General features: G+C 39.5%; 4 protein-coding genes across 10 annotated transcripts in view; all 4 read left to right on the top strand.

Annotated features, from left to right (window-relative positions):
• Positions 1–10,079, top strand: part of LOC135256654 (calponin-3-like) — an 18,362-nt gene extending 8,283 nt beyond the window's left edge. Inside the window, exons 2-7 of the mRNA XM_064338620.1 lie at positions 5,789–5,910; positions 6,967–7,033; positions 7,310–7,447; positions 7,643–7,759; positions 8,169–8,315; positions 8,900–10,079. Of these exons, the coding sequence (XP_064194690.1) occupies positions 5,789–5,910; positions 6,967–7,033; positions 7,310–7,447; positions 7,643–7,759; positions 8,169–8,315; positions 8,900–9,238 (930 nt within the window). The 3' untranslated portion in view covers positions 9,239–10,079. The remainder of the gene's footprint in view (positions 1–5,788; positions 5,911–6,966; positions 7,034–7,309; positions 7,448–7,642; positions 7,760–8,168; positions 8,316–8,899) is intronic.
• Positions 10,080–18,939: 8,860 nt separating this feature from the next.
• On the top strand, positions 18,940–31,527 carry LOC135256653 (TLC domain-containing protein 4-B-like). 6 transcript variants are annotated; one of them, XM_064338614.1, is made up of 9 exons: positions 18,947–19,249; positions 22,761–22,826; positions 23,172–23,275; positions 25,272–25,441; positions 25,878–25,967; positions 26,126–26,184; positions 26,695–26,789; positions 28,376–28,449; positions 28,644–31,527. In XM_064338614.1, exons 4-9 carry the CDS (start codon positions 25,287–25,289, stop codon positions 28,957–28,959), a joined length of 789 nt encoding a protein of 262 aa, XP_064194684.1. In that variant the 5' UTR covers positions 18,947–19,249; positions 22,761–22,826; positions 23,172–23,275; positions 25,272–25,286; the 3' UTR covers positions 28,960–31,527. The 6 variants fall into 6 exon arrangements, with proteins under 6 accessions (XP_064194685.1, XP_064194684.1, XP_064194683.1 ...); XM_064338616.1 differs by having other exon boundaries at positions 18,982–19,035; XM_064338615.1 differs by lacking the exon at positions 22,761–22,826 and having other exon boundaries at positions 18,940–19,035.
• A 1,687-nt stretch (positions 31,528–33,214) lies between these two features.
• On the top strand, positions 33,215–39,001 carry LOC135256650 (holocytochrome c-type synthase-like). 2 transcript variants are annotated; one of them, XM_064338611.1, is made up of 7 exons: positions 33,215–33,343; positions 34,258–34,411; positions 34,750–34,931; positions 35,421–35,569; positions 35,781–35,900; positions 36,345–36,431; positions 36,550–36,987. In XM_064338611.1, exons 2-7 carry the CDS (start codon positions 34,297–34,299, stop codon positions 36,620–36,622), a joined length of 726 nt encoding a protein of 241 aa, XP_064194681.1. In that variant the 5' UTR covers positions 33,215–33,343; positions 34,258–34,296; the 3' UTR covers positions 36,623–36,987. The 2 variants fall into 2 exon arrangements, with proteins under 2 accessions (XP_064194681.1, XP_064194680.1); XM_064338610.1 differs by lacking the exon at positions 36,550–36,987 and adding an exon at positions 37,002–39,001 and having other exon boundaries at positions 33,216–33,343.
• Positions 39,002–41,072: 2,071 nt separating this feature from the next.
• rwdd3 (RWD domain containing 3) lies at positions 41,073–68,770 on the top strand. Its single transcript, XM_064338612.1, has 6 exons — positions 41,073–41,299; positions 41,988–42,472; positions 44,657–44,772; positions 45,030–46,543; positions 47,177–47,287; positions 68,338–68,770. Exons 1-4 carry the CDS (start codon positions 41,215–41,217, stop codon positions 45,139–45,141), a joined length of 798 nt encoding a protein of 265 aa, XP_064194682.1. The 5' UTR covers positions 41,073–41,214; the 3' UTR covers positions 45,142–46,543; positions 47,177–47,287; positions 68,338–68,770.
• Positions 68,771–71,783: the final 3,013 nt, after the last annotated feature.

Genomic DNA, 71,783 nt, shown 5'->3' with positions numbered 1-71,783 from the left:
AAGGATATAAATAGACAGGACTGCCCAATTATTTTCCCTATAGCTTGACTGGGAATTCTTCCTGTATGTTGGCTTCATAATTAATTTTATCATTGTCTGATTTTAATATCTGTTAAAAGGTAGGATAGGACTTAAATATTGTTTAACACTAAATGTATTAAACTTATGTCATTTTTAGATGTTGCCATTTATAACACATTCATAATCTTGTTTGGATGCTTGTTTCTTCTTGCTGGAATATCCTTTCTGTGAGTTTCCAAAATAAACTGAGCTTTCAGCATTGAGACACACGTGTTTACTGTGGCTTGTGCAAACATGTCCAGCCCATAACCACATAATATAGGCAATCATCTCCCATTATGTGGTCTGTTGAACAATGCTGTGGAAGTGGTAGGTTAATTATTCATTTGTATCAGCTGGGCTGATTGTGGAATCCTTAGTCAAGATTAGAAGTCATGTTTTATTTAAACAGAAACTGTGTGTGGGGGGTTTCATTGTTTCACATTTTTTTGCGGTAGCCATCAACTGTTCCTTCAGTGATAATTAAATTGGAAGAAGCCTCCCTCAGCTCAGTGGTTTAATATTGAACACCTTTATCCAATACCCTCTGCAGGTTGCTGGGAAGTTGCCATTTAACACTAAAACAGTGGAAGTAGGTCTACATCGTAATATAATTATAGATATATAGAAGAATTAAATTGTATTTAGTATTATTTAAATATATGCTTTAAATATGACACATTCAAATTAAAATTAATTTTTAATATGTCATTTATGAAATATGAATCTAAGCAATGTAGTTTTAAATGAAAAAAGTATTTTCTTTGTCTTGCCAAGGACCAACTGCATCTCCTTTATGGATTTCCAGATTTTGCAGGAAACCAGTTTGGGAACTCTTGGTGTACAAAATGGTGGTTCTTGCTGACCTGTCTAGTTGTCCACTTTGTTCTGTGCAGTAATTGGGTATTATTTAGCATGGGTGGGGACCAAGTGCAGACTGTGGCGTCGAAGCCATGGATTCCACATTTATTTACGGGTTTGTTGACTTACTGATTTTGTTGGCTTTCTCCAGAGCTGAGCTCATTTATTCTTTCAAACAGAAGCGAGTCTCAGCTTTCTTTTGACTCGCAAATAATTTATGGGTAAAGCTGGAAGGACTGGGTTGTTCTGTCCTCGGAAGTATGCGGGCCTGATTAAGAAGGTGTTGCCTTTGCCATTCTACACCCAGCTAGTGAGCACTGGAAGCCATGTCTGTCACTGAAAAGCCATTGATTTTCTCTCAGATTCTGAAGGTTGCCATGATGGAAAGCAAAACACAGATCCCGTCATTAACCTTTTTTCATTTTGCCCTCTTGACCTTCCTGGCGCAGGCACTGAGTCCGTTCCGGGATATAGAGGCTCTTTTGCCCTTTTTAAAGATCGGAGGGGGTTATGAGAGAATAGTCCTTTCTTTCTGACCGCTCGTGTGGAGTTATAAAGAGAGGATTGTTCATTGGTTGGCAAGCTTTTTTCCACCCCTTTTCAAATTGACAGTTTTCACATTGCTGTCTGTCTAAGTGTGGGGCATGGTGAACTGGAGAAAATGATAAAAATATTACTTTTGTGTTGAAAGAGAAAGGAGTCTACGGATTTATGGTTCTTTACCCTTTTATTTGTCTTGCATGGGATATTGAAAAGCTCCCATTGGAGGTGGCCTAATCCTGGGCATTGTGCACATAAAATGAAGCCTCCTTCCTCTTGTTTGTTTACGCAGTTGCCATGTGGCATTGGTGTAAACAGCCGCACGCTGATGAGCAAGCGCAAGCCCTCTGTTGATGTGTAAAATCCCCCAAAAAGGCTAACATTGTGTGGGACTCAGAGGTTAATAAAGGCCAGATGTTTGCACTCTTCTGCAGCATCCATCCCTACAGTCTTGAAGTACAGTTTAAGTTGCCATTTTAAGTTCACTGTAAAAACACCAGGGTGCAGGAAGTATGAAACGTGTTGTTTTTTTAATGTATAGTGAGAAGACATTGCATTTCATGCTTGCTATGCCATGACATGCCCTTAAATCTTTCTGTATCTTGTGTGGTTCTGCTGAGCTTTTAAAAACCCATCTTAAACATTACCAAGGCAGTAGAGATGTATATAATGAATAATTTGGTAATTGGATGGTATTCAGATTTTTTTTGTTTGTTTGTTTGTTTGTGTAGAGGTGGCTTTTTACCAAGCAAGCAATGACAGTGGGGTAAACTTCAGAGCAATGTTAATCAAATGTTATTAAACTTGGACTGTTGCCGCAAGAAACTTCTAAATGTCTTTGGCAATCATATAGCAGAGCCTGTCTATAATTGCCTTTGAATATTGGGGGTCACATCCCCTCCTCTGTACAAACTATGTGAGACTCACACATAGAGGACCCAGATCATGCTCACAGGCCTGGGCCTGAAATTGAATGAATTACAATGGCGGTCATGCTGGGTTTGCAGCGTCTTTGACAGTATAACATACTATGTTCAGTATAACAGAACAGCTATACTTTAACATACTGGTCCCCAAACTTGGTCCCACTGTGTAGATTTTTTGTTTTTGTGTCTTGATTAGTCATGATTGTTGAAAACGTGTTTAAGTTATACTACAATTTACCTTTAATTTATTACTTAACTGAATGCAGTACTGGCTTGGTTTGTTGTCATTTGGCTTGTCTTTGAATTCATTTTTCACCAGTGGTTTAGTTTAAGTGCCCAGATGTTCATTCCTTCAGTAGTTAGGACCCAACTGATTTTGAATGCTTGTGTGTAATTACATCAATTAACATGAACAGTAACCTTATTCTACAGAAATAATGACTCATGTTGCACATTACAGTGGATGAGGGCATTGGATCTGATTAAATGTCCAAGATAAGAATAGGGAACATTTATTCTTCTTTGTTTTGTAGCAATTTATCACGTAATGTGGCTTCATGGCATTAAAAGTGCTTATTACCATCTTGTCTAAATTCCAAGGTTGCAATAATGGTTGGAATGAAAACCGTTACGCACAGTCTGTCTTCAGTGTCAAATTTGAGAACTATTGCTTTAAGCTATTTAACATCCAGGAACTGTAGAATTGTGCTTTGGTTGTCTGGACTGAGTTGAGTGGTTGTGGGTTTGAATCCCTGACATGAAGGCACTATTTTTTTCTTGTCTGTGTACTCCACAATTTTAGATTTGTAATCAATTCACATATGGTTAAAGTGCACATTCTCAGCATGTATTTACTTGTATTTTATATGTGCTTTGATTTCACCATGTAGAAATGACAGCACTTTTTATACATAGCCCCCTATTTCAGAGCACCATAATGTTTGGGACATGTCAGTGTTATGAAAATAGTCCTGTTTAGTACTTTGTCGCATAGTCTTTGCTTGATGCTTGGCCAGGCCTGTACTGCAGACTTCTTCAGCTCAGCTTCTGCATGTTTCAGGGGCTGGTTACCTTAAGTTTTCTCTTCAACACATGTTCAATTGGATTCAGATCGTATGAATAACTCGGCCAGTCAAGAATGTTCCTGTTTTTTGACTTTGAAACTTTAGCAGATAAAATGTTTGTGTACACTTCATAATTAATTCTGCTGCTGCTGTCAGCAGTTACATCATCAATGAATACAAGTGAAGACAAGTACCTGTGACAGCCGTGTATACCCAAACCATAACAACCCCCACCACCATCTTTCAACTGTAACCTGACCATCCTGTTTTTGTGCCTAACAAGTAGTTTGCATCTTGCAGTGTAGCCTCTGTAGTTCTGTTTGTAAAGTCTTCTGCAGAAAGTAGTCACTGACACATCCGTGTCTGCGTCCTGAAGAGTGTTTCTGGTCTGTCGGACTGGGGTTTTGGGGTTTTTCTTCATTATGGTGAAGCTGTAGAGGTCTTCCTTGGCCTATCGGGACCTTTGCAATTACTGAGCTCATCAGTGCTCTCTTTCTTCTTAATGATGTTCCAAACAGTAGATTTTGGTAAGCCTAAAGTTTGGCTTATGTCTCTGACTGTTTCTTTTGTATTTCTCAGCCTCACAATGGCTTCTTTGACTTTCACTGGCACAACTCTGGTCCTTATGTTGACAGTTGCCAATAACAGACTCCAAAGGCAATCAGAAGCCTAGAATAGATATTGAAAGCTGTCTTATACCTGTACTGAGGAAGCACAACTGACTAATCAGAAACACATCTGAATCCATTTGTCCCAAACATTATTGTGCCCTGAAATGTGGGGGGTGGGGGGGGGGGGGCAATTATTAGTAACCATCCTTTTTGTCAGATTGGAACTTGAAATAAATATGAAAGCACCTGGCCTATATTATAATAGACACCACAGTACATACTAATCTAAAGAACACTTAAGTTCTAGAACCTACCAAAGAACATTTATGATATTTATTTATGTTTTCTATGTCCAACTAAACACTTTCTCTTATCTAAAACTCAGTAAATGTTTGAAGGGATCTTTGAGTGCAAAACCGGAATTCCATTAAACTGCATTGCGGTTCACCCTAAACTTTGAATAATACATTTACCTTTGTGATTTTTATGTTGCCATCACAATATTATGAGTTTGGCAGTTGCTGAAAAGATTTTGTATAGTGTATGTATGGAAAAAGAACAAAAATTTGCTCTCAAATTTATAATCCAGAACAGAGGGCTAACTCATGTTTCTCCTCCAGACTGTGACAAAACAGTCAGTGTGAAAGCCAATATCATCCTCCATTTCCTGTCCTCGGGAGTGTTGATTTATCAATGATTAAATCCCCCCGTGAGTCAGCAACCTACATGTGAAGCGATGATCTGTATTCAGCGTTGTTTACTTAATGGGGCATCACTGAAACACAACCTGGGAACTAGAGAAGCTGAGCACCCTTAATTGAAGTCTGACTGTGCAGACTTTGTTCAGCACCCCTTAATTCACACCACATGAAATGGATTTGATCCCCAGCTTTACACGAGTGCCCGTGATTTCATGAGAATGGGGGAAAAGCAGCTGAATAGTCCTCCATGACAGTAACAGAATAGCGCTGCTCCATGTTTCCTGACTCATTGTATGCATTCATATCCTATGGACAACAGGTCTGTTTAACAAAATGCAATATAGTGGCTTACTTTAAAGAAACAAATAAGTAACAATACAAAGGGTTATGGGTTAACTATGGTGCATGGTTCTAGCAACCTAGTTTGTGCTCAGAATTAAATTTTGTAAATGGGGGAAATGGCCATATGAAAGGACAATGTAGCACACTGTAGTGGTAATGTTGTTACATAGCTGCTTCTTTTGCAGCCCCTGTTGAATGCCTCTGGCCATCAATACAGGACATTGCACTCTGAGGCTCACTGTGTTCCAAGACCTTGTTCGGTGCCAGATCCTGATCTTAATCAGACCCTCTAATTTCTATGTGGTGAATGCAGTAATTTTCTTACTGACTAGGTAAGAATGCAGTGACTACTTCTCAGGTGACATCTTGTGGTTGTTAGAACTGTTTTGGTTGTTGTTTGATTAAAGCATGTTGGGACACCTCGAATAGCTCTATGGAAAAAAAGAAAAATAATAGTGACAAACTTCTAATCACATGGTACTTCCAACCAGACCCTTTGCCTGAATTTAGCTTTGAAATTTTTGTGCTGCCTATACAAAGTTTTAGATGAATGTTCATAAATAAATTCAGTTATTCAATATAACTTGTATGTGAATTAGTAATAGTAGGTAGTGATAAGATTCTTCAGTGGAGGTTGCCTTATAAGGAGTTATCAGACGTGACTGTGTTTGTCCTGTCTTCAGATTGCGCAGAAATATGATGTGCAGAAGGAGGAGGAGCTACGCGTCTGGATTGAGGAAGTGACGGGCATGCCCATTGGAGAGAACTTCCAGAAGGGCCTAAAGGATGGTGTCATCCTCTGCGAGTGAGTGTGTGTGCGTCTGTGTGTGAACGCATAAGTGTCTTCCGTCCTCTTGAGTCTTTGTATGTCCTCTACAGTCAACCCCCACACAGTGTGGTACAATTTGTAGTGTGTAATTGTACACATGCATGCTTGGCACAGCAAACATCAAATGCAGATAATATGGAGGGAAATAAGTGGAGAGGCTGTTAACTTGATAGTGTTAACTTGCCTCGTATCAATACCATATTAGCCGATGCTCCTGAATACGCTAACATGTCGTGAGACCATTTTGACCTAAAACCCAAATGAATTTTAATATTAACTAGGTAAAGTAATGGCGAATCTAGCATAAAGCTAATGTTAGTTTGTATTCTAACCTTGTTGAGAGGGACAAAAAAAAAAAGACACACTTCCTGACCAAACCATTTTAAAAAGCAAAATTGAGTTATGGCAATTTTTATAAATAATGCAATGCGCTAATTGCATAATGAAAAGGAACTATTTTTTCCTTATAGAATCATTGTTTTCATGGAATCACAGAATTAACGACCAAAGGCTTTTTTTTAACAACAGTCAAAATAGAACTATCAACCAGAGTTTTGCTTGCCAATACTAAAACAATTATATAAATATTTCAATTTCAGCTGATTAAGTTGCTAAAAATCAGTAACAGTAAATGTATTTTTGGCAACTGTTGTATAAAGTAATTCGCCTTGTAATAAATGGGATAATCCGCTCCGAGCTGGTCAGCTATTGGGGAATGATGACCTTTGTGGAGGAAACTTTTAGGAATTATTCCCTGATAGCTGACCGCCTCTGAGGGGATTATCCCATACGTAATATATTGATCAACAGGCTAAATTGAACCAGCATGTATAGCCACTAGTTCTGCAACTGTAGTGAATGGCATACAACAGGAGTGCAGTGTGTGCTTGTTCATTTCTATTACCATATAACACATTGCACATTACATCTATTGCTATAAAGCATATTAATGCTTTTAATTGCATTCTTCAAGAGGTGAATTTGTAATTAATGCTGTGATACTACTAATTTTAATAAATAATTTCTTCTCAGATTGATTAATAAACTACAGCCAGGCTCCATAAAGAAGATAAACCATTCAAAGCTAAACTGGCACAAGGTAAGTTCTTCTGGATGTTCTCAATGATTGTAACCAGCAAAATATGAATGCCTTTAACAGTCGCTGCTGGCTGACCAATACAGTAGACTACAGAGAGAATGCTCCCCTCTAAAACAACAGTAGTCCTGCCACTTTGTCCAAACCTCCTATGAGTAAATGTCAATGTGTCTATTAAGGGTTGACCACTTTTTTCTAAATGGCGCATGCGTTTTTTGTCCCGCATCCTGGGAGCAACCCTTGAGCATCTTTCTTTCTCTCTCTGACCTTCTCGCTCAGTTGGAGAACCTTGGGAATTTCATCAAAGCAATTCTGGCATATGGCCTGAAGCCCAATGACATCTTTGAAGCTAACGACCTCTTTGAAAGTGGGAACTTGACTCAGGTCCAGACCACACTCCTCGCCCTGGCAAGCATGGTAGGTTCCCAGCTTCTCACTGAACGCCAGAGCTTTCGCTTCATGAGAGAATTACGTAACATGTTCCCGCCTACGTTTGATTAATGGCTTTGAAGCTGAGCATGGGTAGGGGGAGGTCAGCTGGGCCTTTGTATGTGGGAACTGCTGGAGGTTTTCGTTGCTAGGCTTTGATCATGTTGTTGTTGTGACCTTCAGGGGAAGACCAAAGGTATGGACACTAAGATCGACATTGGCGTGAAGTACGCAGACAAGCAGGCACGACATTTTAATGAAGATAAGATGAAGGCTGGCCAGTGTGTCATCGGACTACAGGTGAGAAACTGCCACGACACAGATTTTATGCAGTTATAGGTCGTGCTCTCTAATACTGATAAGTATAGAGATTGCAATATTTTTCCCTCAGAAAGATTATTTTTCTTCATTTGCATGTAACTGTAAAAGTTCTTATCGCTGCATGTTTGGCAAAAAGCCAAACGCATACAGTTTTAGGCGAGATGCTTTTCACTATTAGGATGATTAGTTGATACATTACATGATGCATTAGTTTTGCAGATAGACATTTTGCTATATAGTTGTTATAGCGAGGACTAAGCTGAAAGTAGTCTAGTTTGAGCATAATGATTTTATTAAAATGTTATCCAAGTGTTTTGGATTAACATACTGAGAAAATGCATGCTTTCTGTCATAAGACCAGAAATTTCTCTCTCCCCTTGATGAACAGATGGGGACTAACAAGTGTGCTAGCCAGGCTGGGATGACTGCTTACGGGACACGCAGACACCTTTATGACCCAAAAACACAGACTGAAAAACCCTTTGACCAGACCACCATCAGCCTGCAGATGGGGACCAATAAAGGAGCCAGCCAGGTAGACTGAATAACAGCCATATTTCACCCAGCCATCCACCAAGTTTTAATTTCAATTCACGGAGATATTAAGCTAGTAAGAGTATTAAGTTAAATGGTAACATGACAAATAATTTATTGCGCACTTCAAGACTATAATGTGTATGAATCATGGTGTTCAGAAAATATATATCTGGTGAGCCAGTGCAATTATAGAGTCAGATAACTAAAAATCACAAGGGTATATATCTTTAAATGTGTGGGGAGCTAAAACTACTGAATGCAAATTAATTTTAGAAAGTCACATGATTTCAAATACCACCCATTTAAATACATCAGCGGCCTACAGTCTTTTCCCAGAAGGGCCAGTGTGGCTGAAGACTTTTGTTCTTTGTTAATTAATCATAGCCTTAAATGATGACCATATGTTGCTTAAGTAATTTTAATGCAAGGCTAGAATAAAAGTCTGTACCCAAACCAGACCTTCTCAGATCAGGCTAACAGAATTGCCTGAGGTTATTTTTAATGGAGCGCAGTAGTGTGCGACGAGACGGCCAGTAGATGTCATGTGGGAGAATCGCTGATTGCATCCCTTTCCATCTGTAGGCTGGCATGGCAGCCCCAGGCACGCGGAGGGATATCTTTGACCAGAAGGCAGCGCTCCAGTCGGCAGACTCCTCCACCATTTCTCTCCAGATGGGCACAAACAAGGTGGCCTCCCAGAAGGGCATGAGCGTCTACGGGCTGGGCCGGCAGGTGTACGACCCCAAATACTGCGCCACAGCTGCGGACCCCGTCATCCACGCCAACGGCAGCCAGGGAACTGGCACCAACGGCTCGGAGATCAGCGACAGTGACTATCACGCCGAGTACCCTGAGGAGTACCAGGGAGACTACCATGACGAATACAGCGGCCATTACAACGACCCGGCCATCGACTATTAGGCAATACCTGCAACCACGACGTAGTCAGCAGTGTTAAACATGTATGTTCATTTTTTAATCATTTTTTAAAAATTGGTAGGGCAGAGCCTTTTGCTATTCCTCCAACCCTTCCTTTTTGTAATTGATACCTCAGAGAAAATATTTTCCGGTTTCTTTATGGGGTTTCTCTTAAACAGCAGTATTTTTTCAATCACTTGTAATATAATATGCTATTCTTAGAATCTGTGTCTTCAGTTGAAGAATGCTCCCTCTTCATCCATTCAAAACCTTTTTGCGAAGTAGAATACAGCAAAATGCTGGCTGCCCGTTTCAGAGACTGCTAAATGTTGTTCTCATACTCAATCCAAGATTTTTGCATTTTGTTCGGACTTCTCCATTGTTAAAGGAAGGGATGCTGAAGTACACTGGTCCCAGCTCACACCTGTGACTGTCTAATATTCTCTTTGTCCCACCACCTTTAACTATCTACATTTTTATTAATGGTTTAATTTTTTTAAATGATCAACCGGAACCACATTTATGGCTAAGAGAGGTAATGGGAGGGAAATCTATATTTGGCTTTCTCTTTTGTCCTTGCTTTGATTTGAAAGCACTGAAATGTTGCTGTTTTCTGAGATGTGTGTAAATGTGTTCTTTATATTCTATTTTGTTATGACCAGCCTCCTTTATTAGTTTGTTCGACTGCTTTTGTTGCATCAGTTTATTGTGCCATCACATTCCCCGTTCTCTAGTCACCCTTGTATTTTAGAATTTCCCCTCCCTTGTATTTATTTCCATGGCTCAATATACACCCCACAGTTGTATGTTTTTTTGTATAAATACATTTTATGTTGTATAAAGACCATTTCTTTGTCTCATGTTTTTCAGTTGGTAAATACAATTACATCACATTATATTTATGTTCTCAATGTTTTTTGGCCCGTTAGCTGTAAATGTCCTCCTTTCAGTGAAAATGACATGAACCAAAAGTTCATAAATAATTGTACAGAGTTGTAACAAGAAGGAACATTAAACTTTAGATCAATCAAATTAGATTAATTGTAGCATTGAACTGCTGGCTTATGAAAAGACCTGTAATAATAATAATAATAATAATAATAACAAACTGCATTTATACAGCAACATTTAGTATGTCAGTCCTCTTCACAAGGGGTTATTTCACAATCCCCACCACCAATGTGGATGTCCGTTTGGGTGATGCAATATGTGATTTTTTACCAGAAACCCACAAAACATATTGGAGGTCAGGATGGAGTGGGGGCACATATGTCATTATTTTTCACCAGAAATAAAATAAATAAACCTTTGAATGTTTGGGAGGGAATTGTATGGATTACGCACAACCCATCTCTTTCAACACGCCAAACAGAAATTGTGTAACATTAATTAAAGTCTTTGTTATAGCTTATCCATGCATCCAATCCACAAACCATGGTGTCAGGAACAATACTCCCAACGACAATGCCACTAAACTGGCTCACCTTTTGATTTATGTCAAAATGAGAATTAGAGCTAATTATATATGAGAAAATGTACTTTCTGACCAAAGCTGGCCTCTTCTTGGACACCCCTTTGAAGCAAGTTGTGCTGTCTCTGTACTGGTTTCTGGGAACATTTTGTGTGATGAATTTGAGTGGTAAAACCAGCCTGACCAATAGAATATCTAGTATTTTTCATAAGAAAGAACTTGGTTTCATGTCCTGCAGTCAGATGATATGAATATGAACCACTGAGATGGTTGGTGGATAATTATAAATTGAAATAGATGGCCTCTTTTAGAAACGCATGTTTGCTCATTGTATGTGGCCAACTGACATGTTTGCAATGATAATGGATGATAAAAGTCACGCAGTTTACGAAGGGCCAGGGCCTTGCTCTGCTGAGATGACAGCCAGGGAAGAAAAAAAAAAACTTCATCTGAATCATGACTTGAAAATCCACCACAACATTCAATCTGCTCTTTTTAACTTGGGAAGAATGCAACCAGCTGCCAACAAGCAGACAACCAGATGGGTTGTTTGGGTGGGAACAGAATTCCACTCTTGTCTTTGATGGAAACAGTTGATTGGTTGGAGGCCCTTTGCTGCAAATTCTTGTGATGCGGGATACGGAAAGAGGGTAAAAGGGTTTGCACATGTGCCAAGTCTATCTGGTAGAGCTGCAATTATTGTGACTTCAGTTCTTAGATCTCTATTACATGGCTGTCACAAAGACTGCAGCCTTTCCTTGACTGAGTTACTAATTTAATGGATACATTTTCAATCAATTTTTCTATATTTTGCTTTTCTTTCTCAACATGATGAAGCACCAAATGAAAATATAAAAGCTGAAAAGTATTTTAAGATGTCTTACTTAAACACTGGGACAAAGTAAATTACAGTTTTATTGAACAGGGGCCTAGAATCTACTGAGAGTCAATTTTCTTTGCGTTGCTCTTTGTTTCTTTGTGTTGTCTGTTGATTAGTAGCAGGCTATAGTACAGCCCTGACTGCAGCCAAAATGGTCTGCCTGAAACTGATGTGTTTTTGTGGTCTGAATACAACAGCCAGTCAGAAGGGCCATACTGACAAGATATCGGGAAGCCAAAAAAGTGTGGCCAGAATATTTTTCTATTTGGAAAATAGGAAAATGAACTATGTATCCACAAATAATGCAACTAGTTGAAACATAGCTAGGCTACCTTTCAGGACCTGTGAATGTGAAACAAACAGCCTTTGCCATTAGGGAATACGGAATGAGTCCTCGTACTAGTACAGCGACCAATTTAACGATGGAGGGTAAGGGGAGTTTGTGAGAAAAGCACCGTGGCACTCGTTCAAGATCTGCTTCTCCCCCCACAAAGTCTACTGCTGGAAATAAACACTGCTTTGTGCGGTGGTGGAATCCGGGTCGGGAACACAGGGCTCCATTAGGGAGAGAGTTCAGAGAGAGTGGGTTGCCCTGGCAACAGCTGAACCTTTGGAGGAAGCAGAAAAAAAAACTTTTATCTGACGGCCCGCACGGAGACTAGACCAGAAACCGGACACGCATGAAACGAAACGTTCTAGACTTTCTGTAAAACTTATTTTTTGCGTCCATGAATTTAAAAAAACGTGCTGTCACTAATGCACTCATCATTTAACTGAAGTGTAGGACTGCTGATGAACTGGTTGACTCAAAGATAAGCAAGTTTTGGGAATTGCTCCCTCTGGTGCTTTGTAATGGAGGTGGTTCTATGTATCTTTTTCAGATGTTCAGATCCACCTATTACGATTGAAATCTTGAGGTGAACTTCACTCTATACTCAAACTTTAAATAAATCAATATGCTGTATCAGAAAGATATGGGCTGCATAAGTGGTACAAGTGGTACATAAGCCATACAGCCAGTATTTCTTGGCCCTGTGAAAAGATCTCACATTAGGCTCTACTGCCCCAGCTCCCCCCCCCCAACCATCGTTGCATTACTATAAAGCAGTATATACAGAACAGTGTTAGACAAAATACTGTAGAGGTGGCCAGCTAGACTGGTTAGCCCCTGAATCTTCTGTATAGTTGATGCATACATGTAACACTTCCTTGTGATGAACAGCTATTCTAGGACTGGGCTTAAGGATAGCCAGTAAGAGTCTGCTATGATTTGTGTCAGTGATTTGCATAAAAGGCAAATCCCATGTTTATGCTTGAAGCTTCATTTACTTTGCATGTTAATAAATGAGCGCAATGGCTCATAGAATTGATCCACCTGGTCTGTTCTTTGTTAAAATACTATTCTGCCAGGGCAAACATTCTTATCTACTACATTCCTCCAACAAAATTCCGAGATCTGCTAAAAATCAACATGATACCGAATTGAGGTGTAAAAATGGATAAGCAAAGTTGTTTTTACAAATACACGGTTGTTGTTGCTGTCACTGCTGTGAATAACAATAACAGAGTGCTGAGGCCATGCCAGCATTTTCACTAGGTCTTTGTCCTGTGCGTGCCATTCATTTACATCCCATTTGCACTTGGAGGGGGCGAGGGTGTTCAGGGGTGGTCTGCTCCCACATGTTGCTGTGTAAAGAGCACCAAATGTTGGGCCTCCAGGGTTTGAACCCGTGATCTGAACCGGTTGCCCTGGACTGGAGGGCTTCTTACCACAGTTGTTGCGGTCATGCTTCCGAGTGAAGTAGTCAGTGTTCACCCACAAATGGCAGCAAATACAGAAAGTGACCTCACTTGAAAGCAATGAATGGACACGAACACACATGCACAAGTGTACACACACACACACACACACACACATTCTGAAGGATAGAATTTCAGTGCACAAATAGTAAAATCAGTGCAGTGTGCACATTGTGGGAGCTACAGTTGTTCACTATATATGAATTAGTATAATGTGACATGCTATATATGCTATATCCATTAAAACAAATACTGATTCTGTCATATTTTCATCCGTATACATAATTTTCCATCCACTCATTTGGAAAGAAAACACATTTAGTTTAAGGCAAGGAGCAGCAAAGAACACAGGACTGAAGAGTACAGAGAACATTGCATGATTGGATCTGTGTGGCTATATGCATTTCTGAATCAGCATTACCGTGGTGTGCTTTCATTCACCGCATCACAGCCTCCTTTGTACAGCAAGCAGGTGTAACTGGTGAACTGGAAGATTGTGATTACAAACCCAAGTGGCATCATTGTGGCTCTTTGGCACCTCCTAGTGAAAATTCAGCTATATAAAACTGTGCTTGCACAGAGTTAGTCAAAAGTTTGTGTAACCTTGGTGCAATGTTGAGAGTTGGCCATTCATTCCACCATGGTTAATTTGCCTGGAATCGGGAATGAACCTCTTGCTGGTTTGTTCTTGAACTACTGAAGGGTCCCTGTCTCCTGACTCCTCTATGAAGCCAGGCTGGTTATCTGGTGCAATCTGGATGTCCCTGTTTGAAGAGGTCGGCTACTTTTGTATTGGAAGCACAGAATGTTCTCTGGCCAATTACCCTTTTGTTGTCTTTTGTTGAGAAGGAAAGCTGGCTGAATTATTCCCTACTCTGGGCAGCACCAGCAGACAAACTGAACCATAGCATGGAAGAGGTTACATAACTGTGACACAGACTCATGCAATTCAAGGGAGGCACTGTCAGCAGGAGGACATGAGCAGTTCACTGGTGAAAATTGGGCCACTGTTCTAACACCAATTCCTTGAGCAATGAACTTAGAAAAAGTTCATTAAAGGATGAATCTGCTGCAGTCATCATCTTCATTTGTGATTCTGTCACTCGGAGTCATACTACCCTGTTGTGCAGTATTGCTGTCTGAATGTTGGGCCACAGGGGCATATGGAATTCTCACACCCTAGGCCTATTTCTGTGATGAAAGAGTCATTTTCTTATCAGAGAAATATATTAATTTGTTTCAAACGAGTCTGACTCCACCTCCATGGTGGTGACCCCATGTACAATTAGTCAGAAATCTCTCTAAATGAGGGTGCTATTGAAGTCATGTGTGAATTTACAGCATTGATGAACTATTCATGAAAATAATCTAAACAATTAAACAATTCAGTATTCTGTGTTAATTGTATTTAAAAAGTTTTTGTATACTATATATAAAAACAAAACTGGCAGTTTGTGTGTGAATACACATTTCATTTTTCTTTTCTATATATATATATATATATATATATATATATATATATATATATATATATTAGGCAGTCCACCCTCATTTTTAAACTTATTTAGACAGGGGGAAGCAGAGAGGATTACAGATAGAAGTGAGATCAAGTTGAAGTTGATAGTTGGCTGTCCTGCAGACTGCACCACAGGGTCTCTCCACAAAGAATATTGTTTACGAACCATATAACAGTTGTGCGCTATAATAGTTTTTACACTTAAAGTTTAGCACACAGCACAAAGCCAGATTGAATACATGAACAGAGTCCTATATCTCTTCCTTGACATTACATTAAATTACATGACATAAAATTGAATTTCTTAGGCAAATGCTCTTATCCTGAGGGAATTACAAAATGAGTTGTATGAGTGCATGCAAATAGGTTAAAAAAGCAAACTACAGAAAAGGATAATTCGCACACACAGAGTCAGTAACAATGCTGCAAGAAGTGCTATCATCACCTGTAATATTTGTATGATTAACTAAACATAAATTTTAAACATATTAGGCTAGCCTTTATCTACTATTGAATGAGGTTTACAACTTTATAATCATACGGTAAAACAAGAGTAAAAATGCACAAAAAAATAAAATAAAATAAAAAAAAATAATGACAGGAAAACACAACAGACACATGACATTGACAAATAAATTTTAAAATGTTAAAAAGATCACTATTGATTAGATATCCCTGCCCCCCAAAAATAAATAATTTTAAAAATTCTGAATGCTGTTAACATTTTTCAACGTAGTATACTACAGCAAAGGGGTAGTTGAAAAAAGCTATATATCAGGCAGCTGGGTTTTATAAAAACACACATGCTTCATGTTTCGCAACAAATCCTCCCTCAGCACATACCCCCTGGCCCTTACGCTAGAGGCAACCCTTTCACAGGCTACTCTCCTGTGCCCCTCCCCCTGCCTGGGTCCCTCCCATCATTGGTCTGAGAGGCTGTGAAACCTCACTTTGTTTATCTGCAAACCCTGAAAGCAGCTGGCAGGGGAACCAGTCCTCTCACATTCTCCCCCTCTGGCCCACGGACAGGGCTGTCCGCTGATTGGTTTATCACCTCGGGAAAATTTGCCAACAACGTTAAGCCGATGGAAAAGATTTAGATGCCTTTGACAAGCATTTGTAAAACCTGCTCTATATTTTTGCATAGTTCAAATAGCACATTGATTGATTGTGCTTCACATATTTTTTGTAAATTATTTATGAATTATTTATGCACATTGAATACTTATTGTAAGGTAAGGTAACCTACTGTTTCTTTTTTAAGAACAGCCCTTGGCACCCTCTAAATGCTCCTTGGCCCCAAGCCAGACCAAGTACAGGAGCCACTACAAATCATAGCCAACTTGGTCAAGGTCATAGCCAAAAACATACATTCCTATTCAAATACTTAAAAAACCCTCTTCTGCTTTACAATGCATTTAAACCTTGTCCGTGAGAGATGTCCTTTGACTTCAATAAACATTTACAAACTCTCTGCTCCAGCCAGCTAAAACTTTGAGGAATTACTTTTTCCCCCAGACTACTTTGAAGATCTGCAAATGCTTATGTAAAATGGATTATTTATCATTGGATGGTTTATTAAGAATAGCTTATTTAAAATTTAGAGTGATTGCAGTTTTACAACAACCATCATTCTCTATGACTAATTTTATTTTTCTAGGGATGTTTTGACAGTCTGGGAGGACAAAGCAAGCCCTTTTGTCTTATTAGAGTGGTAATTACTGACAAATCGCATCACAACATAATCGATTGTTCCTTCAGAACATTTTGTGAACATGAAAATTTTTTGGCAATTGGACACATTCTAGCACATGAGATATGGACCGTGGTAGCAGCTGACATTTAGTAGTCTGATGTAATTTATTATATGAATGATCATCTTTATTTCAACTCTGAACTTAGCTGAGAAAATGCTGCAGTCCTTGCCCAGACTAAATTATTTCAAAAAGGACATTTCAATTCCATTTCCTAATGTATCCACTTGACTTCGACTGTTTCCATACCCCACAAGTTGCATTATGAAGCTATTTTGTTTAAAATCTACTGCAGCATTATCTGAGAAGAACAATCTTTTCAGAGAAAAACACTTTATCATAATCTAGTCTGGGCACCTAGATTCTAACTGGATGTCGTTGTAAGATGTCTTATTCAGCTGGGAAGATTCATTCAAAGTTAATTCAACACAAATAGAGGAAACCATATTAATGGCAGAAATAATATTGTTAGGGCACACTGCATTATTTGTAGAAATAGTGTTACTATATACTTATGGCTTATTGTACCCAAACTCTACCACTACAAAAACAGAATAAAACCTCAACTGCTCAGGTTCGTTAAAAGAGAGTTGCCAATCAGTTCTGTAAGGCTGTTAATGAGTTACTCAGAGTTAATGTATATCGTGCAGTCCTCAGCACATGAATCAATGTTATTGATTAAGTCAGTATACCAATCATCCTTAGCTACCTATTTATATGAAAAATTTGAATGCAGAAATTATTTTCAGACTTTTATGAATGTTTTTATTTTTCAGTCAGCCTGAGATTTCTGGTGGTATGTGCAGATAAATAAAAGTGTCAGAATGGATATGGCTTGGCAGAGAGGGTCTTCATGACCGTCTGACCAGATTCAAAGACATGAAGGATGAGACTCAACTGAACTCCTCGTCTTTAAGTGAAATTTAGAAAACCAAGCTCCATCAGGTGATCGTGTGGCACTGTATTTGGAATTCTCATATAAATATAAAATTAAGGAAGTACGTCACCTGCTGGTTATGTATGGTATTACAATCCATATATAAAGGTTTTTTAAGGTCATACACTACACAGATCACCCTACTCATTGTTTATAAGGATGTTCCAGAACATTCATCAGCTGCAATGACTTTAATATAAAAATTGATGGATCAAGTAAAGCCTGTTGTTTAACAAGAAAAAAGAAAAAAACAGCCAAACACTCTGTCACAAACTGATTTTAAGGACTGATTTTAAGGGCTGCCTCCACAAGAACAGCCAAGACATTGTTTTGACAGCTAACATCAAATATACTTTTGCCTTGATGGATAATAACTTATGTTTGTTCAGCCTAAAAATACATTTTTACGGCATGGATAACATTCCCCATATATGTAAAAGAGTACAGTCTGGCAGGTGTCCTGGATATGATGCCGGCCTTGGATTTCATCTGTTGTGACAGAGATTCCTGGAAAGTACTATCAGACAAGTAGATGGACTTTATGCATTACAGTAAATCACAGACATTGTGACTGGTGTACAGAGCCGTATGAAGTGGCTGGAATATAACTAGACATGTTAGGTGGCTCAGGATATATTTTCAGCCTTTGTTATTTGACTTACAGCACAGGCCAGAAGTACTACGCCTCCTCTGGTTAAAAAAAAAAACAAAACAAAACAAAAAACTTAGGTACAGAAGAATTTAGTTAATGTATGAGCATTTATCGAATAACAAACTGAAGTACAAACTTTTTTCTACAAAATTTCTACCAAATATAACACAGATATGAGTTTTACTTTACAATCTTAGACACGACTCTCCTCAAAATAGCCTCCTTCAGTTTGAATTACGAATTAAACAAATTATTCGAGGTCTAGACAATAATTCTGCAAAGTGGATGGTGGACAGGTGGTAGGAAGATGGAAGGGTAGTTAAAAAAAGAACAAAAGTGGCCTAATACCGTTGGCATGTACTCTGTTTTTATTTTCTTTCTTTTATTTCATCTTCTCAATAAAATAAATACATAAATAAATGATAATGCCTATAATGTGCAACAGATATGATATGATACCTGCTTACATGTAGTAGGTCCATGATGTACATTTAGAACACCTCTATATCTGAGAAATATGATCTGATTGCTTAATTGCCTGATTGCAATTTTAAAATATGGATCAGTTTGATATCATACAATCATTACAAATGTTATATTTGGCTCAAATGTAATTCTGATTATCACTCCTAAATAATAATGCATGACTTGTAAACGTGTGCATATTATTTTCTGTTAAAACGCGCGTGCGTGATCGAGAGGGGACGGGCACGCACGTGTGTAGGCTCTTTAAGATTAAAGCAGTAACTTTATCCTTTCGCTTTCCCTCACGTAACCCCGCATCTCCGAGGTAATCGAACGTCACTATGAGGCGCATCTTTCAGTTTGAGAAAGGGTTCTTCAAGGTTTGATTTTGTATTTCACGATCTAGATTTTAGCAATTCATTGCAGTTATGAAAATAAGTTGGCTTCCGCTTATTTGAAGTTTCGGCATGATCGTAAACCTCCGGCGACCTCTGTAAACTCTTGATTATTTCCCTCATTTTTACTATCAGTGAGAGAAGGTAAGTTTGAATTTGACATATGTTTAAGACGGTTATGCATTAAATTAAGTAAACGTTTGTTTTCTGGATTTTATGTTTGGCATTGTGGTGTATGTCTCGGAGGCATGTAGTCACTGTATCCTTCGCGGTAATTTTGATGCGTTACATGCAAAAATACAGAACAGTGATCTGTGAAATACATAGGCTATTTGAGCATTCTAAAGTTTCTCCGCTATAGTTAACTAATACTACCTAATACCCATATAATGTATGTTCCTATTTGCTACGTTAACAACCAACAAAAACACATTTCGCAATCAACGTTTCAGGTTCGTGACATAGTATCCCCACCTAGTTGTCATAACACGAAATGTACAAATTTGGCAGCCATGTGACAATATATTCATATCTGAGCAAAGGTTCATAACCACTGACTGCGAAGCTTTCACGTTATCGGAACTATTCATAGCCTATGCTAGAATGTAACCTGCCATTGAACGACATCAAAGTACAATCATGCCAAAGCTACAGTGAAAAACAATTGCAAAATTTCCCGTTTCAAATCATCAGATTTTAATATGGGCAGTATGTGAAATACGGATTTTCAATATTAGCTTACTTATTGCTCTATTTTGTTTGTTTTTGTTCGGGCCCACCTAAGTGGAGTGTCATGACTGACTATGCGTAGCCTACTGTCTACCCAGAACACCCACACTTATGGGCTCATACACGTGTGCAGACACTTTTGGACTATTTGGCTGGATCGCAACAGCAGGGCCAGCCCTGTAAACACGATTGTCTGTGACTGAGTGACTGAGTGATGAAGTTACACCATTGGTCGGCTGAGTTTTCGCACACCCATACACGGTCCAGCCATATACTAGGTTTTGACCTGGTCTTGTTTTCTTTTCTTTTTCAATCGTGTTCATAGAAAACAGAGGTAGCCCTTTGTGCATTTGCACTTTTACCCCCTGCTAATAGGGCCCAATGAGAAGTGCCATTTCATTATGGCAATTTATATCAGCCAGCTTACAAAACAGTAAAAATGACTACAGTTGCATAATGTCTGGTTACAGTTAATCCCATGTCCAGAAAAGGACCAGATGAGTTTGTTTCTGTAACTTCTGAAACAGAACAAGAAACTTTTGCACTCACTGAGCATGAAAATAACTCAAAAGTGAACATTCAAAACCTGCATTTTTTAATTATTACATTACATTACAGACATTTCGCAGATACTCTTATCCAGAGTGACTTACACAACTTTTTTTTTTACATAACATTTACATTGCATTCATTTATACAGCTGAATGTATATAGAAGCAATATACTGAAGCAATGCAGATTACAATGGCAGTGTCAAACCTATGACCTTTAGGTTACCAGACCAGTTCCTTACCCCTTAAACTACACTGCCACCTACATATGAATTATAGTCTAAAAGTTGATTTGGCATACACAAATGACTTAATTACAGCACCCTTGTAAATTGAAATTTCTCTTGAGTACATTTTGGACTATAAGTGCAAAGCTGCTTTTCCAGAAACCTTTGCGGTTTTCATTGATTTCATTGATAAGGAAAAAAAATAAAGCACTAGTCTCCACTCAGGCTAAGTTTATATTCTTTGGATCTGAGAAATAACTCACATATCATTGCAGCAAAGACACTTAATAGCTGAAACCTTAAAGTAATAATCTCGAAGATTTTCATTAAAATAAATGTCTGTTAAGTCACTATCTATCGCTGAATTAGGTAACACAATGGTGATTGAGCCTACTATTATATTAATTTATATTATTGTTATTATTATAATAATTTATGATTAAAGAACTGGGTGTCTGTGGCGACATTCCCGGGAAAAAATCACAAGCGGCGCATAGTTAGTGACGCATTTTCCATCACCCATCAGTGGTTGGTCCGCCAGAGAGGGTAGGCGGAGCTAACGCAACAGGCTTGCTCTTGAACTCACTTGTGTGTGAGTGGCGTACTGTTTTTTTTCCGGTGTCCGCTAGCGTTACAGAGAAAGGGGGGTTATGGAACCCTAATAAGTTTTTGTATAACATGAGAGGTCATATTATTTGTATGCAGTTATGTAGTTTTCGTATTACATTTGATGACAATGTAATGTTACTACCGGGCCATGTCAATAAAGGCAACATTAGTTTAGACGACGTTGCGCACAGTATCCATCTCTCGTATCAGGTAACGTTGCATTAGCTAGCTAGCTAATGTAATTAACACAATCTAATGTCAGCTAACAATTAGAAAAAACGCTAGCTAACGCTACCGACCGGTACCGACCTCGCAAACCGTCTATCGAATGCAATGCTACCTTGTTGCAACGTTGCGATGTAGCTAACTAAAGGCCAGTTCAGATCAATGATTCGCAACGAGACTGGATGCAACCTGCAAAATTCCAAGACGTCTGATTGTAAACGTTCTAAAATTGCACTTAACGATTTGACAAGGTGGGTCTTTTGAGACCCCAGGCAACGGCTTCAGATGCTCTGCAACTAACCAGTTCACACCGCTGCAATTTTCTCTGCAACATTCTAAAACCATTTTGTCTCGTTGCGAATCATTGGTCTGAACTGGCCTAACGTTATCGTTATTTACATTGCCATCAAGTTCATCAATATATTGATCGGAATAAAGCCGGGGTATAGGTGGAGCAGAGCGGGTCTGATTTCTGTGTAAAAATGTCAAGCCGGAGAAAACTAAATAAAAGAATGGCAGTATGGATTAGCATTGTTATTTTATTACGCTTCCTCATATGTTCCTTCAGCCTTGATGCCCTTTTTTGATGAAATCTCCTTTGTTTTTGTTTTATTCTTGTTCTGATTGCTAATTTAACACCCAGCTCAGCTTTATTCTCAAACAGTTTAGCTAGCAAAACCAGAAACAACAAGGCAGATGTTTCAAAAATATCACACAACAATCATTCATGAAAAAGACTGTTTATTGTGCACGAGATACATAATTGCACGAACCACAGCGAATCCCGCGAATTCTTCTCTGCAGTGTAAAGATGTTCATACCGAGCAAAAGGTGGATAAAGAACGTTTGTGGAAATTGATCATCACTAATTCTACCCCAGGTCTGCTACAGCATTTTAACCCGGCTCGGCAGTGTAAAGACAGCTGAAGTTAGCCTAATGTTAGACAATGAATGAGTATGTACATAACGTTACTTGTGTAACAACCATTTTTTATTCAGTAAATAATAAATATAGTTGGCGTGGCCCAGGTGCCAACTGACTGACGTCATACAGGTGACACTGGTTGGATCCGGTTGGATCTATGGGAAGTGAGGTCCAAAAACACACCTGCAATTCCCGCTTCTCGCTATTGGTACCGCCATAGAGAACTATGGAATTTAAAAAAGCACGTACATACCTTGTTGAGCATTATTTTCAAAGCATTATTTTGCTTTGCCTTAAATTATTTGTTCATTTTTAAGTCGATGAAAAGGATTTAAAGCCATTCAATTTGCTGCATCTAAATAGGTCTTCTTCACTTTCTTGCTTTGTAGAAATCGAGGCCTACAGTGTTGGCAGCCTACAACAAACAGTGGAGGAGTGGAAGTAGGAAAGTAACTGTGAGCTCTTGACAAGGTTTATGGCCTTGTTTGAGAGTATGCAGTCAACATTGTACATGGAATGCCCTACCTTAACCTGTAGAAACCTGAGCAGCCCTCTCCCTGTCTCTCTGTTTACTATCTCTTCATAAAGCAGAAGCCCTCTAACCATTACATTACATTACAGGCATTTAGCAGACGCTCTTATCCAGAGCGACTTACACAACTTAACCATACAAGTTCCTCATGTTGGGTTCTGAAAAGGTTTTTCAGTGTGGCGATGGCTGAGGGAGCATTTTCACCACATGTTGTTGCAGCTGTTATGGTTTTCTTCCTGATTGGTTTTTGTTTGTTTCCCTGCCGTAGAGGTTAGTGTTAATCTGCGGTGACGGGAACACATTTTGGCCGTGACAGCAGCTAAATCAGGGGAAGCAGTCAATCAGTGCTTCAAGGGTGTTGCGAAGAACAAGGTATGGGAACAATCCACGATGACATGAAAAATACAAAATCGTCAAGCACATAATTTAAACATGGGAAACATTTGTATGGCTAAAATGAGGATACTACCAAAGATAAAGTAGGCTCTGAACATGCAGCCTGTTGTAATATAAAAATAGTTTGACACCCTCCTGCATAATGAAAAAGAAAGTAACTGCCTCTAAATTTATAGTAAATGATATGGACAAGCTGTTTCCACAAAGCTCTTAATGTGTTTAGCAAGAGGCTTTTTCCTTATAATTAAATTGTTGCAGCTTGTGAAATTCTTGGACTGCAACCATACATATGTACTGTTTACAGTCAGTGCACCTGCTGGAAGCTAATGCTGATGTCACACTCATATTGGATAACCAATGCTCTGTGAGGTGCTAACATTCAATACACTCTGATGATTCCTAGTTGGCATTTATGGAAATGAATTTCTATTGCTGTGCTTTGGTTTTTGACAGTGTGCCAGCTCTTCTCGGGGGTAACATACTCTTGTAAACAAGTTTGTAAACAAATGAGTTAACCACTCACTCAGGCTGTCAGTGCGTAATGTTCTCATAGACAAATATCAGTTTGAAAAGAAAGACCAAGGTACTCTTCTATAGAGCACACTTTATGAAATGCCTATAGTCCATGGCACTGTAATGTTAATGTCCCAAACGCAGACCAGGGAAATCCAAAAAACGTTGTTTTTATTCAGTACAAAGTTCAAAGCCAGGTAATCAGAGATAGGACGGTACAAAATCGAGTTTCCAAAAGAATAGTGGTAAACGGGCAAAAAATCAAAAACCAGGAGATCAGATAGGCGAAGGTACAAAGGAGCAGGCAAAAGAGATGTCAAAACAAAGCGAAGGTCAAACCAGAAAGCAATCAAACAAAAGGGGCAGGCAAACTCAAAGTCGTACGGAAAAGGCATCTCAGGAATCTCGATAAACAAAGGCTTACAAAACATCGGCACAGTGAATACGATCAACGTTCTGACAGGGAGCTGGTGGAAAAGACTGACATTTATACACTGGGGAAGGTAACAATCAAGGAGGGGTTACGTGAGTGAGGGCGGAGTAACAAACAACATCCAGGTGAAGAACATTAGGATAACTAATTAAATGACAGGGGACTGACAAAACGCGGACTGGAATCACATAGACAACAATGATAACAGACGGCCTGGGTTTAGCAGGTAAAACACGTGCAGAGAGAGAGAGGTGCAGTTAGAGCAAGAGACAGGTGCAGGCAATTGCAGAACTCAGCGTTAGGGCAGACTAGAAAGAAAAGGGGCGGAGCTACAGTGCAGCATGGAAAAGGGGAGAATGGTTAATGTATTAGTATAGTGATTTATACTATCAAAAACCCAAAACTAGTGTTTGTTAATCCATTAGTAATATTAACATGTTAGTATATTAATGAGGTTAGTACTTTACAATCTATAAGTTAGTAAGGATTAGTAGAAATCAGTAAAATTAGATATAAGCAGGAAGTAAGTAAAACGAGACTGGAAAGAAGGGGGGAAACCACGAAAACCCGGAACCACCCGAATAGTGAAATCACGCAAATACAGGGGAGTGAAGCAGCTCAGGGAACACAGACACAGAGACGGCACTGGGGAGACAAGTGACCGGGAGAATGAAAACACTGGGACGGAGGATGTGAAAAATAATAAACTTACAGAAACATAAAATAAACACTAACAGCAAACATACTAATACAGACTACAACAGGCACAGTCAGTTTCTCTTCAAATTATCATCGGACAATAATTTTTGAAAGAAGCTCAAATGAATCTTATTTTTTCCAGAAGAATATAAATGACTTGTGAATGATTGTGGTGTCCAATCACACTTCTTCCCGGGGTTATATTTTAATACAGGACCATCCTTGGTGGCTTCTAAAGGATTTGTAACTTCACTTGCCAAAGAAGATTGTACAACATGTTTTACTGTGTGCCTGAATCCTTCAACGTCCCCTGTGTTTCCTTGTCAGTGGCGTCATTTGGTCATGGACCCCTTTAACAAGCTGATCCTCACTCTCATGGTTCTGAGTTTCCTGGTGTTCCAGGGGCTGTTCCATGCCATCAGCCCCTGGGCCTCATCTCATGTCAGCTCAGGTTTCCGGCAGCTCAGCCGAAAACAGAAGATCGAATGGAACTCCAGGTATTCGCTGGCAAACAGCCTTGCCCCTTGATTACAGGAATCACCCTTTTCCTGGAAGGCCACAGAGTCTGCTGGTTTTTGTTGTTACTCCACACTTAATTGATCAATTACAGCAACAGTTAACTCACCTAGCATATTTTTTAAATCTAAATAAGTTGCTGATTTTAAAATGGATAGCTTTACAATTTTACATTAGATTTATAGGGGGATACTTTGACTTGTCCTCCCAGATTCAATCTAACCGCAGTCTGCTTTGTATTTTAAAAATTTAGTTCAAATAAATGTTAATAGTGAACTTTTAACCTAATTTAAGCTAAAACTTTACTTCTAACGAAACGTTTAACAGATTTTTAACTTGTGTGACTGAACCAACAGCATGTTCCATAAGCCAGTTTCCAAATCATGACATGCCTGCATGTGGGCCATTCTATTTTAGGACCTTGTCCACGCTTCATGCACTTGTAGTGGGTGTCTTCTGTTTCTACATATTACTCTTCGATGATGCCATCAACCTAGACCCTGTGTGGTAAGTGTGCACCCTGGTGTTGTGCAGTGGATGACATGAACAGGACAGGACATTAACATTTATTCTTCTGTTGGTACTGTAGCTCAAGTCTGGTGACATTTAGGCTCCAGCTTAACAACCTAAGCTTTTTTCAAAATTCACAATTTTTTTGATAACAGGGGCGATGCAACCCTGGTGAAAATCAACGTGGCCATAACCACAGGCTACCTCATATCAGGTTAGAGCACTTTTTCCTGGTTTTCACTCCCACAGCTCTCTGCTTTGTTATAGTGACTGCATCAAGTTCAAAGTCTAAGCTTTGCTGCTTTGCCCAGCAATTGTGTGTCCAATCACCTTTGTTGGATGCGCTCTGACGTGTATTTTAAAGTGATTGTTCACTTTCTGTTTACATGTACAACCTCTGGAATCATAATGGTGATGTATGTACAAGCTGCTTTGGAGTTACCTTAAGTGTAAATATTGCTTTAGACCACAAATCCTCATATGCCCTCTACCTGCCATTATAAAGCAAAAAAAACAAAGTCTTCAGAAACATATCCAAAATATCACTCATTGCACATAAAGACTCTGGACCAATTGGAAAAATTCACTAAAATGAAATTACATCACAAAACTTTAGAAAGTGAACAGACCCTTTAAATGAACTAATTTGATTGTAATAATAAGCAAATTATTTTAAAGAACATTGTTTGCCTTTTCCCCTCTTCCCCCCCCATCTCATTTTCAGATCTGTTGCTCATATTGTACTTCTGGGATGCAATTGGAGATAAGCTCTTTGTTGTTCATCATCTGGCAGCATTGTATGCTTACTACTATGTACTGGTGAGTTCCCTATCATCCAATAGCAGAACATGCAGGCAACATGGAGAATAGGAAGGTTTTGGGTGAACAACTGTGGACATTTAGTCTGTAATCTGGCATGAGAGTGTAACTGTCTAGTCAGGAATCTTGTTTGTCTTACAGGCCATAATAGGAGATGTATTTTCTTAAGAATTAAAGAGGGCATGTCCGTTCATTTTTTAAATGACATACCTGTAACTCAGAACGATGTAATTTGGTCTTTGTTGAGTTGTGTCAATCAAAGATGGTGTTCATACAACAAATCTTGAGTTAAATCAACCCTGTTTGATAGGGACTAAATGTTCTCAGAGTTAAATAATCAGAGGTATCCTTGATCCCTACTAGACTTTTTGAAACTGAGTAAGTGTCCCTTTTTCTGTTACTCAGAAAACATTTTTTGTTAGTATTAGTGATCACCAATCTGACATGATGAGTAAGACAAAAAAGGAAAAAAAAAAAAATCCAAAAATTCAAATCACAAAACACATTTAATTGCAAGTCAACGTTAAGGACAAATGTTGATTTGCTCCAGGGCACAGATGCACCTTGGTCATGCAAATTCATTCTGTTGAAGTTAATCCAGCCAGCTATAGTAGTATCAGTAGCTGCACCTTTTTTTGTCTCACTGTCCATGCTTGACTATATAATTACCTGACTGGCCTGGCACCTCATTGGAAAACCATGAACTATCAAATCAAAGTCTATGTTTCGGAAGGCCAAGGAAAGTCAATGATCCTTCTAGATAGGCTCTGTTCTCCTCTTGCCTGCAGTTATTGCTGTTGTGGTGTGCTGAGCAGATGCTCTGCCCAGTAACGTTAGGGACTTAGCAGTATGTAGAAGTAAAAGTGCACATTGTTGAAAGATCTTGTCCTCAACTTTTAATATGTGTGATGTCTGTCTCAGCAGTCAAGTAAGTATGCATCGTTTAATTTCCATAGCTGTATGCTGTGTTTTATTTGTTGTATATTATTCTCCTGGTTTCAAGGGCAGAAAGGGAAATTGAGGTCTTATTAAGACATGCCCCCCTACATCTCAGCTAGTGAAGTTGTTGTGTGGGATTGCTATACAGTTATAGCAATCCCACAGCTGTTTATGGTGAACTATTGCTTTTCTAAAGGCTGTACAAACACCAGCCTGGGGCATAGAGTTCACATTTTTGCTGCGCAGAAAATAGCTAGTTAGGTAGTATATCAGTCATGTATTCATAGCAACTACATTTAGCTGAAAAAATATGCACACAATCAGAATCTAGTATCTTCTGAATTATTTAAAATGTAGCTAGTTTAGCTTCATGACATTCTGTTGCATCTGTCTGGCTAGCTTTCAGTACTGATGGACAAACATGACTATGATGATGACGTATTCCATATCCTCCAATAAATACCTTTATTCTTAATATATGAAATCATTGTATTTTTCTGAGACAACATGATGGGGATGATGGCTTATTTTATTTTATGTTCATTCTATTGCAGGTTGAAGGTGATGTGGTCTGTCTTTGATTGTTTCCACTGGTCATGTCAAATTATTTACGATGTCAATTTTTTCTCTGTTCCCTGTTACTTTAGGGTAAAGGAATGTTGCCTTATTTTGCTAACTTCCGTCTGCTTGCAGAGTTCTCTACTCCTTGTGTCAACCAGCGGTAGGTGCTCTTAGATCTGCTAATGTTTTTCTGAAGTGTAACATTTAGATTAAACATTGTCCTGTCGGATGGTCTGTATGCCATGTGTTTGTGACCCTCTGCCTCAGATGTTTTTAGACAAAAATAAGTTTTCTCAAGGGTCCTGATCAGATATCCAGTTTATACTTGTAGTCATAACTCTCTTTTCCATGCAGCTGGTTCTTTGAGGTGTTGGGTTACCCCAAATCCTCCAAACCGAACCTGGCTAATGGAGTTCTGATGGCGACCACGTTCTTCCTGGTGAGGATCATGGTCATGCCTGTCTACTATGGCCGCATGTACTCTGTGTTAGGCATGCAGGCCATCTACAGGGTGTCCTTGGGTGGTCGCATTGCCTGGATTCTCTCCAGCTTCTGCCTGGATGTCATGAACCTTATGTGGATGCACAAGATTGCTCGGGGGTGCTTCAAGGTGCTACATTCTGGGCAACGGCCCAAGCTGCAAACGTATGTAAACAGGAAGGTGGAATAAGCGTGGGGCAGTCACAGGCCCTGTCTGTTCTGCTGGGAGAGACTGAGACAAGCAATGACAGATTCTACAGACTGTTTCCAAGACAAAGCTCTTCCCATGCAACTTTAACTCATTGATTGGTGGCTAACACTAACCAGGATTAACCACTAATGTGGATTTTATGGAAGAAGTGGATGGCAGAACTTGTGGTTTTTTTTTCTGTATTTATGTATTATTTTATCTCATGGACAGCTCCTTTGTTTAAGAAGAGTGACCCAAACAGCGCGGACACTGTTTATTGATACTTACACATGGAATTAGGCCTCTAAACCTTGCCAGTGGTCGTTTGATTTATGTTCTGTAAATATTCTCTGAGGAACAGTGGAATTTGACACCTTACCCTTAAGAGCGCATGACTTGTTTGGCAGAGCCATTATACCAATTCCTGCAGTTGTTTCCCTTTGCATTCTTGTGTTCTTAGTGGACAAATTTCAATTTTGCATGTCAGCTGAGCTGATTGTTTCACACTAATATACTGGATATTCTTCAGCCAACTGTTACTTCCGTCAGTCTGTGATTAAGAAACAGAATTCTAACTGGAGGAGACAGTATACTTCCACTTTGGTAATCATTCTTATACCTCAGCCTTTAATCCAAAAATAAACTACATCAGTTGTAATTTACAGATATGAAAACATTTGAACACACATTTGTTTTATTTACTGTAAACAAAATGAAAGGGCTTATGTATGTAGTCTCCTAGAATTGCCTGTCTCCTGAATTGCCTCTGTTTATGGCAGAGTAATGAGGGAAACTCTGACATACTGAATGTACTGTTTAAATTAAGGGTTGATATGGAACATACTACATATGACTGTCCGTTGTACTTTAAGATGAACATGGCTGAGAAATATTTGCATTGATTAGTCTAGGACACAAAGGATAAAAAACTGATGTGTTTTTTTACTGTATATGCCTCTGAACATAGTAATGTTGTTTCTGTTGATGCACAGTCAACAGGATTGTGCCCTGGAGTTCTTTCTGGGAATATTTGTGTATGAAGCGTTACAGCAAGTCTACAGCAACACCAGCCAATTTTAAAAGATGCAAATTGGGGTTGAGAGTGAGAGCACCGAGGGGCGGGGGAGAAAGGAGGGGCAATAGAAGCAGTTGACAACATAGGCATGTAGGCGGAGCCAGCAAGGGTTAAAACAGTCCTGTGCGTGTCAAGAAAAAAATCCCATGTCTATCACTGTTCTGAATAGGGACCTACCGTTGATCGTGCTAGCTGTAATTGCTATTTTATTATAATGTCAGCTAATTTCCTTCAATCGTTGTTTCCTAAAGTCAGTTGTTTACAAAGGTATGTTGGAAAAATAGACTGAATAGTAATCAAGTGCTATCCTTATGTGGTTACAGAGTAGACACACGAATGTTCTAACTGTATGATTTCCTGAATCATACAGTTAGAACTTCCCTAATATCTTATTTACTCCCCTGGTAAGGAACCACTTCAACTAAATTATGAGCCATGACCATGAAACGTAGACTAACCATAGCTAGCTGAGTGCTTTCACTTCAATTCAATTGCAGAAGCAATCTTATTATTAACAATGTCATTTTGTGAGTAGCTTGGTGCACTGACAACCATGGACTAGTTAAACCCATGCTACAGTAGCCATCTCAACTAAAATTAGAAAACAGCTAGACAGCTTAAAAACGTTAAACATAAAAAAACCTAACATTACAATTGGAAAAGCTACAGTATGTACAATTATAAACAATAGTCTAACTACCTAAATTTTAACAATAATTGAACTATAAAATGGTAATGGTACTACTAACTACTAAACGAACTGCTCAAATGCCAAATAGAGAGTTAAAGAAAGATATAGAAAATGGAAGAGGAACACAGCAAGGAAAAGGATTTATTGCTGAACTAACCTATAGGAAAAAAAATATCCGGTCCAGGCGGCGGATTTGTTGTGTTTCTTACAGGACTAATACGATGTGAGACAGTATACTCTTTATACGCTTCTGAACTCAAAATAAATGATTTTGAGTTTATTACCCTGTTAAGCTTTGTTTTGACATTTTAGCAACAAGATTTATCTTAAAAATATATAAGGAGTGCTAAAGAAATGCATCAGTTTCATTTCAACAATGGAAAATGTCTTCTGTTTTGGAAGATCACACACACTGGGACTTTGAATATGTAAATAACTCCTGCCTGACGAAACCAGTTATGTGCTGGACACAGGCCTGGAATTATAACCACAAGATTATTTTGCCACTGGTGGTGTATGAGTATATGATACTGTATGTGTACTATAATATATGTTCCTCTAAATGGTGTTTGTGATGTATCACAGTTAAACAAAAGGGAATCTCACAAAATAGTATATGCATTATGGCCTCTTGCTAACTGGTCAGCCTCCATTGTGATCATAGGAAGGTTAATTGTACTACATTTAGACAGTTCACACGTTTGTCGTTTCATGAAGACTGACAGCTGCTGATTTTGTCTGTTGGATTGTCAAAGCTTAATGTTTTTTCTTGTTGATAAACTATTACCAGACTGCCTGCATAAGCCCCTGTTTAAGTGTGGTATTCTTTGTCTTTAACTTTTTAAAATATTTTGTAAGCAATACTTGCCAGTGCTAAAGTCCTTCTGGAACAAGGTGCCATGGTCTGATGAGTCCAAATTGGGCTGCAAGACAGTGAGCAGATCATAGATCAAAAACCAGGTCATAAATGGTTAACTGACAACAAAATTATGGTTTTGCAATGCCCGTCCCTCACCATAGATGACTCAGTCATTTTATCCTCACCAAGGGAGGGTTCATAACATACTGAAAACAGGAGTGCCAATAATTTTGACATCTGTAATTTTGGGAAATAGAATTATGAGCTATTGTACCAGTATAAAATAATGTAATTTCAATTTTATAATAATAGTGTAATTATTATAATTTCCAAATAATTATCATTTTAGAATTACAATTTCTTGAGAATGTCAGAGAGAATGTGTATACCAGACAAGGTTTATTTTAATTGACAGTCTAAAATATTATATATTTATATTTAAATATTTATACAAGAACTAAAAATAAACAAAATATTCTTAAAAGATTTTTTGACTAGGTAACCTGGGGTCCTTGCATTCCACTATGGGAAAACCTGACAACATTGTTTTCTACAGAGCTCTGACTGCCATAGGTTTGCACCACTGCCCCCCGATGGAGAATGAAATCTGTGACTGGTGTCCTGATTATTTATTTTTGCAAGCAGATGTTCTTTGGACTAATGGATCACATTTCATAAGATAAGTCTTGGATTTTTCTGACTTTGATGGATGCACACTCTGGGGACTTATTAATTTAATAAAATGAGCCACTTAAAAATGTTTTTGGTGTTCCATGCACAACACATTGTTGTATGATATGAATTACTAAACATTTATGTTACGACCCAGAATCCACCTACGTTACAATAAACAGGTGTAAGCTATTGGATGTAACACCTCAACAATATACACAAGGTGCAAAGAAGCTGCTACTCTTCTGACTAAATTCTTCTGTCCTCTCAGATTATATATTATGCAGGTGTATGCCTCTGACTCCAAATACAATCTCCACAGATGAAAACAAAAGGTAAAATCATGACTAGACACTCACTACACGTGAACTATCCGTGCAAAATGAAACATCTGAGGAAAAATTAACACATTCAATCTATTAACTTTTGCATAGCATATGTAAATACCATGACATATGCATTTGTCTCATGTTTATCTTTTGATCTCAAATCCAAATTCATAATACAAATATCAAATTTCAATCTAATGTTCCTATACTTTTTGAGGGCATTGTCTATTCTCAAATTAACATTCGTATAGTTTTTGTTTGCTTATACTTTTTATTCATATGAATATATATATATATATATATATATATTTTTTTTTGCATTAAGTCAGTGTATTTATGAAATCCAAAATATAAGGATTACATCATCAATGTATCTATAAATGACGTCAAAAAATACTGTAATATACATGCATTGCACAGAATATATAGCCAATTTCTCTTCATTTAAAATGCCACTAATAATGCTGTAAGCAACATATTAAACCCAACATGAAATATAAATATTTTGAATAAAATTATCCTTTTAATAATGCAGGAAAAAAATTTTTCGTTTTATATCAGTAAAAAATATTACCGAACAGTAAAACAGAAAATTATCCAAATAAGAAGCACTACAGGAAATTACGTTTGGTGAACCTGCCCTATGTGGTCACATGAGTATCCAATGGAAACTGTCGCAATGGGTTATGGGAAATTTCGCTTCTATGGGACATTGGTAGTGTGAAAAAAGGCAGGTAGCGGATTAGCTTGTTCTAAAGGTAATTTACACATTTTCTAATTCACTCATTTTTAAGGTCTTTATCTGGAGTTTTTGTATTGAAATGTTACATTACGCTTTCCTTTAGTTCATCGTGAGGCACTATCAATGCGGTGTGTGCATAAATTTAACTTCACATGTATTCGGAAAGATACTGTCTGACAGGGCAGTTTCATAACGCGTTCAAGTTACAGCTGTTAGCTCGCTAGGTAGCTTTCAGTAATAATTGGTTTGCTCTGACGGTTGTATGGTTTTAGCTGGTAGTGCAATTGCGATACAGTAAAGTATGTGAGATTTGGTATTTGAATTCCACATTTTTGCATATAGTGTATTTGTAACGGTCGTTCTCGATAGCACCGTTCTGGCAGCTACCTGTCAGTCTGTCAGTTTTTCAAAACGTTTCTTTTCTGGTTCAGAGATTTATTTATTTTTTAATCTGTGGAATAGCTGATGATGGAATTTACTTAACGAGATAGCGCTATAAACTAAAAGCCTCGATCTGCTTCGTAGCATCTAATCTCATTGTGTAATTTCACGATGTTACCTGATGCTCACCAATGATGTCCACGCCGCTTCAAATTTGGCGGTGAGCAGTCTCAGGTCGGTTGTTATGTATGTTCACTTCTCCATACAATACTGTAGCTGTGAACCTGACCAACGTAGTAAGAATGTACGTACGCCATATACAGTACATTTCCAAAAGTATGTAGACACACCTTCTAATGAGTGGTTTCTGCTATAAATCAAGTGCATAAAATCAAGCACACAGCCATGCTTGACTCTGCCTATCATGCCTATCTTTGGCTTTGAGAAAATGAGTATTAAGAGAGGATGGAATCCTACAGGACTGCTGCTTTCCAAGACTAGAGTTCAGTAGCCATGACTAATGCTGTGGATCATCCCTTTCCTGTGCAGAGTGAGGGTCAGAGCCCAGGGACTTGCTTGTCTGTTAGGATGGGAGCGACACTGTCCGGCCCTGCAGCTACAGTGAGAGCAGAGGCCATCATGGTCCCCCAGCAGGGGCTGGCTCTGCCTCAGGGCTGCCCAATGCACCAAGAACCTAAGCAGAGTAAGACACACACTAACACACTCACTCTTTAAATCTCTTACTCTTTCACTGTCAGTCATTGGTCTTGTGTAGAAAGCAAGGTGGCTCTGGGGAACTGGTAAATTACTATAACTAGCTATATGTCAGCTTGTGTAATTTCCTGAAAAAATACTGGATTTAATCCCCCCTCAATTGACTGTTTCCCAGCAGCGTTGTACTGTAAACATGTTACAGATCTACAGTTCTTATGCCCTCTTTCTTATGAATGATGGGCATCAATACTTTGTACATATTGGTGAAGCATTGATAAAAACAAGCCCAAAGATTTTTATAATGGTTTTATCACCTCCCATCCAAAGGTGCCCCTGCTCAACAGTGTCCTATGCACCAAGCATCAGCCCCCACCGCAGTCCATGCCACAGAGCAGCTCAACGCGCCCCCTGCTGGACCGGCGCATCAGGACCGGGCCTACGAGTTTGTGGGGTGTCCGATGAAGGCAGCCTCCGGAGCGTTCCAGGCTGACGTTGACCCAGCAAACATGGTACACAGTGCAGCTGCAGTCACTCCTCTCACTTTGGGCTAAAGTCACTCTTATGTCAGAAACTGCAGTGAGCAACCAGCTTGAGATGCTTTGGCACTGAAATAGTCATATTTAAAAGATATTTTGGTGGAAACTTGTATTTAAGAATATTTTGGTTGCAGTCGCACTTCATTAATATATAGAGGTGAAGAATTTAGGTCTTGCACTTTGTTATATTGTTTTTCACAATTTTTATAAAAATAGTAAATAAAATAATTATGTGTGACACAACTACTAATATTGGTACTATTTCTACTTGGTCTTCTTATTATCAGCATCATCTTCAATATATCATTATGGTGGAATGCCTAATGCACCACTGGTTTGTTTACAACTAATATATCCATTATATTTTCTAATCATTCCTCCTGTTTAGTTATTTGTTATTAATTATATTATTTCAATTATATGTTATATTGTTCATAATTTTTTTTCCCCACCATGCTTTAGATGCCCCCTCCCAACCAGGTCCCTGCTCCAGATCAGCCCTTTCCCTTGTCCTTGAAAAGAGAGGAATCAATGATTCCACGCACGGGGACAGAGAAGAACTGGGTGTACCCCTCAGAGCAGATGTTCTGGAATGCCATGCTTCGGAAGGGGTGGGTGGAGTCCATAGGCCGGGCTGCGCCTGTCCTGAAACGTGACATCTCATTGGCCTAGGTCTAGTCCTGGCATGCCTCTATGCATTATGCACGCAGGTTCCCGTTCCCGTGCCGACTGAGCTTAGCAGCAGTTTTTTGTGAAAGACGCACGTTGCAGGAGGTTTGTTTGTGGTGAGAGATGACGAATGACCCCCCCCCCCACTTACAGATGGCGCTGGAAGGAGGACGACCTGGCTCCGACTGACATGACAAACATCATCAAGATTCACAACCAGAACAACGAACAGGCCTGGCAGGAGATCTTAAAGTGGGAGGCTCTCCATGCAAAGTGAGTTCAAGACCATCCCGACAGTATATTTAGTACTGAGTTGAGATTTTGAAACGAAAGCCAATAAGTAGGCCTGTGGAAAAAAATGTTTTGATACTGCTCAATAGAGCTCACATCACATGTGCAACTCTTACCTAACTTCAGTGCAATTTTTGAATTACTTTTAAGAAGTATGAAATGTTAACATTTTTACACAGCATTTACAGTTTTCTGTCATTTCAGCAACTGATTGCTCTTTAAAAATTTGTAACAAATGCAAGAGTGTTTGCTTGGAGTTTTAGAGTTTGTTTTAATTGAGGGCTTAGTCACAGTGATTTCTTTTGATCATGGGAGATATTGAATTATGATTTAACTAGTAGCTATATCCCCATGATCCAAAGATATGTCACTTCATTTTTAGTATAGTACATGCTGATGTTGGAATTGTGATGGTCATTGTATTAGGGAATGTCCATGTGGGCCCTCTCTGGCACGATTTGGAGGCAAAGCTAAAGAGCTCTCTCCTAGAGCCAGGATTCGCCATTTGATGGGGTAAGTTTGAGGCAGTAGTGCCATTCATTGGGCGGAAATATATAGCATGATGATTTATGTAGCATAATGATTGGGAATTGGAGCTGCAACTCTACAAGGTTGTACATTTGATTCCCAGGTGGTGCAATGCTGTTGTACCCTTGAGTAAGGTACTTAACCTGAATTGCGTCAACAGTTATCCAGGTGTATAAACAGATTGTATGTAAAAATGCTAGCTGTGTAAGTCATGTTGTATAAGTGCATCTGCTAAATGCCTAAAAAAGCCCTTATGATTGTTTTAACTCTGAAATGTAACTCAAGGGAACAAGAAGCAGAAGAGTCCTAAACTGTGCTTTATTTTCTTTGAGTTTGTTAATGGCCTTTTTTTATTTCACCCACAGATATAACCTGATCATACATTTCTGAGAACATCATACTGAGTTTTATCTGTAGGTCTTGCATTATATCAGAGTTAAAAACAGAAACAGAAAATTAGATCATTCATTTCTCTCTAAATGTAAAATTAATAATTGCAAAATGTATCACTAAGTGCAAACTGTGAACTGAATTTGTTTCTCAATGAACTCGCAGATACGAGTTACCGTTTGACAGGCACGACTGGATTGTTAACCGGTGCGGTCGGGAGGTGCGCTATGTCATCGATTACTACGACGGGGGAGAGGTGGACAAGGACACCTACCAGTTCTCCATCCTGGACGTCCGGCCAGCGTTCGACTCCCTTGGAGCCGTGTGGGACCGGGTGAGGGTGGCGTGGTGGCGGTGGAGCTCATGAATCTCCTCCACTAGTTTAACCCGTTCTGAGACACCAAAAAAATGCTTTTCCGGTGGTAATTCCTTTCTGTGAACTTGCTTGGTGCTAGTCCGCTGGCTTTTCATCAAAATGGTAATGACTGCCTTGTTTGTGGTGGCTTGCTTTCACTTTTTTATTCTGAGTGTTTCTGGTCATGCGCTATGTGAGTACAGTTTTCCCACCTTGCCGGTTTTGTTGCCAGATTTGGAGAGTTTTTCCACGTCCTCACAGGATGGCAGTAAAATATAGCAGTTTATGAACTGAACCTGCAGCCCACAGTAGCCCTGCCATTGTACTCTTGAGCAAAAGACAATTAACAAAGTTCCCATACTCCCTGAAATACTCCCACACTCTGTACTCTATACTTTTCTGTTGAGAGATTTTTGAATATACTCTTAAAAAGGGTTAATGTCCACACTTTATGTAAATTATGTTCTCAGAAACTGTTCCTGGATAGAAATCCTATTTCTGTTCAAAATACATGGGGATCAGATTGTTGAAACGGCTAATGGTACAGAATTCATTCTCAGGTACATTAGGGTCATGTTAATATTGCGTTGTTGATGGTGAGCAACTGCTGTAGTCATGTCTTCAATACAGTTCTTCTGGGTCCTTGAATTAGGGAGTATGGGACCTTGCAAAGACTTAATGTCCTTGAATTGTTGGAACTGAATAATTACTTCTTGAGTAAATATCAAACTGTATAAATGTTTATTGTTTTGTAAAAAATGTTAGCTGGGAAAAAGGCCATGCTAAAGATGTCTGCTGAGCAGATACTAATGCTAAGCAGATATGCTAAGCAGTGAAATAGTGGTATTTACATATAAATTCTGCTTCACACAAAATTTAACCTCACCAAAAATGTTTTGAAAGGCATTCCTTTAACTTTTTGCTCCGAGGAGTTGGCAAAACTGGATAACATAAGATGCCTCTTAGCCAACCTTGGAACAGCATGGTGGGAGGATGTGTGGGTGAGGAGATTTTTTTCCTTTGGACCTTCTCTACAGTTGTAGTAGTTATGGTGTTATGATGGCACTGTGTGCTGCATCAAAGTGTAAATGCATGCAATGCAATGTTTCCATTTTTCCAAGTGGATGGTTGAGATGATCAGTGCAGCTCAATTTAATTTATTTATTTTGGATAGTCAGCCAAATGCAGTACATTAAATGATCAACACTTGGGATTTGTGTATTTTTAAAGCAATACACTTATAACCCATGTTGTAAATCAGTATAGACACATTTACGATGGCTCTTTTTACTAATAAAATTGGGCTTGTTGCAAACACCAGAGAAATGTAACGGTTGTTTAGATTTTACATGTGATGCTAAGCTACACTACACTACAATTGAATTACAATATCATTTAACTGTTGTGTAATGGTTAAGTGTAATCCTGGCTGCAAGCATGACATACCTTGATTGCTTTGAATACTTTAAGAAATTGAGAACATTAACATAAAGATTACATAAATCTTCCACTGCAAATTGTGAGGATGTAAAGAGGGGCAACATTGTCAGTGGTTTTCATGTTAAAAATGCATGTTTTCAGATTCTCATCTGCAAGTCAATTGCTCACTAGAAACTGTCAATGCAATAGTCAAAAGAATGCATCCATACATGCTTATGACCTTTTTATACGAACGATACTTATTTTGAAATCTTCAGCATTTTCTTATGTTTTCATCAGAAACACTTTGATATGTTGGCTTCCATGGATGTCTTTTAATTTCCATTTTAATGCTGTGCTGAAAATAAATGCCACTTTATCAGCAATGAAATCTGCTTCAATATTTCAATTTGTTCATTGCTATTGATAAATTTGAGTTATTTTTCAAAAGTGTGCGGTGAGCTCTGTATAAAACTATTATAGTGGATATGTCTGTGGTAATATTAAAAGGAAAACCTTGTTTTATGTATCTAGATAATTGAACAACTTTGTTTAACAACATTAAAAAAACACTTGTGCTAAACAGTTGTGCAATAAATTGTTAAACTTGTTAAACCTGGCCAGATCTCTCCATTCTGTTCTGCCCTCCCTATGTAGTCACCAATACAGTCAGGACAGTTATGTCGCAGGCTAAAGACTTGCATCTTGGTTCCCCTAACCTCCTTTAGATGTTCTTTCTTTCTTTCATTCTTTCTTTTGAGATAATTTTATAGGTATAGCTGTGTAAAGATTGGTTAACTTTGTCTTTATGTTATCTAGTGGTACTTAGTTGTTGTTTGTTAGGTGTCCACATTGCAGCTGATTCTGTTCCAGATCCGCCTGCTTGTCAAGGCCGTTTTTTCAGTCGTTTCATTTCCACACCCACATTAATGTGTGTATTTCCCTCAGGGACGGAAGCAGAGCAGCTCATCACCATACTGTTCTCTGTACAATCAGTTTAATACGTATAATGTGGTAATCAGCAAAATGTGCTGTGCTGTGCTCCTACCTTTACAAAAATCATTCAATTTGATTTTCTGCTGAGATTTCGAACCCTAGCACACTCTAGCGCACACACAGTAAGACCCTAGAATACCCTAGCACCCATATAGTAAAACCCTATCACTGTGATAGGGTTTTACTATGTCGGTGCTAGGGTGTGCTAAGATTTTAATGTGTGGGTGCTAGGGTCATACTAACATAACTAACATTACATTTACTAATTATAAATTATAATAAATTCTGTTCCTTCTTGGTGATACATAATTTTTGTATTCTTGAGACTAACACTGATATTCTCCACTTCCGTATATCACTCCGCATAAGAGCATCTGCTAAGTGATTGCAATGTAATGTAATTGCATCTTGGCTCACGTAATGCGGAATTCTACATGTATCTTAGCTACAGTATATTAGCCCTACCTGTACTACATTGAAAACTATGTAAATCCCATTTGTTACTTGTTGTAAACCTTTGTTGTAGGTTTATGTGTGTACTACACAATTCTAAGTAAATTGTGTATTAATAGCTACTATTGTTTGTGACCCTAACGATTTACAACCAATTTCTTATTGCATAACACCTCTGTATGTACTTCTGCAAGTTGCTCTGGATAAGAACATCAGATAAATGCTTAAATGTGATGCCAGTGTTATAAGTGTATTATTTCATACTTTGATGGCATATAAAAAGGCTGCAGTTAATATCTAAAAATATCCTAATATTTAAAAATAAATACATGCATATTGGAATATAATACATTCTACCTCAGCAGAGGCAGATTCTACGTACATTTATTTCGTGGTCTTTTCCCATTTTAACCTACTTATCCAAGTGACATATCCTCATGTACCGTTTGCTCAAGAAAGCAAAGGGGTTAAATTCCCGGAACTAAAGATGGAGAACTATGGCCACTCGGATTATTATACAACACGGACATCAACCGGAGAGAAACAGAGCGGTGTCGAGAGGGACATCTTGACAGATTTGCTGTCTGCACGAACTGCAAGATTATGCTGAAAAAATAAGATAGTATTGTATTATGAATTTGAATCAAAACGTGGGGGAAAAAATACTTATACTCACAACCTAATCGTGCCATACTTTGAAAAAAAAAAAAACGAGAAAATATTCTAATGACAATGCAAACGTAAAATATATTTGAAACAGCAACTAACCTACACGTCCAATATGGTACTTCCTCCTGCATGAAGTTACTTTTCCGGCCTTACTGAACAATTCCTGCTGACATATCTTCTTATACTGCCGACATACAGAGCAAAAATTTAGCTTCGTAAACCATTGGTTTGCATAATGCGTGCGTGCTGCTTGAATGTTCATTAAGAATGTTTGAACTCGCAGTAATTTCTCAAACGGAGTACAAATTATGAATCGATTTGAACATCTTAAACAACCAAGATCTTTGCTTCAAAGCAACATTTTGCTCCGAAGGGCTACAATGAGTGGGTTTTACAAGTTGCAATCAAGCTAAATAATGTTAACTAACAAGTGGAAACACATGCATATTTTCTTTATATTTGAATGGATTCCCGGCCTTTGTAAGAATGTCTGAGGTCGCATTAGAGGAAATATCAGTCTTATCAGCAATATACTGCAATAAGGACGAATTTACTTTACTTGAGGAGTCAGGTGAGACGCGTTGTATCTGGTTTCCTATAGCAAGCGGATTTACACTAGCTTGCTAGCTAGCTATGATAACTTCTTTGAACACTGAAACGTAAACAAAAAGTGTACACATGGAACACGTCGCTCTCTTCGCAATGACATGGTTGTGTTAGCTAGCTAGTTCCACGCGGATTGCGATGCAATTTACATGTAAAGTATGCGTGTGGCTATAAGATAAGTGCTTCAACTTAATTATCTCGCTGACATAATGCTGCTGGTTGGTTAACGTAACGAGCTAGGTACTGTAGGCTTTCCACGAAATGAAAAATAGTCAAATGTGTGTCGTTGGGCAGGACAACCATTAAACAATTATTATCTTAATTTAACAATTCTAAAAGATTCTTTAAACAAATTGTTGACTTAAAGGAATGACGTACATTACGTATCATGGCTTTCATTGTTTAATTGTTCCATTAACGACCGTAACACCTATACAAATGAACATGTTACCTAATGCCAGACAGCAGATGGCTCTGTATTTCCAAGTGTTTTGCTACCCAATGATTAAAGAGTAATTTTATTGTGCTCTTGTCACCCAACTTACATTAAACGTTATTATTATTATTATTATTATTATTATTATTATTATTATTATTATATTGATAATGCAAGTTTGTATTAAAAATGTTTTCAAATTGATTTTCTGACTCAGCTGAAAAGGGAGTAGTATTCCGGATCCAGGTTGCAGCAGAAACAGAGACTGGGAAGAAGTGGGTGAGCCTGGTCTTTAACTTACCCCCTGACTACCCCCGCTGCCTGCCAGATGTGTCCGTCAGCTCGGAGAAGCTCACCAGGCAACAGTGCCGACGCGTGAGGCAGAGCCTGCTGGAGAAAGCATCGGAGCTCTGCTCGGAGCCCATGGTGCACGAGCTGCTCCTGTGGTTGCAGCAGAACCTTGCGGACATTGCCGGCATTGAGCAGCAGGTGGTGTGCGTGGGTGCCGGCGACGGTGACAATGCCGTGTCGGCCGCGGGCGGCGAGCTTTGGATGGCTTTGCTCCTGCTCGATCACATGAGGGCCAAAACCAAGTACAAAAAAATAATTGAGAAATGGACCTTGGAGCTGGAACTCACTGGGAGGCTCTTCATTGGGAAGCTTATTTTGATCATTCTGCAGGGAGCAAAGAGAAGCATAAAGGTACGGTGATTGCGACTGCTCATCATGCCCTTGCGCTGTACGTTAAGAGTCTTCAATCTGGGTCCTAGAGAGGCACAGGTTCTGGCATTTTTTTTAATTCAGACCCAGGAATCAAGGTGAGGTGAGATAGCTAATAAACCGGTTTAATTGGTAAATTGAGTGACAATGAAAACCAACAGACACCAAGGCTTCTAGAGTCAGGGATCCCATGGGATCCCATACATAAAGACAGCCTGTGTCACCTGGGTCGTTTTGTCCAATCATACTACAAACGTATGACTATGACACATGAATGTAATCTTCCAAAAAGGGGACTGTGTTTCTGGCAATTCATTCTGATGCAGAGCATTGTGTTTTAAACAATTAACACTGCCTCACCAAAATGCATGGAAGACAATAAACACACATAAGAAATGTGAATTGGTAATATCCAAGAAAATATTTTCACACAATTAATTCAGAATAAATACAAAGAATTTTAACTATTTCTACCTCAGTCAGTGTTTTTTGTATACCCCTCTGTTTAGTGTCTGTCCTATTTCTTAGTGAACGAGTGGGTGGAATCTGCACTCAGACCTCTATGGAGGAGTTAATCCCAAAGATAAACTTGTCGGTTGATGTGTTCACTCCAAGGCTGAGATAAGATTGGAGGAACAGATGTATTGACCGTTAAAAACTGTTCTTCCCCCAGTCTTCTCATGCCTGAACAGTGCACGAGAACAACCTGTAATTTTCACCCAGTATATGTAAAGGAAAAAAGAAAACTGACAATTTTCTTAAATCCAACTGCACCAGCCTTGAATTTGAAACTCAACATTTCCCCCCCATTGTTGAGTAGAGGAGTGGGCGGTATAAACATTATAAAAAGTATACTGGTAGAAATATGAGCCAAGATATGAATTTGGCCATATCGTCTATACCTGTAGAGAATGGATTTTGGTGGTCACATTATAGTGTCAGTGTTGGTCCTGGGCTACTATGAGATTGGTTCGGGCCAGTTGATTGAGTTTTCACATGCCTAATCAGGCCAGTACCCTAAGTAAATCCTATCTGAGTGGAAGAGAAAGTTTTTTTGGGTGTGGCTAGAGCTGCCGTTGTCCTACGAAGGAAAATCTTAATGCTACCTTATACAGTGGCATTCTAGAGAATTGTGTGCTTCCAACATTGTGGCAACTGTGCAAAAATCAAGGTCCATAAAGAAGTGGTTTGCCGAGTTTGGTGTGGAAGAACTTGACTGGCCTGCACAGAACCCTGACCTCAGCCCCAGCAAACACCTTTGTGATGAATTGGAAAGCTGACTGTGAGCCAGGCCTTACGTCCAACATCAGTGCCCAACCTCTCTAGTGCTCTGCTCTTGCAGAATGGAAGCGAATCCCTGCAGCCAAGTTACAAAATCTACCGGGAAGCCTTCCCAAAAGCGTGGAAACGGTTACAGCAGCAAATGGGGGACCAACTCCATATTGATGCTCATGGTTTTGGAGTGAGATTTTCAACAAGCACATATGAGAATGATGTTCAGGTGTCCACATACTTTTGGCCATGTAGTGTAATTTCACTGAAATTAGATGATTTTTCTAGATATTCCCTGCAGCTCGACCGGGTAAAATGGACTTTGCGGGTCCATCTTTGTATGGCCTCAAATCGCCAAAAATTAACATTTGAAAAATTCAACAACTACGTCTCTTACCAAATATAAACCTGCAGTAATGCAGTTACTCGAAAACATCCACAGGGCTTAAATTGTGCACTGTTTCATCGAGAACTACTTCTACTGCTTTGTTTGATACTTTGCTCATACTTTGGTAGAAGTAGTTCTCGGTGAAGCCATGCACAAATAAAACTCTGGATGTTCATGAATAACCATGGGATTATATATTTGGAAAGAGACATTGCTGTTGAATTTTTCAAATGTACATTTTTGGGGGTTTTAGGCCACATGAAGATGGACCCGCAAGGTCAGTTTTATCAGGTTGAGCTGCGGCGAATAACTAGAAAACGTGTCACATTTCAGCAAAACTATCTGGATGGACAGACAGATCCTACTACGGGTAAGTGGAAACATACCTTAATTTCATTTTTGTTTGAACTGCCCCTTTAAAATTGCTAGAACTGATCTGGCTGTTGGTATGTTAAGCACAAGAGAAAAGGTTCATTTCAGGCTTCCTGTGTTTTTTCTCTCTTAAGGAGTACCTTCATCTTCAGAAGACGGTGAAGGTGGACGTTGACTCAGCGGGAAAAAAGTGCAAAGAAAAGATGATGCGTATTCTTCGTGAGGCCCCGCTCCCCGACGGCTGTAAAGAGTTAAGCTCCGCCTCCCATATAAGTAGAATAAACCTGAATTAATACGTTGTCCTTTTAATGTGCTTTGATTCCACCTAGGGTCATGACCTGATGTTATTGATGCAGTTGCTTAATGTATAGGCCTAACTAATGTATAGAGATGTACCTCTGCCATAATGCAGTTTGCAGTGTGTTAAAGCTACCAAGCAGAAATACGTCATTTCATTTAAAATGAGATTTTCTTTCCCGTTGTCACCCTCCATCTTTTGACTTCCAGGCTGACATCATTTGAAGTTAAGGAGATTTCATCTGTGGAAGAGCTGAAAGGAGAATTTGAATTAGTTGGACTGCTAGAGCTCTACCAGGAGTTTGTGTGCTCATTGATTTAGTCATGCTTTCTCCAGGGGACTGGCCCCTCACCAAGAAGGTTTCCACCAGGCTGTCTCTAAACCAGGGCTGCCCAACCCTGTTCCTGGAGAGCTACCGTCCTGTTGGTTTTCACTCCAACCCTGACAAAGCACACCTCATTCAACAGCTAGAGATCTTGTTCAGCTGGTAATCAGTAGATTCAGGTGTACCGTTTTTCAAAAATTAAAGAGAGATTTCTCATTGACAAAAATTCTTCTCCACCCCGGAATTAATATTTTGCAGATCTTTTTCGGTAAGTCTGTATGAGATTTTCACTCTTAAATTTTGGAATTAATGCAAGCGTGTGTCAACTCTGGAACGTTAGATAGAGAGCCTCCATGGAAAAATAACTGGTTAAAAATAAACAATGGTATCAAAAATAAAAATGTAATGATTGTTGTCATTTGCTGTTTACAAATTTAGCTTTTTGCAGTTGTGTCGTGGAACACAACTGATTAACTCTTAATTCCTGCTCTGGGTCAGTCTTACTGCCTGTAATCACACAATAATGTGCACTTGTTTGAGCATTGGTAAGGGAAACTCTTTTAATGGGACACAATGCAGAAAGTATGAATCAAGGTCAGGAAGAATAGAAGCCACAACTTTACATGAGTTTTATTGATTTGTGTACTTCAGTGCATGGATAGAAAGGGGCATTCAAATGCTGTGTGTGAAACGTGCCAGCTGCATGCATTTTCCACATGGACCAACACTTGGCAGTGTATCAAGTGCAGTCATCGATGCGCAGACAAATCGCCTGTAGCGTTTTATTCCAAACGATCTATTTGCATGACAAAGGACAGAATACGTTTTAATGCCATCGGAGAGCAAGTCTCTACTTGCCTCGGTCGCTCCTCTATGCCATCGTTTCATTGCGTTGTCCTTGCGTGCGGCTGCACATTAAGCCAACACAGGGACTCCACCATATTTCATGAGCCCTTTGCTAAATGTCAGTTTCTGTAGTCATTTCACACAGGAACTCCGAATGAGGTCGTTCGAATGTCAGAGCGGGTTCTGTCATTTTATCAATCTCCTTCAAAAACGACCCTTATTGTTAGCTTCACCTTTGTCTCCGATTATAGCTGCTTTGTTATGCTGTACCACGCTTTAATTCATTCTGGATGAATAACGAATAGCAGCCCCTCAAGTAGGCTATCACCGCTGATGCAGTCGCTCACCGTAAGTGAAGGCTGGACTGCGCAGGTTTGAGCCCAGGTTGTGTGTAGGCATTAGCCAGCTATGACCGGGAGGCCGCAGGGGAACGCCTTTGGCAGCCAGAGGGGTAGGGTCCGTTTAATTAACGCGTATTTCTCAGGTCATCGGTATGACCATATCCTCCTCCTCCTCGTGGATGCCCCTGGAGCCCACAGGCAACGGTTTTGGGTAAGTTTAGGAACGACTTTACTCCGATCGTTTTTTTTTTGCCTTCTCCACTAGTTTGTGCGTCCTTTAGTCTGAAAGATCGTTTTACGCTTATTTTTCTTTGTCATAGTATACATGTAAAAAAAGAGCGTCATTGCAATGTGCACACATTTTCTTTTGCCAGTACTAAAGTAAAAATGAGTTAAGTTTCACAATCTTTGTCTTTGCCTTTTGAGAACTAGGCCTCCGCAACTCAAATGTTGATGTAGTCTTTGGGGTGTGGCTGCCAAACGCCGAACATTTTAAAGGAACATCGGTGGGAATTGTAACTATTTATTTATTATTTAAAACCACCCAGAAACTGAAATTTAGGGTGCAGTACATAGTAGGGATGTGATGTGTGGTCACAGTTTTGAATGTTTTTTATAGCAGTTGACAGGCAGAGTAATGTCATGGTGGCAAGTCATCCCGCTTTCTTTTCTCACTGTTATCAAATGGATTGTGATAGTGACAGCAATGCAAGCATCAAATTGTAGCACCAAACAAGCATCAGTGTAGGCTGTTGCCACGCACAGCTAACATACTGGTTTGCAGCAGTGCCAAATTATGAGTAATCATCCTAATCTATTGTTCATCATCCTTTATTCTGTGTAGGCTCTCCATCAAACGTCACTCCTTTCCCTCCAGACATGACAGTATGAGGGCCTCCCCAGCCCGGTGCAGTCATGGGTCCTGCTCTCCTGCAAGCAAGTGAAATGGATAGCGGTGAATAACATTTTGTCTAACCTGTGACAGAGCACTTATACAGCATGTAGCCTTGTGGAAATTACATTAAACCAGCTTCTGTTACACTAGCTCACCAGCTAAACTGTTACTAATATCCCATCATACAGATGATGGGAAATGCAAAAAAAATTATGACATAGAAGAGGCACAATTGACAATTTGCAGAACATTTTTTAGTTAATAGGAAATAGAATGGTTAGTTCATATGAAATAGCAAAACTAATCAAATTAGAATTACTATTATGTAAAACTGAAACTATTGTGCAAATATTGTGGCTGGCATTCCATATACCACAGGCATGAAAATCTGTTCAGAACACAATAATGATGCCCATAAATAAATAAGGAAAACTCTGGTGAAGCCTTAAGAATTTAAATGATGTAAGCAGAAAGCGAGGACTGTAACTGCATTGTCTACAATAAGGGGATAATATCTGCAAAAAATACTCCTGCACAACCTTAAAAAGGATTGTAGACCAGCCAAGTCTGTCTGTTTGTCCGTCTCTAAGACGGCTTCTCTGCTGAAGTTTGCAGGGTAAGCCTTTGTTATTTAAAAATATTAACCTAGCCTAATGAAAAAGACACGCCAAATGCCTCCCGGTGTCAAAGCTGTCACCGTACTGGAACTGGTAGGCCCTCCTCCGTGGCCTTTGCCATGACTTTCTGTGACTTAGCTCACCCCGCGATCACCCCTTAAATGTCAGTCACTCGGTGACATTTAATTGTTTAAAATGGGGGCTGTGAACCAGGAGCAGGGCGGTGGAGGCTGGACTGAGAAAGATTGTGCTGAACTCTGTGCTCTTAGACTAGTCCCTGGAGGTTACCCAAATTGGCCAATGAACCACGAAGAGAAGTGAATTTGCTTGTTTCAGCATCACAAATGTGAACATAGCAAGGGTGTTGACATTACCTAATGATGTTTAATGAGGTTACTGTTAAATATACATGCTGTACATGTTGATGTTGGGATGGGATTTGTGGGTATTTTTGTTCTTTTGTCAGCACGAATCCTATGGGATTGATACACCATTCCCTTTGTTTCAGAATGTTGTATTATTTGAATTTGAAAATAAGTTACCTTCGGTTGGTCCAACCTGATATTTCATGGATGCACAGTTCCAGTCCTGGAGGGCAGCGGCATTTGCAAGTTTTTGTTTCATTTTATTCAGCAGCCAATTTAGGCATGGATAACTAGGTGTGTGGGCCCTTTGTCCTTAGTCATAGTGCTGAAACATAAAAACAAATATACACACTGGCGCCTCCAGCACTGGCGTTCTGAACCCCTTTGACTGTTAGTTGGCTGATTATCCACTCATCTGGAGACCCAGGTCTAAATCAGTCCCTGATTAGAGGGAAAGAATGAAAACTAGCAGCACTAATGGCGGCCATGTTTGGGTATTGCAGTTGTATACTGTATAATTTAGTGTGGTTAAAAATATTATATGACTTGTATGATAAAAAAGTATTATTATTAGATATATTAGATATTATTAAATATATATTAGTAGATAATTCCACATGAATAATCCTCATATTAGGCCTAGATGTTATTTTTTTGTCAAAGTCGCATGCTGTGCAGTATGCTAAGTTAATAAAGTATGAACAAAGCACTCCAATGATTGTTCCTCTGTCATGAATCTGCAGACCTCGGGGTGCATTTTACTGTTATGACAGGGCGAGATTTCATTGGTGTTTAGAAAGGACCGCTGAGACTTTTTCGAATCCCCCGTGAAGACTGTTTCAGAAACTTGCCGTTTCTAATCCCTTCTAATTGGCCGCCGCGTCGTCGTCTCCAATTTTAACGATTTCAAAACGCCGTCTTTAGCCCTGCGCCGTGACAACCGTAGGACGTCGATTTGGTATTCATGGCGACGGATTCAAAAAGTACGGCACGGGCGGTAGCCTCGGCGAGCGGCGAGTGGAGCTCCCTGGCGGGAGTCCTATTAGCGGCAGGGGCCCTGCGCATCGCGGCGTTCCACTGAACCTCGCCGCCTGTCAGGCGGAGCCGAGTTTAAAAAGCCGCGGTTAGTATTCAGGGCCCGGCTGCTCCTGGGTGGTTCGGATAAAGCACTTGGAAACAGCGGGGATGGTGTTCTTGGCAGGAGCGGCTTCGGCATGTGCCTCCCCCCCACCCCCACCCCCTCCCTCACCTGTCAGGTTCAAAGAGGCCCTGGGAATTATCGGCCAGACCTCCGAACTCGGAACGGTGTTTAAAACTTTTATTATTTGTCTGATCTGCCCTCCGTCTCCCGATAGAGTGTCTGAGGAAACGAGTGAAAAATAGTTGTCACATAAAAAAAAAAACACACTCTGCAGCAATGTCCTAGATTAATATGCTGGCCAGGTACTATTGTATACTCTACCTGGCCGGCACAATATTCTAAGATAATAAAGCAGATTTTTTTTTTTTACATTAAAAGGCTGTCATGTATCTCATTTCATTTTGCACTTTCATGCTTTTGTGATACACCTGTAGAGCTTTTTTGAAAACGCAAGTCTCGTGCTTGATTTATAATGAAGTCGATACATTTTTCTCAGTTACATAAAAGACCTTGTGTCAGACAAGCTTTGGCTGTCTGTATAAAACTCAAATAGTGATGAGAGTGCTGGGCAACAGAACTGGGGGAGTGAGGCTTGATGAATCGCAAAGGGTGTGGAGCCATCACTGACCCACTGATTTATACCAGTCGTTGTGGTTTGCAGAGAAGAGGAAAGTAATTTGATTGGTTCGTGCAGATCGTACAGAAGCGGCAAGTGGTAACTCCGAACAGTCTCCGATCATTAGTACTGCTGTGTACATGAGATGCGGTCTTCAGCTTTTCAGTGATCGTTCCCAGACAGTTTACAGTCAGCAAAACGCATAGGAAGGGAACCACGAGGCCCAGCGATTGTGGTTATTTTAGCCGCTGAGATCCTCATCTTGTTACTGCGGGATGCATTCTGTCTTGTTTTTTCTGTGTGCATTACAACAGTCGACATATACTTTAGCTTTGTTATGTACTGAACAGATGGATCTAGGCCTGTATGCTATTCCACAGATGTGTCAAAATCAACATTATCATGTCACTGTATTTTCTCATGTTTCCCAAGTTTTGCATTTTCCAATTTGTCCCCCTTTTTTTTTACATATCAGGGTGTTGTTTCAGTTTACAGATGCATGCGAATGCTCAGGTTATCTAACTGGGCTGTAATTTTCCAAGAAGGTCACTCCTGTTTGCTTGCTTTTTTTAAAATGACACTCTTCTGGGGCTATCGATTGTACATAAAATCCAAGAATAGGAATGATAAAATAACTACAACATAACGCTGTGTGGAGTCATTCTAATCATGAAATATATGGATTTAAGACTTTGCTCTTGCTTTTCATAGCTCTACCTGTTCACATTATCCTGTGTTTTTGCGTGTATGCACATGAACATGCTCATGCATGCATAGTTATAAGAATATTATAATAAGTAAGTTAATATTGATGATATTAAAATATGCACGTTGCCCCAGACAAGGACTTCAACCAGACTAATTTAAAAAAAGTAAATGACTTGAATAATTTTAAGGTCTAGTGGTCTTCAGAGGTTATTGTGATGTAGAGTAAAATCATTACCTTGAATTAATTCTCAGTAGAACTAATTGAAAGAAGTCTCTGCTTCCAGAAAAACCTCTCCAGTATCCATTCTCTAAAGCCGATAATGGATATTAACCATGAATTATTAAAATAATTTGTCCATCGGGTGTTCCCCAGACTTGGTTTAATGTTCTAATGATGGCAGAGATTCAGGTCTAACCACCAGGGCCTTCTTCAGCCATTTCTTTGCAAGATTAAGATGAGATCTAAAACTGGAGACATTTTACACCTTTCTCTTGGCTACGTGTTTGCTGAGGTTCAGTGTGTATGATGCTTTCCTGTCAGGCAGGAATGTCCGGCAGGAACAGATTAGATCTATTAAATATCTCACCTTTTTTCTTTGAAGGTCGTGCATTACATTATTAATGAGCAGTAGAAAACCTCTGAACAAAATCAAGGGTAGCTCAGCCCGGAATTATCAGGGCAATCACGCCTTGCAGTAGTTCAGACCAGGAATGATCGGGGCAGTAATGCCTTGCTGGCAGGCTTACAGGTCTGTGCAATCAGGCCACCACGACTAATCCGGGATGCAGTCGCACGCTTTGTTTTCAGGCTGCTCGAGAATCACACACATCATGGCACCTCTTATCACACTTCATTGGCTGTCTGCATCCAATTCAAGTCACTTCTACTGCAGTGCCAAACAGTGAGTGATACTGACCCCTCCTATCTCTAACTATACGCCGTGCAGTCCAGCCGGCTCACTCTGCTCTATCTCCTTTGGGCACCCCACAGCCAATCCTTGTAGCTCCTCCTCTTCTATACCCTTGTTCCTCCCAACGGTGGAAAAAGCTTCCCCTCTTGATCAGAAAAGCAGAATAACTGGCTGTTTTCCATATGCAGAGGCTGAAATTCCACCTTTTCAGACTACACATCAATTAATTTTAGTATTAATTAATAATAATAACCTTCCTCTCCTGTTATTTTGTAGGTCATGTCCCATGCATGCCTATGCATGCCTTGATTTGATTGCAGCGTTACATATCTCTAGCTCTAAAGGCTGTTTTCTCGGTATGTTAAATTCACCTTTTGTAAGGCACTTTGGCTGACAGCATCTGCTAAATGCCTAGAATGTAAATCGCTTCATGTCATGTCTCTTGTCTGTCTTTGTAGCTCGCTATAATATCGAATCTCTTGAAATGCGGCGAGACGAATCTCCATGAAAGTGAACAAGCGAAAAAGAAATTCAGTATATTATAGAGAAAATGTAGTTGGGTGACAATCTTGAGGAAAAGCAATTTTGCAGTTTGGAAAGCCAGCAAGATGTTTCCCATTTGTTTATTTGTATTTTTGCCAATACAATAAATCTCCTTCCACTGGATTTATGAGCAAAGGGTATTTTTTGTTATTTGATTCACGAGTGACCGTGCTGGACTAAGTTTTGGACTTCTGTTTTAGCTTCATTCCATTAAGCCTGGGTTTATTACCTGCTGTATGGATATTTAGAGCCTATGTGTGTTACCAGCAGTAGCTGAATTCAATACAGACCAGCACCAAGAAGGCTATTGAGATGCAGAGTAACATTGAGGCATATAATGGTAAAACAACTCACAGTACTCACAGTTTATATAGCCCCTTTTATGCATATATAGTCAATTTGTATATATAACTCCTCCTTATAAATAATTATATATAATAAATTGTGCCAACCCAAAATGGTTCATTTGGGCCCTCGCTATGCCCTGAAAATGTTGCTTTACGCATACATATTGAGTATAACAATGAGGAGAATTGAGTTTGTGTATTAATTGGTTCAGCCCACTTAGAATAAAAAAGACAATACAATTTCTAACACAAACCATTTATTTGCAAATGGTTTACAAAGGACATGGAACAATTATAAAAAGCTAATATTCTAGAAGACTTATTTGGAAAAGATAATATATTGTGCCCAAAAGCAAAGATTATTTTGAACTCTCAAGCCTCATGATCTGAGGTTATTATACTCAGTAGTTTCTTGGTGAAGACAGTCATGACGATGCAGCTGGTTCATCGGTAGGTTTCCTTTGTCCAATGGCTGCCTGCATGTATGATGATATCCTTCTACACATAACAGAGGGACTCTGGTGATTGATCACTGGTCTGGTGGGACTGGTTCCTCGTCTTTCCCGCTGCTTTGGGGAAATTGTGTCTGGAAATCCCATTCCCGAAGGATAATGAACGACTCCTTCAGCCCATCTGCTTATGTGAGAGGAAAAAATGGCAGGCTTGTTATTGTCGTCAAGTTGGAAAGTGTAACGTAAAATTCTCAAATACTGTTGAACAATGAACGTAAAACAGGGCCTGCTACAGGTGCTAATGAGAGCCACAGCGTTCACTGCCCCATCTGTGAAAAAGAGGCCCCACCTCATCTATCTCAGATGGCACACTAAGGGAAATGATGAGAATTTTCTGCCCCTTTCAATGCCATGGGTAGTGAAGATTCCTTGAAATCCTCAAAACATGCACAAACATACACAAAGTTATCAGATTGAAGACGATATCTGCCAATATCAGGTTTATTGACTGAAATCTCTCATTTGGAAGGTTTTGTGATATTCAGTGTCACTAACAAAATCTTTGAGTAAAACTGGCATTCTTTACCCACTGTAAATGTCAGCCAAAAAAAAAGGAAAGAAAAAGACTGAAAGTCAGTACTTGGGTATATGAAAAGACTGTCAGGACAATGGGTTTTGATTCATAATTGCCCTGTTGCCTGCACCATGCATTTATAAATCAATTTTTCATCAGACTTCAAGGAGTACATTCAACCCGGAATTTCTCTGGAGTACTCTCTCAAATACTTAAAAAAAATAAAAATTAATTCTGGACTTCAATGTGAAGGTAGACTATTGATCAAGTTTTGAGCAACCCGTGGTGTCATTGAAAACTTTACGGTTTCTGGGTTGAACTTTCATCTCAGTAGTTATTAAAACTCACAGGAACAATATGAAACACAGTGAACCTTTTTATAGAATGACAGATAAGCAACCCCCCAAAAAAAAAAAAAAAAAAAATCTTGTCTTCATCCCATCAAAACAACTTTTCAATGCACCTTACGAGTTAACTTCACTTTTTTGACAATTTCTTTAGGATTTTTGATTGCTAACAACACACAGCGAAAGGCAAAGCCACCTACCTGGATTACCTTGCTGTTATGTCTTGATTTTCCATTGTTAAGCTTTGAGTTTTTAATCACTGCAACGGACAAGAACGCATTAGCTCATTAGTATGCAGGAGCATACCCACTGAATAATACACTACCTTTTTTAATTAAACTGGAGTAGTACATTTTTGGTGAGAGATAAGCATGTCATTGGCGTTAATTATAAAGCTAAAATAAAAACTAGTTCCAGTTTTCAGAAAGATGAAGATTTTTATTTTGATACAACATCAGAATATCGATGTATGCAATTAGTACGCACCATATTTAAATGATAAAGGGCCCATTTATACACAACAACTTATCATTTGCTTATTTATTCAGGACTTGGTTAAGCCTTTTCCATGTAATGACATCCTGTTTGTTGGTATCAAGTGCTTCCTAAGAGGGCTGGAAGTTTCCAATATGTATGCTCTGGTTTTGCATGAAGTGATTGAATTTCGCCTCTTAAAGTGGACTAGAGAATTTCATTTCCAGATATGAAAGACTCTTTTAAAAATCAGATTTGTTTTTATTTTTTATTTTTTCTGCCGATTGAATAGCGCATTCAACGTCAACAATAAATTGTCTGAAATGAACAGAAATGAATGTTTGGAAAAGCAAGGACAGATTACAAAGTCAATTATGAAAGCATTCGCCAACATGGCACGTGAGCAGCATGCGCTTATGTTTGTTCAAGGAGCTTTGCCGTTCCTGTCTCATTGACAACGATACATAAATATGCAGATGTGCAATATGAACGCAGCCATCAGTGGCCTTTTTTGTAATCCATTTTTGATGAACCCTTTGATTTACACATAAAAGAGCTGTAAAAACAGAAGTATACTCTTCTCAGATACATTCAGTTGATAAATATTTGAATACAAACCTCTTTGCCATGCAATTGAAGTTTATGTGAACCGCTTGTACGAAAGAAACTTTTTGTTGAAACTAAAAATTTTATGTTTAGTACGGTAAGGCCTGTATTTACAAGTTCCAAGGAGACAGGGGCAGGTTATTAATAAAGCCGTGGATGACAGCACCTGTCACCACTGCTTCTCGTGAACTGTGCTTGTGTTTGCCCTGCATTAAAACACAGAAACGGACATGCTTACACAGCCACCACCAGAGAGCGCTGTTGCACTACATGACATAAAATAATTATATATGGCATTTCAATTAATGAATCGAAGCTTCAGCAACGTTTTCACAGAGAGACATTTCGTCCTATTTCTGGTTCTGATTTTCCAACATGCTATATAACTTTAAGAAGACGATACATAGATTCATTTTCAATTCAGCTCGCTTAAAATAACTAGTGTTTTGTAGCGATATAAATGGAGCTCAATCAATGCAAACATTCACATTTGACCCTTGACCTGTGTCCAGATTAAGCTTTCAGAAAATAGTATACCACATTATCGCCTATTATATTATCAACTTAAGACACATAATATGACATGTTTGCTTTGCCTATGAGAGAATATATATTTATATTGAACTAAAAATAAAAAAGTATTTCATCTTGATGGTTAAGTTTGTATGAGCTGTTCAACGAGGCCATAGTTCAGCAGCTCTCTCTCCCTCTCTGTTGTTCTTGGAATCTTGTGTATGATGAAAGAACCACATAGTTTCCAGATAAGGTGATCAAATAAACACTCCTTAGCATGTGTGCTAAGCATGGCCCACTGATCCCAAGACCAGGTGACCCCAGCAGAAAGTCAACACATAAGCACTCAAAGTATGCATGTAAAGCAAGAACCACAGATTTTTCTCACATCAGGTGAACAGAGCAAAAACCCCAGCGATCATTCGTAAGCACGCGTGCAAAGCGTGGATTGCTGATCCTGGATGAGATGACCCCAGCAGAAACTCATAAGCATGCATCCTGAAGTCCTGTGGCCTGGGCCAGGCCCAGGTCCCCTGAGACAGCCTGACCGCTGCACTGACCGGACATCACTGACCTGCTTGACAGTGGAATTATTACATCTTGTTTGTATCTGTCTTTTGTAACCTGAGTTAGATGGAGCCTATCCTGGATTGTCCCTGTGGGTGGAGGGGGGTAGTCTCCACTCACAAACAGCATGGTAGAGTAGCTCTGCAAGGCAAAGGGGAGGATGATAGTACCTGAAGCTTTTCAATGAAATACAATAAACAGAACATCACATTAATCCCAATCAAATTTTGTTAGATGTTCAAATATGAAATGCAAATATATCAAACATTTGTTCATATTTATCAGAGCATCCTGCTGTTATACCAGCTTCATGAATTTCATACAATCGATACATTAACTAATTTACTACATATGCCATTTCATAATGTTTTATGCAAAATGAGTTGTATCTTCCCACTACCCTTAATGCAATTCTAAGAGAATTAAGCACTAGGAAAGTGATGTCATCCCTTCTTAATCACCTGCTCGATGACCACACTTCTGCATGTCCGTGGGCATGGTTTCATTTGCCCAGCCTCTCTCTCTCTGCGTCAGAATGCAGCATCTTTTAGCATTAAGACCTGGCCCGGTGACGCTCGATGAAAAGGTTGTGTTTCACCAAAAAAACGTCAACCTATCCGCCTTGCAATTGTTGCAGCGACGAAGGGCCAATAATGAAAAAAAATTATTATTCCAACATTTATATCTGGTTCACGAATCAGTGCCTGCTCTCGGCGTCCCCCAAACGAGCTCAACAAACCTCTGAACAAAGCTGAGCGGACCTGTGCAGACAATCAGGGTGGTTTTTTTTTTTGCCGCGCGCTCCCGCATTGCATACCAGAGTGGCCTTTCGCCTCGCTTGGCGACGGCGGCCCATTCTCCGCTGCCTCTGATTAATCAGTCGGTGTGTTGCGAGAGCCCCCATTACCCGCTGATCCCGCTGACAGATGGAAACCTCGCTATTTCATTTTTGGCCTGTGCATTTTCCAACTAACAACCTTATTCTGACTAACAGATCATTAATCTCGGACCGAATAACACATCTCTCCGTCACTTCACCTCCCCCGGCCACTGTGCGGCACCATGACGGCGAGAGTGGAAGCGTTTGAATGAGATCGCGAGAGTGTCGAATGAAAATGAAACCAATGTTGTCGCGCGGAGAGATATTTATTCATTAACTCTTTGGTTTTGGGACTGTGCCGTTTTTAATCTTGTTTTTATAGACAACGTGAAAGAAAAGATGGATGCATATATATCTAGGTTGAACCTTGAAGATGGCTGTCAAGTGATGTGTACCCTGCTGATGTGTGTTGCAAAATTGGGTTTGTGTGTTTTGCTGTTGCTTCAGGGTGTTCTTCTCCCCACTGACTACCGAATGACAAATGCTGGCATTGGTTTACCTAAATCCCTAAATCGATGTGGTGACCAAAGGGGCTGCCCCTCATCCAATTAAATCGCCACTGGGCGCTGATATATCTGCGTTTGCTGCATTCTGTCCGAGACACTTTCCCTGGAATTCCTCCAAAACACGCCCAGCGAGTTGCTCTTTGATCTTTCAGACATGTATTCTCCATGCGTCAAAGTGAGCAGTAATTGTCTTTAGGCCGAAGCTAAAGCAGTCGTGCCAGTGCATCAGTGTGATCGACGAGGCATGCCATTACCTCTCCCCTTAGCACCTCCTATCTAGCAGCCAAAGCCCAGCGGCTCTCGCGCTGACCTCTCCTCATTTGAAGTCATAGCAAAATTCCATGTTTATTCTTTGTCTGATTTTATACCAAAAGCAGGCCCCCGGAGCCGTGGCTCAGACTACAGATGAGGAGGTAAACCTTTTTTTGCGGTGAAAAATGTCCTGCCAAAACAGACGCAGGCACAGATTTGCCCTTGTAGAACGTGATGCAGGACTATTTAATCATGGAGAGACTGAACGGGAGCCACCAAACAGTTTAGTGTCGCGATGTCAGCATCTTTTATGCTGCCACCCTGCCAGTTTTTCCAGACATGTAAAAAGGGCAAGACCCTCGCTGGTCACGGAACATGCAGATGAGACGAAGCTGTCATTTAAAGAGGATCAGTTTTATTATCGATCAGCTGCCCTAAGCTGTGTTTACACTGATCTGCCTTAGCTGTGTGTGTACTGTTATACAGTGGTGCTGCTGACCTTGGAACAGTTGACTTTGAAGCTACGTAGATGGGATTACTGTGCGCTGCTACAACTGGACTGGCTACTGCTCTCCGATTTCCCCACTGTGCCATATGCTGGATTACAGGCTGACGCACTGTCTATTAAATGATAAAACGTACAGGTTGTGTGATCAATTGCCTTTTTGCACCTTCATTTTTACAAAATCTTGTTCCAACATTCACACTCATCTCTCTCTGAGGATCTGATATTCTTTTCAAGCTGTGCAGTAATGACTCAGCCTGTTGTGACAACAGAACCGAAATATTAGTAAGAACCTGTGATGTTAGGGGGTTGGGGAGTGACGGAGTAACAGGGTTGCTCCTCCTTATAGGCCCCCATTGCAGTTTCCCCAAAAGTCCTTTAGTCCAACGGACAGCAGTAGCCCGAATGATTGGGGTATTCATCTTAGACTGAGCCCAGCTGTGTCTCATTAACTTCATCTGGTATTGTTAAGCTATTTAAGGCGAGATCTTTATGGGCCCACTGGTTGGCTTTGGTTTTTGTTGCTTAGTAGAAGCCCTCTACCTTTTCTCTGGGTCCTTCCTAGCCATGGCATGTTATTCGTGTCCAATAGTCTTATTTTTATTTTATTTCCATCTCATATTTGTTTAGCCCGCCCTTTACTGCAACACCCTCTGTTAATTTGGTTCAGGAGCAGCATGCACCTGTTGTCCTTGGCTGACACTTAATTAGTACTGCATGTCCCCAAGTGCACCAAGGAAGGACGTAAATTGTAGCCTCGTGTAGATGCTGGTGCTTTGGAAGAAAAACAGTGTGACAGTTTTTTAGTGGGAACTAGTGTTGGGTTGAAAAGATCACATACTTGATTCTGTACCTGAAAAATATTTCCCAACAGGAGAAGCTTCAGTGAAAATATTAACTTTTAACTTTTATTGGTTTAAATTATCTTCACTTTTAGATTGTGGTCTATAGCCTGCTGTATGTTTGCTTATCTTGTATGTGTAAATATACCTGTTGTGTGCAGTGTGAGGACAAGAGACAAAACCTAGACTATATGTGAAAAAAATAACATTAATTATATTTTTGAGACATTGCTAGGTCAAGAAATGGATTAAATCAGAAAAGTTTGAGTCAATTGTATGAACAGCTGCAGGTAGTTCTAGCTAATAGTTAGGCCAGGACATACTGCAGCATGGCAGAGCCAGAACAGAGGATTTATTGTAAGAGCAATTGGGAAGACAGATGGCTGGTAAGCCGTACAAATTTAAGCTAGTAATTATGCATACTGTGAAGTTGGTTATGCCTTGCATCATATTGTGGTTAAGCATAACTATCATTCAAAGAAGGAGCCAGCACCCTTGGACAACCAATGGTGATAGTTTCAGCATCACACTTTGTACAGTAAAACAAAAACATAATATTATTCTTGGGGAAACAGTGCAAATTGCCTTGACCACAAGCCTCCAAATATTCAGCTAAATGGCTGAAATGCTTACTTCACGTACATTTCCAAGAAGTGCTGCTGTATACTGGACAATTTGTAAATGTCAGAAAGCTGACAAATTAAAATATTACCCTCTCTATTAAACCAAAGATATAGCCTACCGTAATCTGCAAGAGTGGTTTTAGTCAACTGTGTGTGACTCAACTTGATGTTGGCTTCCATTGCTGGAATATGAACTGTCCACACGTATTTTAATTCATAGGAAAAGGTTATACATTGACAAAGGTGCAATGCTGAATCAGTGTTTTGTTGAAAGTGCGGTAGGAACTTACAGGGTGGCACAACTGACTTTTGAAATAATATCTAATGGCAATTAAATACGGTAGATGGCAAAAAGAATGACTCCACGAAGACAGTGATCACATTGGAACACAGCTGCCAAATGTACAGGGACTGAAGGCTACAGAAAAGACTCAGTGCTGTCAAACCAAAATAGAAGAATTTGGCCTGACAGGCAAAACAAAGATACCAAAAATACCATGTGGGAACTCTAGTAGCTCCAGTTTTGGAGCTGTGTTCCTTGTTCCCAGGTCAGACCTATTAACAGGTTTCTAGAGTTCTACCTTGGTTGCTGTTTAGTCCAGAAAGTCCTCAATGTGGTTTAAGTCTAGTCATGGTAAAGACCAGATCATAACCCCAGTTCCCTCTTCTTCCTTGCACTGTCATTTTAAAATGGCAGCATAGTGATTGCTATCCTAGTGGTGCCATTCTGTCCCTAAAAATATTCGCTGAACACCAGGTTTGGGTGCCATTCTATTCTAGTTTTAATGAAATGAAATTCAATGAATTAATAGAATTTTAATAAATTATCTTGAATTGAAATGGACTGGACCTCTGGCCTCTGCTAATCTCATAAAGTACTTTGGGATCAAGAGTTCAGTTCAGGTCAAAAACATTGGTCAGATTATGCACAGATTTATGTTGTAAATGTATGTATATGCTTGACAGCTAGTGTATAACTATATACCTGGAGCCAAGCATTAGCTGAACTAGTGGGCCACTATGTGTGTTGTATCTACACATGTTTGCATTTCTACATTTCAGTCAGAACAACTGACGCTTTCAGATTAAATATATTGATGAATATGCAATTTAATTATTTTGGTTTGGGGCTGATTGGATTTAGTTTCAGAGTTTTTGTGCAAGAACCAGCACGCACTAACCTATCAAACAGGGAGCACAATACGTGTCCCCTACTAAACAGAAGAAATATCAAAACCCCCCCAGTATCTAAAGGCTGATCCAAATAACAGTGGTGGAGGGCGCATCACAATTCTATGAGCAGCAGAAAAGATTGCATGCAAAGAGCAGCACAGGCAATGAACAGTGTTATGTTGGTTGAAGAGATCTGAGTGTCGGTTAAAGAAGGTGCTCCATTGGTGATGTGTGCATGTGATTGGCTGAGTTTGAGAACATGAAATGAAGTGTGTATGTGATTGATAGAGTATGGGAACATGTAGTTGCTGAGGCCAATGGTTGGCTGCCGCAAGAGTTTCCTGACCGAACTTGCTCTATGCACTTCATGCGCGATGCTCATGTCTCTATTATGTGCTAAATCGATATTGTCAACTTAAGTGTTCAGATTATAGTGTCAAGCACATCACATGCATTAAGAATAAATAAGGAAGAAACAGTACTTCTTTTCCAGCTCTATTAGCTTTCACGGATGCAGCATCTGACATACCTCAATTACCTTGATTAGATTCTGATTAAATTTTTCTCTCTGCACCTTTGGAGCGCAGCCTGGAGTCACCTGTGGCTGACTTATTACAGGATGTTGAGGAAAAAAACAACAAAAGAGGCTACCAAATGCAAGCAGATATCATTAGGATGAGGGATGCACTTGGTGAATATGGTGTGATGGGTTGGAAAAATGAGCTGTTTGAATTCTTAACAAATGTAATTTGTCAGCGTTTAAAGTGGCAGATACGGGGAAAGTGATAGCCAAGGTGTTCGTTTAGTCTCATCACGGAGTCAGACTAAACGGGAACATCCAGACAAATTAGCGTTAAAACCACGCCCCCCCCCCCATCCTTCCTGCCCCCCCTGAGTTATTACTGATGCCACATTCAGCTGCCAGTTTAGGGCGGTGTGGGATTTCTGCTTTTCTAAATTGCTGGCAAAAAAAAAAAACTGTGTTGGCTTTGCCTGCCGCCTTTTCGCTCACAGACCTTACCTAGCGGGGAAGTTAGAAATGACAAAACTCTTGTGTGTGCTAATATGCCCGGGTGCAGGAGGTTTTGACATATGATACTTGGCAGTTACACACAGGGTCAACTGGCACATCATGCTAGTGCACTGCCTCATGTTTTGTCATGTATTCTTTAGAAAACACTTACCGTAGCGCCAATCAGGTTTGTAAGCAAACATATTAACCAATGATGTATTAAAGAAATGCTAGCATAAAGAAATCACTGCGTAAAAGAAAGGGGATGCCCCTATTGTCTTGAGATGAGCCAGAATGCTGTATAAATACTGTGTGAGTGCGGTTATTTTTGGCAAATGATTTGTGTAATTCTGCTGAACCAGCCTCCGAAACAAGACTGTGAAGACTGAGGTTTCTTCCAGACTAGTTTGCGTGCGTCGTGATGCACCTTCAGCCATTTGCACAACCACGAGTGGGGTGGAAGGAGGCACTTTCAATTTTTTACTTGAAACATCAGAAGGTACTTCTGAAAGTGTGTCGGCTTCTGCAAGTAGGCTTAAAGAACAGTCATGAAAATTTTTTTAAATATATTTTTTTTGCACAAATGTTTTGGGTAAGTTACTTTTGGCAGGCATAAGAAGGGCATCTTGCCCAAAACGTGTGCGCATGTGATATTCACGAGTGCTCCAGTGACTTTCCTATTGGTGAGTGATCAAACGAGACTGACCAATCACAGTGAACAATATGTTGCTTTGCTTTACCTTAACTTACTGGTTGCCAGGCTTTTAGTAAAACCTTAAATGCATCTTTTAAACCTTTCACAAGGAGGCCAATGGCCAAACCTTTTACTACGTTAACTTCATTAAATTTACAAAATATTGAACTCCAATTTAGTGATATAAAAGGAAATTACAGAAACATTTGTCAGAAACATCTCTTGTGTGTCTTCGGCCAAGTTGTAGCACCTGCTGAAAACACATATTTATTTGGCTGAAAAGCATTCAATATAACATTTCCATAGCAAAAATATTTGATTCAGGAAAAAATGTTTCTCTACCCATTTTCCTTGAATCAATAACTCATAGATATCAGGCAGTGGCAAACATTTGCTAATGTCTAAATGACAAAGGCTTTTATTGACTTATTATTTTAGTGAGAAAGAAAGTGGGAGAGAGATGTGTTTACAGTATTGATTTCATCTTCCTACCTTGTATATACGAGAGAAAGACCTCAGTCTGCAACTACGCCTATTTACAGGGTCATCGGCTAAAGGGAAGGAACTGATTCACTGTCTACTGTGGTAGAAGTAGTGCTGGCAGCATGGCCACACTGCAGAGAATTGCTGTCATACTAATGATGCAGGCTCTCTCTCTCTCTCTCTCTCTCTCTCTCTCTCACACACACACGCACGCACGCACGCACGCACGCACGCACGCACGCACACACAACCAGAAGCCGATCCTCAAACTGAAATTAAGACAAGAAATTTGTTTCCCCCTGTGACCACAATTGAAGCCACTGGCTGAGTGATATAATAAACATTTCTCAAGAAGCTGTGTGGTACAGCTCCACTCTCTGTTTTTGCTCATTTAGTCTTAAAGTCCTGCACCACAGTCAGTGGATCCAGTCCAGTGTCCTAAGTCAAAGAATGACTGTTTTCAGAATGATAACTTAATCTAAGATATGATTCACTATTACATCTTTCAAATTTATTTGTATTATTTTGCCCATTTTGTATTTCAGTGCACCAAATGTGGCATATAAAGTGTCACAACAATTAATTTTACATGTCATACTCTACAGATTTATGTTCCTAAGGCACTGCATTTGCTTGGGAATTATTTATAAAAATGTAATGACATAATTAAATAAGGGGATTGAACATGCTTATTAATATAAAGGCTTTATGGGATTTTCCGCTAATGTCTTATACATGCTTTTTAAAGGCTTAAGGAATATGTTCATTGTTTGACTGTCATGTCATACTTCATGGTTGCTGCCATAGAAGCACTGGTTTTAAAATGCAGAGTCATTGAGTGGAAGAAAAACAAAAGAATGCCTTCGCAGGCAGGGCCCATGTGCATTATGGGACTTGCACAATGCTTTGAATATGACTCATGGGTTGCAAAGATCAAACCGGATGGAAGATGTTTCTACATGAAAATTGGGAACATTTTTGAACAATACAGATTTGAAATAGTCACTCTACACCTTCGATTTCATCGAAAAGGCAAAGCACGATGCGTATTCCGTGGTGATGCGGGGGTGGAATGTCAAGGATTGGTCTTTTTCTCTTTGTTCAGACTGCCAAGGACAGGGGGAAAAAAAAAGCAGGTCTTACACGTTAAGAATGTAAATCATCACCTGCAGTAACAAGGACATATGAATGGCATATTTGGAAAAGGTCTGTTCTGTTGGCAAGGAATGCCTTTGGGAAACCGTGTGCCGGCCTCTGTCTTCCTCTGGAATGGAATGCGTTCCGGGGTGTGAAAGAGGGGGAGAGCTTTTAGGGAACAGACTGCTTGTGCCGATTGCACAAACCATTGTCCCGGTATCAGTTAATCCCCGGTTCGATCTGTCACAACTTTACCCGCGCTGCACCTCATCCGCTACAGAGGAACGCATATGGCAGCTAGAATCTCGCAGGCAGACTACGCTCGTTGGCTCACAAGGAACTGGTGATGAGCCAACCTCCAAGTCTGCTTGCCTCCCACTGACAGGCGTGATTCTCTTCCAGGTCTCGTCCTCATACCGCATTTCAAATTTTTAATAAGGAGGATTCCTGATACCCCTGTGCTGTCTTTAATAGGCCTGCCACATACGTTTTGTGTGTGTGAGAGACTGTGTGAGAAATCCACTGTGGTTCCTGAGTCTCATTAACTCGCCATATATTGCATCTTATAATTGTAGGATGATTCAAAAGTGGCCAAGGGTCCTTCTACGAGAAAATTAATTCCAAGGAAAGCATTTTCCTGGACCTACAGCACCACGAATGTATAAATGAGATATACAGAGGTGTTTGACATGGTGTGTGCTAAGCATGCCCAAATGAACCATTCTCTTGAATCCATATTCAAATAGTTAATAATTCATAATTAAATCAATTAATAATGAAACCATGTTAAATATCCATGTTGTAACTGGATACACAGTATATACATACATAAAATTATACAGGTAAAATGGCAACAAAATTGCATTCGTTGATTTATTTTGTCTCCAGTAGAAAAAAACTCATGGAGAGTACTCTGGTGAATATAGCTAGGCTGCATTGTAGTTTAATAGCTTGGGAACTGGGGTTGTATATCAGAGATTACAGGTTCAGTTCACAGGTAGGACACTGCCATTGTAGGGTACAGTATGGAACCTAACTTGAATTACTTTAGTAAATGTATATATGAATAGCCTGTAGGCTGTGAAAATCAATGTAGACAAGGGCATCCTGCTAACTGGAAAAATTAAAGACAAAAAGCAATGATCAACGTGGTGATCTGTGTTGCTATGTTTAGCAAGTCATTTTCCTGAAACCTGCCAGAGAAAAATCTGTTAAGTGGGCTTTAAGATTTCTAAATGTTTCTCATTTAAATATACGTACATTCATTCATTTTAAATATGATTTTGTGTCTTTCACTCAAATCATAACAGTGGCTGAGTTGATGTTTTTAAACGATTTACTTGTTTGTAGCATATCCAGATCAATTTGCAGGGCTTACTTTGTACCTTAATTTAATTTAAAAAAAACTTTAATTCACAGTTAAATGTAATACTTTAAAAAAGAATCACAGGCAAGTTCAGAAATCACTTGCACTCAAAGTTGAAAGCAGCCGTCGATCATCTCCAGGCCTAGGTCTATCCGTACAGGCAGATGTGCGCTGAAGCGTTTTATAGTACTGGAATCCCTTGCTCAGTGATACAGCAGTTGACCTAAGAATAAAACCTCAAACCTTCTGTCAGATTTCTTCACAAATTAGCCGCCCTGCTGCAATGATAAGAATATTTTTAGACAATGAAGACCCATACAATAACTCCACAGACTTGAATTACCAAAAAAGAATTAGCATTACATATTAAAGGACTGTTAAAAGGACTTCAACTTAAAAATATTCAATATATGGTAAGTCATTAAAAATATAGGATTGACTACTTCAAATTGATTCAAAGCGGCATCGAAAATGAAGATTTATCAGTTGGCTTTCATGGTGTGAGATTGTCCAGACAGAGACAGTGTTTTAGGAAGCGTGTTCTTAAATGTAGCCTCGCCCCCCTTTCCTCAGCTGACAATAAAGTCACGTTGTTGGGCACTTGTGCACGTGGGTGCAATTTTATGCCTTTTACATGTGCAGGTGAGCTTCAGCTGCTTGAAAAGGTGTCGGTTGTATGCTCGCTCAGGCGGGAAACACACAGCGCATGCTGCTCGAAGCGACCCCTGGAAGAAAAGCGGATCTACGCAGTTTGACGGGGGCATTGAAGCAGACTGGAATTTTAATTATTTCAAATGAACACTTTCCATAAATACCAATCCTATTACAAGTTGTCATTGTGCACTGGAGGACGGCTGGATTTTTGGTTATCTGTCAAACTCAGCAGAATTGCTGTTTCGATGGAAATTGAATCTGCAAAACCTATACTGTTACACATTTTCCGCAGGCTTTTATTGAAGACAAACATCACAAATTATGAGAGGATATCCATTCTCCACTTCTTCTTTCTCGCTTTTGTACCTGCTACCGGGAAATAGGAATTCTCAAATTGGGGCACTTGTTATGACCCTCAGTAGGAATGAACAGTTAAAATATTACAATACATTTTTGTTCCACACAGACACTCGTAATTGAAGAATGATTGCTTGTATCATGTGTGTCAATGCTGGGGAAACAGGACTGATTGTATTGAATTTGCAATCATTCTGGCATTCTCTTGGGAGTGCTGCCAGCTCTGTCTAATTGTCATAGTGATTGCTTTGCATCTTTGAACTTTCCTGAAGTGTACTTGGAGCCTGGTTGATCTCATTTTGTGGGGGAAGTGCATGTTAAGTAGGCATTTGAGAATGGGTCGAGAGTGGGTGTGCACATTTTCTAAGAGGACTCGAACGCACTGAATATCAAAGATAAGGAGCATGCTCTATCGCTTTCGGTTTTCTATTTTTCTGTCTGCCGCCCATTTAGAGGACGCCAGGGATGTTCTGCAAACAATGCTAGCCCCATTGGAAGGTGTTGTGTTGGAATATGATTGGACAGCACCAGGCCAGTGTTAACTCACAATTATCCACCGACTTATTTCAGGTACACAATGGGAGCAGATGTGCACTCGAAATACTGAATTAATTCATTTATTTTCAGAATTTCTTTGAAAATAAGATACATGTATCGTTATCAAGCCAGCTGCTGCCCTGCAAATTAGACAATTACGAAGCAGAAAAACAGCTGACTCTGTAATCGATTGTTCGAGACTGATGTGTTGTGAACCCCATGATGGGTGGAGTGTTACCAGTCACAAACTCGTAAGAGCAGATCAAATGACTTTGTTCTTGATATCAAAACAATATGGTACAAATTAGTGAACTTGTACACACTGGGTTTCATGCAGCATCACCTTCCATCACTACCCTGTAGACTTCAGGGTGGACATTTGCCACCTTGTGGTCAAGATGAACCAAGACTTTATCGGGCACGGAATATACATTAGAGTAATGCAGACATTTTTCTGCATTTGTACAATTGCCATAGGGACCCCTTTCTTCAGCTTCACCCTCTTCAGTTAATGGTGTTGACTCCTCTTCTGTTAACAACCACACACTCAAATCACTTTAGTAGATGGAATAGCTTGATGAAATGAATTCTCTCTACAGGAAAACTGTAATTCTAACCTAAAATACAAGGAACAGAGAAGTGATTTAGAGTTACATTGACAGTTCATCAATAGGTTCAAAGGCTGCCAGGGCCCAGTCTTTCTGTTTTCAGCCGTGACAATATGATATACTGTTGAAATAGCTGAGGCAAAAGCATGGGTGCTGACTTACAGACTCAGGGATTGTTCATTCCCCGAGTCCACCAGCCCAATTTAACAGGAAAATAAATAAGTAAATAGCCCTGATCATCACTCACCAGCTAATGACATATCTGAACCCAGCGATGATGGCGGGGTCTCTTTCCCTGGGCAAATGCAAACAAGGCTACCGGCAAAGGCGCTCGCCGGCGGGGTGGGCGGCTCAAAGGTCAAGTTCACCTGCATATTTTCTGGGCATTATCAAACGGAATATCCATGACGGGAGGCCCCGCACCTCAGCCCGGGTGCAAGCCGGTCCGGGGGCCCTGGGTCCGGTAAAGGCCCTGAGGTGTTTGCGTGCTCAGCGTGAAAACGCGAAGCCCGCTCTCCCGTCTCTGCCTGAGATCTATTAGACCAGACACTCTGAGTTATTATCCATGCCGCACATCATCAAAATGGATAACAACAAATGATGGGGGCTTACGAGCCGCGTACCGCATATGCATAATTAATGCTTTCTTTTTTCTCCCCTCTCTCCCTCCCACCGCGCGTGCCTGTTGTCTGGGAACGAGGCGCTCGTTGTCTGTGCGGCGAACGCGAGATAATGTCACCAAATGGGAGATGATGGATCCAGACGTAAAGTCAGTGGGCATTAACCTGGGCGATGTCAGGCAACATGTGGATTTGTCTTAATGAAGCAAAATGCCTCCCGTGTGGAGACTGTGGTCCTGTTCAAATGGTGAACAATTCTGAGCCTAGGAGACAGTGGTGTCTAGCTGAACTGGGGGGCTCTGTTTAACATCAATTGTTTTGGTATTGTTTCTTTTTCATTTTTTGGTCCCACTTACACCTTAGGATGCCCTAATACCTGTACACCACACCCAATGTATCTTTACTCTCTGCTACATAGCTCTTACAACCTATAATTTCTGTAAATGCATGTGCAGTAACTCTTGTGAGAAGTTTTATAAGTAAAATGTTTTAAGGCCATATGTGAAATTGAAATGTGAGTTTTGGCATTCTATCTGATCTTCTGACTCATTCCAGCCAGTTGTCAAGTCAAGTTTCAGACAGCCTGCTTGAGCCAGTAGATTTCAAAATTCTGAGAAAGAAAAAAAAAATGTTTCACGTGATCATCTCCGAACAAATGTTGCACTGAGGAATTCACTTTCAACCATGGTTCACCTCAGAAAAAACTGCTTCTAGTTGATAGAAAGACTGCTGTGCACTTGACATTTCATGTAATCTGCTTGGTTGCAGTAAAAATAACAATAGAGTTTGAAAGGGGATGTACAGTTTCCAGGTGGAGGTAAGGAGCTCTCCAGGTCTAATGGAAGCTGTGTGGGGTTTCTATGGGTAATACATTACCTATAGTATTGATTTTATTTATCCTTTATATAACCAGGAAGACCCTGCTGCTTTCAAAATCTTTTATAAGGGGGTCTGATATAGACACAAAGCTACAAAGACAGTCAACATTCAAAATGACTAAAACATACAGGGACGTGGCAGTTCTATAAACAGGAATTAACAGGAGGGATTAAAAGCAGGAGCATACTTCAGTCATTGGCTCATGAATTATGCATTTAAAATCAGCAGTTGGATTTAGAATGTGTAGTTTAAAGTCTTTTTGTAGATTGCTCAAACTGCTCCAACTCTACGGTACAGAGTGGCTTTCTTAGAAATTTCAATAGAGGGTAGAGAAAAATTAAGAAGTACCATGTAACCAGCGCAAAGGTTTTCAAAGAGATTCCAACTGAGCTGAGGTAAGCAGGAAGCAATCCAGTTTTCCCTAATACATGAACACCCAGTGTCCTCCAAAAGTATAAGGGAATGGGAGAGTGAAATATGTTGCTATTGTGGAACAAAGAAAAATCTCCCTTTGTAACTTCACTTATAATGACCAGGCAAAACGAGGTATATCTGTGTAGGAGATTGGATTTATTTCTGCAGAAAGAGTCCAGCACTTACGCACAGTAAGGTGGACAAGCCCGAACTGAAGAGTGAGTGCGACCCTGGCTTCCTGTAATTGAAAAGTACAAGTACATGATTGGTTTTACTAATAACATGCATAATTCTCATTCCGATTGGCAAATGGTTAATGCATAACCATATAGTGAAATGTAAATGAGTAAATGATTGGCAATGTCTAACATATTTCATGAATACTGAATAAGCACACAACGACCTCTAACCTTATCCACATTCTCTAGGTCTACAAAAACATGCTCTAAATCCGGGTCCAAGTCTTTATCTAACATAGGTTTTCAGAGTCCAGGGGAACATGGTGGCAGACATGATTCCTCCTGGATATGTAAGAGAGAGAGAAGAGAGAGAAACACACACAATATCTTCTTTTCCATGGGAAGATCAGTGCCTGGAGCCAGATGCCCTCATGGAAGGCCTGAGAATTGAGTGCAGTACATAATCTTAGTCATAATAAATATATTGTCCACCCTTCATTATATACTTAAGGGATTTGGATTTGAGATCAAAAAATGAATGAGACAAAATGGAATAAAAGTCACATAAATGTAAATCATATATAAATGTTTTTTGATATAATTCTTAAAATGTATTTGTTATTTATACTTATTTAAAAAGCATGGCTTTGAAGCCTCACAGTATTTGTGAGATGCCTTAGTAAAAATATTTAGAGTAAAAATAATCATAATATTTAGTTGGGTTACAAGAGAGAGTTACAAGGAAATTTGAGGGATCATAGACTGGGGTAAGCCTGTCCCAGTTCAGACCACCCATTAATAGAAATTCATTGTCATTAATTTCAGCCAATAAACCGGATGTGATAGCATCATTTGAAGCAGACGGAACCATATAACGGCTTAACACAGTAAATTGGGAGTTATTCGCTAAGTTAATTTTAATGGCAAGAAGCTTAAACTGTTTCAGCATTGTCAAATGTTTTACCACTATTAGAATTTAAATTAACATTAACATAGCAACTCCCCGCCCCCTTCCTCAGTCTTTCTCAACTAAAAATAGCATAACCATCTAAGATAATAATGTTACAGACAGACAGCACCAGAACATCAGGATCTGTGGTGTGAAGCCAAACATGACTTAAATCAGAATGAGATTTCTGATATTCATGTAGAATGTAGCAAGGCCATTTCTTAGTTTAAAATCAGTAGGTGTTGATGGACTGTTCAAATCTGTGTCAGCCCAGGATTTGGCTTTATATTCACAGAAATAAAAAGCAGTGAAGACAGTAGTGTTTGGTTGCAGTAGTCTAGGCTAGGATAAACATCCTGAAAAAGATTGTTGGAACAATGGATTTATTAGCCCCGATTAGCCTATTTGGTGCACAGCAATATCAGAATGCAAATACTATAATCACTTAACTAATGGGATTCATATTTGTTCCTCGAGCTGTGTCTCCTGCCTTTGTTATGTAGGGTGCTATGTTACTGTTTCACTTCCATTGCTTATAGTCATGCAATGCCCTGCATTCAATCTGAATATGGAATGTCATACCATTCCATATTAACAACACACTGTGTCAAAACAGGTGGCTGAATAGTAAATGTTAGCTACACAGTTTGATTACAAATTTTAAACTGTGGAATACAGGAGGTAAATCAAGAAAAAAAAAAGTTTTTGTCTCAAACATTATGAGCTTATCTCAGCTATCTTTAAAAAAATGATAATTAAACAGTGGATGGACGTGTGGCAGATTGGAAACTGGAATTGTATCCAGATGGTTATGTGTGCAGATAAAAAGTACAGCTGTACTTAAATGGACTGCTTAGCAAAAACAATCATACAAACAAAAAATATTGATTGTTTTACACCATTGGGTTATTGACTGGATATGAAAAAATGCTCTGCATTTGTATTATTTCATTGGAATTAATCAATAATAATACAGATATTATTTTGCCAGTTGTATTTCTTGGCATACCTCACATGCAATGGAATTCAGTTTGGGATATCTTCATACCTGCTGATCCAGTTATGATATTCCTATCAAATTATTTTAAATTGGGCCTGAAGGCAA

Source organism: Anguilla rostrata, chromosome 6 (assembly GCF_018555375.3).
Source record: "Anguilla rostrata isolate EN2019 chromosome 6, ASM1855537v3, whole genome shotgun sequence".
Taxonomy (NCBI): Eukaryota; Metazoa; Chordata; class Actinopteri; order Anguilliformes; family Anguillidae; genus Anguilla; species Anguilla rostrata.
The sequence above is the reverse complement of the archived record's forward strand: the minus strand, read 5'-3'. Positions and strand labels throughout refer to the sequence as shown.

What these genes read in the sequence shown, in the direction of transcription:
- LOC135256653 (XM_064338615.1), top strand. Translation starts at nt 25,287, where the DNA reads ATGGACCCCTTTAACAAGCTGATCCTCACTCTCATGGTTCTGAGTTTC. An exon ending in CACAGGCTACCTCATATCAG is followed by an intron (nt 26,185 to 26,694) that starts GTTAGAGCACTT and finishes TCTCATTTTCAG; the next exon opens with ATCTGTTGCTCATATTGTAC. An exon ending in ATGCTTACTACTATGTACTG is followed by an intron (nt 26,790 to 28,375) that starts GTGAGTTCCCTA and finishes CTGTTACTTTAG; the next exon opens with GGTAAAGGAATGTTGCCTTA.
- LOC135256650 (XM_064338610.1), top strand. Translation starts at nt 34,297, where the DNA reads ATGGGAGCGACACTGTCCGGCCCTGCAGCTACAGTGAGAGCAGAGGCC. An exon ending in ACGTTGACCCAGCAAACATG is followed by an intron (nt 34,932 to 35,420) that starts GTACACAGTGCA and finishes ACCATGCTTTAG; the next exon opens with ATGCCCCCTCCCAACCAGGT. An exon ending in AGGATTCGCCATTTGATGGG is followed by an intron (nt 36,432 to 37,001) that starts GTAAGTTTGAGG and finishes ATGAACTCGCAG; the next exon opens with ATACGAGTTACCGTTTGACA.
- rwdd3 (XM_064338612.1), top strand. Translation starts at nt 41,215, where the DNA reads ATGTCTGAGGTCGCATTAGAGGAAATATCAGTCTTATCAGCAATATAC. An exon ending in GAGCAAAGAGAAGCATAAAG is followed by an intron (nt 42,473 to 44,656) that starts GTACGGTGATTG and finishes TTCTCTCTTAAG; the next exon opens with GAGTACCTTCATCTTCAGAA. An exon ending in CTCCCCGACGGCTGTAAAGA is followed by an intron (nt 44,773 to 45,029) that starts GTTAAGCTCCGC and finishes TTTGACTTCCAG; the next exon opens with GCTGACATCATTTGAAGTTA.